Here is a 71,756-nt window from a genome sequence, read left to right as displayed (position 1 = left end):
GATAAGCTATTACCAGCAGGAGAGTGGGGTGGGGGAGAGAAAACCTTTTGTAGTGGTAAACACCCATTTTTTCATGCTTTGTGTGTATAAAAAGATCTTCTATACTTTCCACAGTATGCATCTGATGAAGTGAGCTGTAGCTCACGAAAGCTTATGCTCAAATAAATTGGTTAGTCTCTAAGGTGCCACAAGTACTCCTTTTCTTTTTGCGAATACAGACTAACACGGCTGTTACTCTGAAACCATGCTAAAATGGTAAGCTTGTGTCAAAAAACCCAAATCACCCACGTGGGTACAAGCCTCTGGGGTTCTGTTCTGAGGCTTGAGAGAGGAGTGAAGCTGTGGTCTGAGCAGGAGTGGGAGAGAGGACTCCTGGTTTCTGTTGCTGGTTCTGGTAGTGGGGGAGTATGATTCTGTTTCTGGGAGGAGAATGAGGTCTAGAGGTCAGAGCAGAGGGGTTGGGAATCAAGACTCCTGTGTGTCATAGAGTTTAAATGCAGAGGGGGCCATTAGATCATCTGCGCTGAGCTCCTGTCTTACACAGGCCAGAGACTCTCACCTGGCTTCTGTCCCCGGTTCTGACACTAACTGGTTGTGCAGCCTGGGGGACATCACTTTACTTCGGGGGGGGGGGTGTCACTTCTGCCCTCTGCAAAAGGGAGATCCTCATTATTTTTTGATATTGTCACTGACGGCACGATGGGACCTTTACAGGCAAATAAAAGGCAGTGCCTTTGCCCCAAGGACAAGGTGCCTGAGGGCTGGGGACAAACCCTAGGGCAGGGGCATGGGTTTGAAGCGGCAGAAGAATGAGAACTAGAACAGTGAGGCATAGGGATGGATGATTCCGCATCATGAGGGTAACCCCCTCCCCCCAAATCTACCATTGTCCTTCCTCCTGTGTATTCTTTTTCAGCTTTCTTTGTCCCAATTCTCTGTTCCCTTGGGCACTCATTTGCACTCAGAGTGAGTGGGTGTAAATCACTCCCCACTAGACATGGTAGCCTTCCACACCCACTGGGCATGGCTGTCAACGGCCCAGCACTTCCCCCCAGTGGGAGAGCGCACACGCATGAGTTGACCCTATCCCTGTGCCTGCCTTCTGCAGCACAGCAGCTGGGAGCCCCTCTCAGGAGCCTGCGCTTCAGAATCCAAGCCTCAGTGGCGATGTCTACACTGTGGTAAAACACCTGCAGCTGGCCCGGCTCAGCTGGCTTGGGCTCATGGGCTATGGGTCTCTCAAAATGCAGTGTAGACATTAATGCTCAGGCTGGAGCCCCAGACTCTGGGACCCTCCCACCTCACAGGGTCTTACAGCCCAGGCTCCAGCCCCAACCTGAACATATACACTGTGCAATTGTACAGCCCCACAGCCTGAGCTGCTTGAGCCCCAGTCAGCTGACATGGGCCAGCCGCGGGGGTTTATTCAGTGTAGACACACCAGCAACACCCACAAGCTAAACCTGCCCTGTGTGGAGAACTGGTTTCCTTTGATTCGTTTTTGAATTTACCACCTTTCCATTGCATTGACCATCCCCTTGTTCTGGTGTTGTCAGACAGGGTGAACACCAGCCCCTGATCTACTGTGTTTATACCATGTCACACTTTCAAGGATGTTTTGAACGTGCTTTCAGATCCTTGGCTGAACCTGCTACAGGGGTGAATAATCATTAGATGACAGAAACATAGTTGTTTCTCCTTTTCTGACCATTGAGCCCGTCTCAATCTCTCCCAGTATTTCTGCTGCCATGAGGTTCCAAGCATGAGTCGGTGCCCGAGACAGAAGCTGCATTTTCCTGCTTTGCTGTTTGTTTCCCTCTTCTTGTGTGTGTCTCATTGTGTCTTCTTAGGCAGTGGGATCTGTCTTTAACAACAGTCCATTTTCTCCTTTCCCCACAAGGACAGTTAGCATCTAAGAGATTGTCAGACCAGGGGCTTTTACTTCTAAAAATTCGCTCCAGCTAAAGGAACAAAGGCTGTTGTTGAAATAAAAGCCTCTTTGTACTGAGATTTCCAACGCTTTAGCTGCTTTTCCTTCTTTTCTGTCTTGTTGGTAGAAGATTAAAAGGATTTGTAGTGGGTTGTTTGCCCTGGCACTGAGCAGGCTGAGCTGCTGTGTACCAACCCTGGACCTTGTTGAATACGGTTTAATGTTGAACAGTTTCAGGGTCATGTTAACATCTTTGACACTTTGGGCCCCTGCATTCCAACTAAATTAATGGGCAGGGACTCAGGGAGCAGGGGTATCTCCCCCTGACTGCTACAGCCTCATGTCCCCTTGGACAAGGGTTATGCGGGGAATCCTGCAAGGAGGTGGCAGGAAAGCTCAGGGCTCAGCTTTGGAGGACACACTGGGGATGGGGCCAGTGCTAGAGTTTTGGGAATCTGGAATTTCTGGATGGGGGCTGCAGCTGCTCCCAGCTTCCCAGCCATGCTGCACATCACCTTGCCTGTGCGACAGGCTCCAGCCACACAGCAGGCAGCTGTGCAGGGCGGCATGGTCAGGTCTGGGTGACAGGGAGACTCCAGACATGGCAGACGGACTCAGCGGGCAAGGGCAGGCCAGGCACAAGAACCATGCTTTCCAAGGAGAGGTTACTGCAGCACAAAAAGGACTAGTCCCATACAGCTGGGCTAGGCCTGCCCTCCTGTGGTGGGAGGGAGAATTGTCTGTAACGTAGAAACACAGGGGTCATAACTATCACTGTGGTATTGCTACCCAGTGGCCCACAAGGGTTAAAATGCTGCCCCGGAGCAGCGCAGGAGACTGGAGATGTGTTCTCTGCGGTGGTCTGAATGGGTGGTTCAGGAGTGGCTGGGTCCAGCCCATATCAATGGAAGACCTGAGAGAGACACTGGAAACCCCAAAGACTGAGCAATTGGTGCCTATAAGCGGGGGTTCCCAGCGGGCTGAACGTGTGACCGCAGCACGGCTTTGCAGCAAGGCCAATGGGCGGTGGTGACAGGAGACACGAGGAGAACTGGCCTCCCCAGTCTCTTATCTGGGAGAAAGGCAAACAAACAGCTAGACAGAGGAAGGCAGGATGGATCGTACAGCAGCAAGACCAAGGGAGCCGGGTACCGGCTTGTCTGGACTATGTCTGAACCGTTGCTTCGCTACACTGCCTGAAGACCGTCCCACATGGTATGCCAGGGGACTAGGACCCACCTCTGATTTGAAATGGGTTCAAGGAGTCACTGCAGATACCTGCTGTGGGGCACGGATTTCTGAGGGAGTCAGCCTCTTTGACCAGGAATTGCTCACAGTTGGACTTGCTGGACAGCATTCACGGGGAGAAACTGGGATTACGTCTACACAGCAAGCAGAAACCCATGGCAGCAAGTCCCAGAGCCTGGGTCTACAACAGAGATCCCCAAACTTTGCGTTCGGGGGCACAATGGGGGCTGGGAGGGAGTGCCACCCAGTCCTGCTCTGCCCTCAGCTCTGCTCTGCCCCAGTCCAAGCCCTGGCCCCTGGCTTCTGGCCTGGCTGTGGCATTGGCTCCTGACCCCCCACCCCACCCTCACCCACAGCCCCCAGCTCCTGGACCCTGCTGTAGCCTCAGCCCTTGGCTCCTGATCCCAAACTGCAGTCTGGCTCTGGACCGGCTCCCTGCCCCAACCGCGTCCCCCTCCTGGCCCTGGCTCCTGGTGGGGGTTGGGGGTGGGGCACAGGCAGTTTACATTGTGGGTAAGAGAGGGTGTGATGTAAAACATTTGGGGAGCACCATCCAGCAGCGTGGGACTCTGGCAGGTCTTGGAGCTGAGACTAGCTGTGTAGACATGGGTGCTCAGGCCTAAGAAGGGCAGAGGGCTTGAGATCCTGAGCATCCATGTCTACACAGCTGCTTTTAGCAGCGTAGCACAAATCACGCAGCCCACGGATGTGGAGCCAGACTCTGAGGCCAGGCCTCGTGTGCTGTGATGGAGGGAGTCTCCGAGATGGCTGGAGCTGGTGGAAAGTGTCACTCGCAGATGCTGCTGTGTGAATGTGGTGTCCAGGAGGAATCCCAGAGCTCCCTGCCAATCCCACGGCTCCTGGGTTCTGTACTCCCTGCGCTGGTGTCAGGCACAGAGCCCCAGGTGCCCATGGCTGGTAGCAGGAGCTGACAGCAGGTGTCCTGGGAACCAGCCTGGGACCCAGCCAGGCAAGCATGCGCACAGCAGAAGGCAGTGGGCGCAGGATTAAGGAATCAGGGAGGCAGATGTGCTCACTGTGTCTCTCCTGGATTAACATAACATTAATATAAAATGTGGGATGGGCAGGCTGGAGACAAACTACACACCCTTGGGGAGTGTCTGTACTGGGAGGCAGGGGAGCCCACTGTGTCCATTGTCCCCCTAGTCTGTTCTGGCAAGACATCTCCCCCTGTGCCCCCCGCCTTGCTCCAGTAACTCCTCAGCAGGCAGCCCCTGCTCTTGCTCCCAAGCTGAAGGGGAATTGGGAGCGGAAGCCAAGAGAGCTCTGGGGGGAAGCCAGTGCTGCTGAGAGAGGTCTGGGGCAGGGCAGAGATGCTGGTGCCAGGCCTTTCCCAGAGGGCAGTGGGGTGACCCTCCATGCGGAGTCAGCCCTTCCTGGGACATCTCGCCCCCTTCTCTGCACTGCGGCATTCACAGAGTTAACCCTGCTGTGACACCTGGGTGTGAGCTCTCAGGAGCGGTCCAGCATGGGGAGCCCTGCTGCTTCTGCCTCCGGAGAATTGGGCAGGTGTGGAGGCACCATCTCCCCTGTGCCCCAGCTGGGGACAAAGCTGTCAGGTGCACCCGAGTGTCCCAACTCTCCCCACTCCCATGCAGGGAGCTGGCTCCAAACACTCATGTTAGACCCAGAACAAGCCCAGAAATGCATCTCTCTCACATCTGGGGCCAAGAGTCTGGCTCCAAGCAGCCTGACCATCTAACCCAGCCCCCGCATCTTCTCCCCAAGAAACTCCAGCACGGTCTAAAAACACAACCTGTGCCATTGCTAGGCTCCTCCCACCTTCTGTGAGCAAAGCAGGGTAAAATATCCATCTCTGGGGTCGGGTTGTGAGACGCAGCATCAATGAGGAGGCGTGGGGGAACATCCCAAACAGCCTCAGCCCGTCGCCCAAGCCTGGAGGGGAGTTGGCTAGCACTGGGCACTCGCTGGGGACAGCAGCTCTCTGGGTAGCAAAGACCCTGCTGCCTGCCCAGGGCTCTGTCAGCTACTGCAGCAGCTCTAGGACTGCAACTTGTCTCTGCTGAGGCCTCTCCTGGTCCCCAGGACCATAGGACACCCATCAGCCCTCCCGGCTAGGAGGGTTTGGTTGTGAACTCTGAGAATCTGGAGGCTGGGGCCTGGCCCTTCTCGGCTCTGGGGTTCCCATAGTTCTCTGTTCCCACATAAATCACCTTGGAGCCCAGTAACCAAGCCAGGTCCCATCGGAGGATTCTCCTCCAGTCCTTTCACATGCACTTGCAGGAAAGGCTGAGGCATGGGAGGACTGCAACTTGTCTCTGCTGAGGCCTCTCCTGGTCCCCAGGACCATAGGACACCCATCAGCCCTCCCGGCTAGGAGGGTTTGGTTGTGAACTCTGAGAATCTGGAGGCTGGGGCCTGGCCCTTCTCGGCTCTGGGGTTCCCATAGTTCTCTGTTCCCACATAAATCACCTTGGAGCCCAGTAACCAAGCCAGGTCCCATCGGAGGATTCTCCTCCAGTCCTTTCACATGCACTTGCAGGAAAGGCTGAGGCATGGGAATGGGTCTTCTCAGGAACCAGCCAAGGCTCTGCTGCATGGCACACCTTCTCCTGGCATTTCTCCCTGTGGCAGGGGACTGTGCCCAAACACCCGGCATCTCCGTGATTCAGGGAAATCTTCTGGCCTGCCTCACACAGCAGTTCAGACTGTGGGATTACTGGTCCCTTCTGGCCTGAGACCCTCTGAATCCTCTTATAGGGTGTGGCCCTCCCCTGTGCTCTGTGCATGGGGCCCCTTGGCTGGCTCCCCACACATTGCACCTTCCCTCCTGCACAGTGGTGACAAAGGTGGCCCATGACCTGAGACTGAATCAGGGTGAACGGGTGCAATTGGCTGCCACAGTCACAGGGAGCCTGAACCGCTAGCGAGGCCTGGGCATGCAGGCCCCAATAGGCCACACTGTAAACAAACTACAAAAAAAACCTGACCAGACAGACTGGCCCACTCACCCCAAGGATTCATGCTGCTCGTTCTTCAGCAGGCGATCTCCAACTCAACCCCTGTATCTGTCCAGCCAGGCTGGGGCAGCAGCTCAGTTTGGGCATTAGACAGGTGGAGCAGAGCAGGCTGCCAGCACCTGGATCCCCATCCTGTGGCTTCTCAGCACTCGTGTCCCAACTTTAATGCTGATTTTACAGATTTTTTTAAACTGACTTTCCAAATTTTTAAAAAGAAACTGCTCCTTAATTAATCTCAGAGCAAGCTGTAATCACATTGCAATAAGGCACAGCTCTTGCTTATCTGAATGTATAATCACTGCAATGAAAAATACTCAAGTACTTAGCATTTAGCTAATTAGCTCCATCTGAGGGGTGCTGGGCTTTTCACAGCCAGGCCCCCTCATCCTCTCTTGGGGAGCCCACCTGGGAGTCATAGCTCTGAGAAGGTAGAGGACAGAACCTGAGCATCTGGTCAGTTATTAATGGTTAATAAGAATTGCTTGTATTTTGGAGGCCCCAGCGGTGGTGCTGGAGTCTGTACAGACACCTGATAAGAGACAATCCCTGCCCCAGGAGCTCCTGGTCTACTTAGACAAAGCAGAATTATCTCCATATGACACATGGGAAACTGAGGCACAGAGCTGCAGGGACTTGCCCAATGTCACACAGGGAGTCTATGACAAAGCCAGGAACTGAATCCAGCTCTTCTGGGCCCTAGTCAGTTCCTGAACCTCTGATTCCTCCTCCCACTACAGCCAGCGCTAATGGGCAGCGTGCACAAAGGTCTAGCTGTGTCTAGGACAGATGGTGTGCGCACCCCCACTTCGACTCTGGGCAGCATCCTGGAAGAATCATAGAACTGGAAGGCCCTTGAGAGGTCATCTAGTTCAGTCCCCTGCACTCATGGCAGGACTGAGTATTATCTAGACCAGGGGTCTCAAACACACGTCCCGCAGGGCCTCCAAAATATTTCCTTCAACCTGCCATAGGTCCCCTCACCCACCGCCTCTGCCCCCCAAAGCGTGCCATGTCCCCGCTCCTCCGCCTACCTCCTAGTGCCTCTGTCAAGGTTCCTTCCCCACTTTGAACTCTAGGATACAGATGTGGGGACCTGCATGAAAACCCCCTAAGCTTATTTTTACCTTCTTAGGTTAAAACCTAAGCCTTTGTTCCCCCACCCCTCCCCAGCTTTGAAAATATCTTGTCTCCTCATTGGTCATTTTGGTCAGGTGCCAGCGAGGTTATCCTAGCTTCTTAACCCTTTACAGGTGAAAGGGTTTTTCCTCTGGCCAGGAAGGATTTTATTACCCTTCCCTTTATATTTATGACACGTTTCCCAGATCACAGATAGGGTGAAACGCTGGCTGTGATTTCTTCTTGGAGCTCTAGGAGAAAACAGAGTTAATAAGACACATGCACCTCTAAATATACTACCAAGTATATAAAGACTAACAATATTTTCCACATCTCAAGGACGATTTTAACCAGTTGATTCTGGGAAACTTTCACAGGCGAGTACATCAGCCACTGTGTTAGGAGCTCCTGAGATATGTTGGATGTCGAAATCAAAATCTTGGAGAGCTAAACTCCACCAAATACGTTTTTTGTTATTTCCCGTGGCGGTATGAAGCCACTGGAGCGCAGCCTGGTTGGTTTGCACGTGGAAACGCCATCCCCAAACATATGGGCGTAGCTTTTCCAGAGCATAGACAATGGCGTAACATTTTTTCACTGACTGACCAGTTGCTTTCCCTCTCAGACAGCTTCTTGCTGAGAAACACTACATGGTGGAATTCTTGATCTGTCCTTCCTGCATTAAAACTGCTCCCACACCACGCTCAGACGCATTTGTGGTTACTAGGAACGGTTTGTCAAAGTCTGGGGCCCTTAGTACAGGGTCAGACATGAGTGTCACTTTAAGCTAGTTAAGGGCCTTCTGACACTCTTCGGTCCACTGAACGGCATTTGGCTGTTTCTATTTGGTTAGGTCTGTCAGTGGGGCGGCGATTTGGCTGTATTGCGGTACAAATTGCCTGTAATAACCGGCCAAGCCTAAGAAGGATTGGACCTGTTTCTTTGACTTTGGGACAGGCCACTTTTGGATAGCATCCACTTTGGCCTTTAGGGGGTTGATAGTTCCTTGACCCACCTGGTGTCCAAGGTAAGTCACTCTGTTTAGGCCTATTTGACGCTTCTTAGCCTTAACAGTTAGTCGTGCCTCCCTTATGTGCTCGAAGACTTTTTGTAGATGTTCCAGGTGTTCTGCCCAGGAATCCGAAAATATGGCCACGTTGTCAAGGTAGGCAACTGCATATTCTCCTAAACCTTCTAGGAGACCATCTACAAGTCTTTGGAAGGTGGCGGGTGCATTCCACAACCCGAAAGAGAGTACATTAAATTCATACGCCCGACATGGGTGGTGAAGGCTGACCTTTCCTTGGCGGATTCATCTAACGGTACCTGCCAGTACCCCTTGATTAAGTCCAAGGTAGAGATGAACTGGGCCCGTCCCAGTTTCTCTAATAGTTCATCTGTGCGTGGCATTGGATAATTGTCTGGGTGAGTTACAGCATTTAGATTACAGTAGTCCACGCAAAAACATATCTCCCCATCTGTTTTGGGAACTAGAACCACTTGAGATGCCCATACACTGCCAGAGGGGCAGATTACACCCATCTGTAACATATCCTGGATCTCCCGTTCTATAGCAGTTTTAGCTTGAGGAGACACCAGGTAAGGTTGGACTTTAATTGGGTGAGCATTACCTGTGTCAATGGAGTGGTATGCCCATTCAGTCAGTCCTGGGGTGGCTGAGAACGTTGGTGCATAGCTAGTGCACAGCTCCTTGATCTGCTGTCGCTACATATGCCCAAGGATCATGGAGAGGTTCACCTCTTCCACGCCACCAGCACTTTTCCCTTTGTAGTAGACATCTTCAGGCCACTCAGCTTCATCTCCTCCCTGGGCTGTCAACTGACAAACCTTTAATTCTCCGGAATAAAAGGGTTTTAGAGAATTAATATGGTACACCTTAGGCTTTCGGTTTGAGGTGGGGAATGCTATGAGATAATTAACAGCTCCCAAGCGCTCCTGGACGGTGAATGGCCCTTCCCACGACGCTTCCATTTTATGGGCCTGGAGCGCATTTAAGACCATGACCTGCTCCCCTACTTTGAAGGAACGCTCTCTGGCATGTTTATCATACCAGGCTTTTTGCTCTTTTTGAGCATCCTGTAGGTTTTCTTTAGCAGGGGCTGGAGAAGTTCGGAGGGTGTTTTGTAGGTTAGTTACAAAGTCCAGAATGTTAGTTCCTGGAGAAGGTGTAAACCCCTCCCAATGCTGCTTCACCAACTGTAATGGCCCCTTAACCTCCTGGCCATATACAAGTTCAAATGATGAAAACCCTAAACTGGGATGTGGTACAGCTCTGTAGGCAAAAAGCAACTGAGGCAACACTAGGTCCCAATCATTGGAGTGCTCGTTTACGAATTTATGTATTATGGCCCCCAAAGTTCCATTAAACTTCTCCATGCCATTTGTTTGATGATGGTAAGGAGTGGCAACCAAGTGATTCACCCCATGAGCTTCCCAAAGGCTTTCCATAGTTCCTGCATCTGTGAGGATGTTGGAGGGCCAGCCTACCCTGGCAAAAATGTCTGCTAGTGCCTGGCACACACTTTTAGCCCTGGTGTTGCTTAGAGCTACTGCTTCTGGCCATCGGGTGGCAAAATCCGTGAAAGTCGGTATGTACTGCTTTCCTCTGGGTATCTTTTTCGGAAAAGGATCCAGAATATCCACAGCTACTTGCTGAAATGGAACTTCAATGATGGGGAGTGGCTGGAGAGGGGCTTTGACCTGTTCTTGGGGTTTTCCCACTTTTTGGCATACCTCGCAACACCGGACATAGGTAGAAACATCCTTGCCCATTCCCTCCCAGTGGAATTACCTCCCCAAACAGTCTTTGGTCCTGTTCACCCCAGCATGGCCACTAGGATGATCATGGGCTAAGCTCAAGAGCTTGACCTGGTACTTAGTTGGAACTACCAACTGTCTCTGAGGATGCCAGTCTTCCTGGTGTCCATCAGAAAGAGTTTCCTTGTATAAAAGTCCTCTTTCTACAACAAATCTGGATTGATTAGAAGAGCTGAGAGGCAGTGGGTTGCTCCGGGCCGCCGTCCAAGCTCTCTGGAGGCTTTCATCTGCTTCCTGTTCGGTCTGGAACTGTTCCCCTGATGCTGGAGACATCAGTTCCTCACTGGATTGTGGACCTAGGCTTGGCCCCTCTGGAAACTATGTAGGGGGTGGGGCTGTTTCTGTTGACTGTGAACCGCTCTTTGCTGGTGCACTATGTTGGGGTTCAGGCTCCGGCTGAGCTTCTTGTGTAGGGTTATCGGCTGCTGCCGATTCAGGTTCAGTGGGGCCCTCTGGTGTTGGGGTCGCAAGTACTGGATTCAGTGCTGGCAATGGGTCTGGTGCTGGTTGTTCCGCCAGTTCCGGTTCCGGTTCTGGCTCTGTCTGGGTCTCTGGGACTGGATCCACTACTGCTGTTGCAGACATTGGCCTGGGGTCCGTGTCCATCACCTCTGACCAGGTCCTGGTAGAAGTTTCTGGAACAGAGTTAGGCATGACGGCTCATTTAGCCTGGCTGCGGGTGACCATTCCCACCCTCTTGGCTAGCTTCACATGATTGGCCAAGTCTTCCCCCAACAGCATGGGGATGGGATAATCATCATAGACTGCAAAAGTCCACGTTCCTGACCAGCCCTTGTACTAGACAGGTAACTTGGCTGTAGGCAAATTGAAAGAGTTGGACTTGAAGGGTTGAATCGTCACTTGGATCTCTGGGTTGATTAAATTGGGGTCCACTAAGGAAGCATGGATAGCCGACACTTGTGGTCTGGTGTCCCTCCACACGGTGACCTTCTTCCTGCCCACACTCACAGTTTCCCTCCACTCTGAGGGTATTTGGGAGGTATCTGGGGCTGAGGACCTCTGGTGTGATTCCGGTGCAATGAACTGTAATCTGTTGGGGTTCTTGGGGCAGTTGGCCTTTACATACCCCAGCTCATTACATTTAAAACATCGTCCAGCTGACGGGTCACTGGAGTGAGGTTGGTTCCTGGAGAATGGTGTGGCATGACGATAAGGTGGCTGGAGGGTTCCTTGGGCAGGTAGGTGGGGCCTTGGGCTGCCCCCAGTAGTAGTGTGTGCTCTGAGGTTGTCCCTTCTGGTATCCGCTCCAAGTGCGACCAGTTTTTTTCTTTTCTGCCACCTCCACCCATTTGGCTTCAATCTCCCCCGCCTCAATTACAGTTTTGGGATTCCCATCTAGGATGTATCTTTCTATTTCCTCAGGAACACCCTCTAATAACTGCTCCATTTGCATTAGGAAGGGCAAATCTTCTGGAGATTTAACACTTGCTCCTGATATCAGGCATCCCAATGTTTCACAATGTGGTAGGCATGTCGGGTAAATGACACGTCTGGTTTCCACCTTAGGGCTCTGAACCGCCGACGGGAACGCTCGGGTGTTAGCCCCATTCTGACTCGCGCCTTGGTTTTAAACAGTTCATACTTGTTCATGTGTTCCTTAGGCATTTCAGCCGCCACCTCAGCTAAAGGTCCACTGAGCTGTGGCCTCAGCTCTACCATGTATTGATCTGTAGAGATGCTGTACCCAAGGCAGGCCCTTTCGAAGTTTTCTAAGAAGGCCTCTGTATCATCGCCTGCCTTGTAGGTGGGGAACTTTCTGGGATGGGAAGTGGTACCTGGAGAAGGATTGCTAGGGTTTGTTGGTATATTCTGCTGAGCCTTTGCCTTCTCCATCTCCAGTGCATGCTTCCTCTCTTTTTTCTTCTCCTCCAGTTCTTTGTCCCTTGCCTCCATAGCTCTCCTGTGGTCAGCCTCCCTTTTCTCCTCAGCACGCTTCCATTCTTTTTCCTTTGTCTCCATAGCTCTCCTGTGGGCAGCCTCTTGGGCTTTTTCCTGTTCCTCTATTTCTTTTTCCTTTGCCTCCTTAGCTCTCCTGTGGGCAGCCTCTTTGGCTGTTTCTGTTTTGGGCTCTGTCATGTTTGCCTCTCTGTTTTTAACTAACTTTACACCCGAGAGTTAGAAATAAAACAAACAAAAATCTTGGCTTGTAAAATTTTGCTGTGCTGTCTGGATACCTATGTTCTCTGATAATGATTGTCAGCCTACAGAAAAATCCTTAAAAAAACCCCTAACACCTTTGTCTCCAGGCAAATAGGCAGAAAACCCCTCTAGTTGCTCTTAGGTAAAAAAAAAACAAAAAACTTCTTCCGGTCTGTGAAGACTTACGAATTTCCCTGCAGGAGGTTAACTACCCTGCCTTTAGGTAGAGAAAACTCCAGCTCACAAAAGACCATTCCCTTTTGTCTCTGCTCTGGCCCCCAGGCAGAGACAAAAAAAAACCAAAAACCTCTAACTGCTTTCAGCCGAAAACCTGCTTTCCAGCAGCCCAAAGGAAAAAAAAAATTCCTGTTAAAATCTGTGCTTCTGGTTCAAAAAATCTCAAATTGATCTCAAGTTAATCCCACCGCTCTGCCACCATGTCAAGGTTCCTTCCTCACTCTGAACTCTAGGGTACAGATGTGGGGACCTGCATGAAAACCCCCTAAGCTTATTTTACCAGCTTAGGTTAAAACTTCCCCAAGGTACAAACTATTTTACCTTTTGCCTTTGGACTTTTTTGCTGCCACCACCAAGCGTCTAACAAATTATATATAACAGGGAAAGAGCCCGCTTGGAAACATCTTTCCCCTCAAAATCCTCCCAAACCCTACACCCCCTTTCCTGGGGAAGGCTTGATAAAAATACTTACCAATTTGCATAGATGACCACAGACCCAAACCCTTGGATCTTAAGAACAATGAAAAAGCATTCAGACTCTTAAAAGAAGAATTTTAATAGAAGAAAAAGTAAAAAGAATCACCTCTGTAAAATCAGGATGGTAAATACCTTACAGGGTAATTAGATTCAAAACATAAAGAATCTCTCTAGGTAAAACCTTAAGTTACAAAAAGACACAAAAACAGGAATACCCATTCCATTGAGCACAGCTTATTTTCTCAGCCATTTAAAGAAATCAGAATCTAACGCATATCTAGCTAGATTACTAACTAAGTTCTAAGACTACATTCCTGTTCTGTCCCCGGCAAAAGCATCATACAGACAGAGAGAGAGGCTTTGTTTCTCCCTCCCCACAGCTTTTGAAAGTATCTTGTCTCCTCATTGGTCATTTTGGTCAGGTGCCAGAGAGGTTATCCTAGCTTCTTAACCCTTTACAGGTGAAAGGGTTTTTTCCTCTGGCCAGGAGGGATTTTAAAGGTGTTTACCCTTGCCTTTATATTTATGACAGGGGCACTGCCCCCAAATTATGCCATGAGCCTTCCCAATCACCCCCACCCATGTTCCTCCTTCACGTTCTGCGGGGAAGCAAAGAACGCTGCAGGAGGGGGATCTGGGCTGTTTTCATTCCCCCTGGGGTGCAGGAGTACCCCACACAGACCCCCACTGCCCAGCGCCACCCCCAGAGACCCACACCCCTGCCCTGCCTGCCCCCCAGCCACGCTCACCAGCCCGCTGGGCGGGGCCTATTTGCCTTCTCTGTGCTGAGTCAACATCACAGCTGGGGTTGGTCGTGGATCAGAGTAGGAGGGGCCTGCCCAGGCCGCGCTCCCTCAGAACCCCCTTACCTGGGGCCCAGATAAGCCCCATCCCCCCCATGCTGGCCTAGAATGATCTGGCCCCTGCACTCGTCCCAGGCGGCTCAGCCCCGGGAGGTGGCAGGCAGAGTAAGACTGCCCAGAGCCAGAGCCACGCTGGGGAGTGGGGCAGGCAGACCCCTGTGGGACGTGACCCCCGAGAACCCCCCAGCCCAGCTGGTGGAGGAGTGAGTGGGTGGAGGAGATGGGGTGGGGATACCTGGGCTGGTCAGACAGCTGAGCGGAGTATGGGGGAGGGGCTGGAGAGGAGAGGAGAGGAGCCAGCCTGCGGTGGCCCCTTGGCTCGCAGCACAAGTGAAGTGTAGCACCTGGCCGGCTAACCCTGTTGAGCATGGGCCCTGCACCGGGGTGCCTCTGGCGCCATTGTAAACCCAATACTGCACACAGTAAAGAAACAGGTGTGGAGGCCACCTGGAATAACCAGCTAGATACAATAGCCCGACAATATGACATAGCAGTTGTAACCAGAGGTCAGAAAAGGAATGTCTGTGCTGACCCATCCAACCAAGTTCCAGAAAAAATAAAGAAACAGAAGTTACTTAATATAGCCCATCAGTTTATGCATGAAGAAGTGGAAGGAACTTTAAAAAGGCTAAAGCAAGTAGCAGAATGGGAGTGTATGGAGGATGATGTTAAAACATGGGTGTGAAATTGTGTGCGGTGTGCTCAGTACAAGACTCGTCCTCCACACTGGCAACCCAGGATGCAGCAATGAAGGCTTGGGCCGTGGCACAGGGTTCAAATTGATTTTATTGATAAATTGCCAAGAAGTAAGGAAGGATTCCAGTACTTATTGGTAATAAAATTGATTCCTTTTCAGGATGGGTGGAGGCATTTCCCATTAAAAATAACAGCACCAGGATGGTAACCAAAAAGTTCTTTAAAAAGGTAGGATGTAGATATGGCACTCCCAAAATAATAGATTCTAACAAAGGGGGAACCTTTGTAAAAAAGTCAACCCTTTCAAATTCTGTTTGGACATCTAATGCACCTAATAATGAATCCTAGTTACCTGGTACAGGGTCAAGAAGAGAACTCCAATATAACCCAGCATGATTATTTTCAATGGCTCAAACAGTTACAAGAAGATAAAACCACCCTCTAGTATAGGGTTAATCAGGCCATTGAACACGTGAACAACAAAATTCAAAAACAAAGGCCCACAAAGGCAGCCCTGTGGGAAACAGGGGACCAAGTCATGTACTTTAAAACAGGAAAAGGGGGGTCACTTACTGAAATCAAAGTGGCTAGGCTCTTACTCCATAGTGGACTGCCTTAGCCCATTGGTATTCCATATTAAAAAAGATAAAAAACTGAAATGGGTCCACGTTTCACAAATTAAACTGTTTCCATAAATAATAATGTTTGGATTCTTTGCAGAAAAAGACATCCTGGAACCTGAGCACAAAACCCTGCTCTTACCTACCATAGGCACCGACTTCTACTGGTGCGAGTGGGTGCTCGACCCCCATAAGGCCCCAGGCCCCGCCCCCTCCCGCCCCCATTCCAACCCCTTCCCCAAAGTCCCCGTCCCAACTCCGCTCCCTCCTTGCCCTTATTCTGACTCCTTCCCCAAATTCCTGCCCTGGCCCCGCCTCTTAGAATAATCTCCTCTGCCTCTGCCTCCTCCCCTGAGTGCACCGCATCCCCGCTCTTCCACCTACCTCCCAGGGCTTGCCACCACCAAACAGCTGTAGCAAGCTCTGGGAGGGAGCGGGGAGGAGTGGGAACATGGCATACTTGGGGAGGAGGCAGATCTAATTGCCTTCTATGATGAGATTACTGGTTCTGTGGATGAAGGGAAAGCGGTGGATGTATTGTTTCTTGACTTTAGCAAAGCTTTTGACACGGTCTCCCACAGTATTCTTGCCAGCAAGCTAAAGAAGTATGGGCTGGATGAATGCACTATAAGGTGGGTAGAAAGTTGGCTAGATTGTCGGGCTCAACGGGTAGTGTTTAATGGCTCCATGTCTAGTTGGCAGCCAGTATCAAGCGGAGTGCCCCAAGGGTCGGTCCTGGGGCTGGTTTTGTTCAATATCTTCATTAATGATCTGGAGGATGGTGTGGATTGCACCCTCAGCAAGTTTGCAAATGACACTAAACTGGAGGAGTGGTAGATACACTGGAGGGTAGGGATAGGATACAGAGGGATCTAGACAAATTGGAGGATTGGGCCAAAAGAAATCTGATGAGGTTCAACAAGGACAAGTGCAGAGTTCTGCTCTTAGGACGGAAGAATCCAATGCACAGCTACAGACTAGGGACCAAATGGCTAGGCAGCAGTTCTGCAGAAAGGATCTAGGGGTTACAGTGGACGAGAAGCTGGATATGAGTCAACAGTGTGCCCTTGTTGCCAAGAAGGCCAATGGCATTTTGGGATGTATACGTAGGGGCATTGCCAGCAGATCAAGGGACATGATTGTTCCCCTCTATTCGACATTGGTGAGGCCTCATCTGAAGTACTGTGTCCAGTTTTGGGCCCCACACTACAAGGAGGATGTGGAAAAATTGGAGAGAGTCCAGCAGAGGGAAACAAAAATGATTAGGGGACTGGAACACATGACTTACGAGGAGAGGCTGAGGGAACTGGGATTGTTTAGTCTACAGAAAAGAAGAATGAGGGGAGATTTGATAGCTGCTTTCAACTACCTGAAAGGGGGTTCCAAAGAGGATGGATCTAGACTATTCTCAGTGGTAACGGATGATAGGACAAGGAGTAATGGTCTCAAGTTGTAGTGGGGGAGATTTAGGTTGGATATTAGGAAAAACTTTTTCACTAGGAGGGTGGTGAGACACTGGAATGTGTTACCTAGGGAGGTGGTGGAATCTCCTTCCTTAGAAGTTTTTAAGGTCAGGCTTGACAAAGCCCTGGTTGGGATGATTTAATTGGGGATCGGTCCTGCTTTGAGCAGGGGGTTGGACTGGATGACCTCCTGAGGTCCCTTCCAACCCTGATATTCTATGATTCTATGATTCTATGCTCCCCCGGGAGCAGAACTTCGCGGCCGTAAAGAAGGAATGCCTGGCGCAGCGATGGGCTTTTAAAAAGCTGCAGCTGTATCTATTTGGGCAGTGCTTGTACACCAGGGATCTCAAACTCAAATCACCACAAGGGCCACACGAGGACTAGTACATTGGCCTGAGGGCTGCATCATTGACACCTTTTCTTACAAAGATACAAAAGCCCCCGACCCTCCACCCCTAGCCCTGGCCCCACTCCACCCGTTCCATGAGGCCCTGCACCTGCCCTGTCTCGTCCCACCCCTTCCCCACCCCCAATCCAACCCCTTCCCCAAAGTCCCCACCTCTTCTCCGCCTCCTCCCCTGAGTGTGCCGCGTCCCCGCTCTTTCCCTCTCCCTCCTGGAAAGTCCTAAGCCCCGCCAAACAACTGTTTGGCGGTGGGAAGCGCTGGGAAGTAGGTGGAGATGCGGGGATGTGGTACGCTTGGGGGCGGAGGGCAGAGGGGCGGGGGATGAGGGGAGCTATGGCAGGCAGAAGGAAATAACTCTGTAGGCCACGTTTTTGAGACCCCTGGTGTACACGGACCACTCACCCTGACGTGGCTGCACCGGATGAAAGCGGCTCATGCCAAACTCCTAGGGTGGAGTCTGATCCGCCAAGATGGTCATATGGGCATGGACCATGTTAAGAAGAGCAGAATGTTATAGCTGATGCTTTGTCCTGGAGAGGAGGGCCTGAACTTCCCCAGATCACCGGTTGGAGTGACCCCACTCACTTCAGACTTAAAGGGGGGAGAGATGTAACAAAGTTGGTGATTTTTGTAGTGTTTTACATGAATAGTGTGTGTACTCCTCAGTGTTCCTTTGTGCTGCATGTTTAAGAAGGTGGGGGGAGAGGGTTTGTTGTTGCAGTGGACCAGGTGTGACCTTGCCTAGCAGCCAGGACACCCAAACAACGGCCTGGAGATGGGGAACCCTAACAACTGGTGACCTGAGGACGAAGAGGCCCACCCCAGCTTGGGAGTCAGCTGGTTCTGGCCAGTGGCAGAACAAAGGGCTGAGGAGAGAGGACCCTGTGAAGGAAGCAACCAGTTCCAGGCAGAGGGGAACAAAGAACTGAAGAGCAACCCGGCAACCTGTTTACCTGGACAGAAGACAAAAGACAGAGGTGGGTTTTGGGGGTAGGTGATATCGGATACCAGCTGGAAAGTGCAGGGTCTCTGGACCTGGGGGAGGGAGCAGCCAGAGCCCACCTGAATGGGGGACAGACCTAGATACTGAGGGATGCTAGGCCTGAGGCCCTGATAGTTCCCTATGCTGTGCTCAGACGCTCAATAAACCATCCTGTTTTATGCTGGTTGAGAGTTGCTCTGGTCTAGAGAACAGGGTTGCACTCTGGGAGTGAAGGCTCCAGGGGTCCAGAGCGAGTGGACTCCCTGAGGGGGCCCACAGCGAGAGACAGGCGTGCTAAGGCTCAGAGAGGTGTGATTCCAGGAGGCGGAGGGGCTTAACCCCTGAGAGAGAGTGGATCCCCAAGAAGGGCTGTCACACTGAAGGAGGTTCCCCCCAGGGACTGTACGGGGCCAAGAGTGAGTCCGTGACACCAGGGTACTGCCCAACCGAGCCACCTAGGGTCTCTGCCACCTTGGGGTGGGTTGGGGAATACACCTAGGGCACTACCACATCTGGCCACGAGTGGTCACTAGCCTAACTGGGGGAGGGGAGAGGAATACAGGGGACTGCCCCACCTGGCCAACAGGAGTCACTGAGTTGAGGGTAAGATACACATGGGACACTGCCTCATCTGGACACCAGGGGTCACTGCCACAATGGTGGGCGTGGATCACAGAGGTAATTACCCTCAGTGGCCACCAGGGCTCGCTGCAGCAATGGTGGGGTGTGGATGGGGGTAATGCACACAGGCCATTGCCCCATCTGGCCACCAGGAGTCACTGCTCCAACAGGGAGGCACCTCAAGGGCACTCCCTTGCCTGGCCAGCAGGGGTCAATATCACAGTCGTGGTGGTTCTTAGCATATGCGCAACCTGCCTCAGGTGGCACATGACCAGTATTCATCACCGAAAAGGGTACTATCCCACCTGGCCAGCAAGGGTCACTGCCCCAATGGGAGAGATATTCACCATGCACTGCTCCACCTGGTCACCAGGGGACACTGCACACTGACACACACCCACTGAGTGGGGTGGAGCATGTCCATGTGTTATTCTGCACTTTAAGAAACAAGTCCAATGTCGCTCGTTGTCACAGATTAATTTTATTTACATTTGTGATGAAGTTACAACTGCCGCCTTGCCACGCACCGGCCCTAAGACAGAGCAGCTGTCTCAGAACATAGAGACCCAAAGGGGAAAGAGCTATAATGGGCAGCAATGCGATCCTGCTTAGAGACCCTGGTGAGGGGCACATGCAGCATTCATCCAAAACTTTAAGCAAACTCCCCACTTCATCACACATATGAATTGTAACCAGAGTCCATGGAGGACAAGTGGGGGAAGAAAGAACACACAGAAAATCGACATGTCAACACATAGTGGTGAAAAGAAACAGCACAAAGTCTCCTTTCCCAACCTGACTCAACGGTGAAATCCTAGCAGATCTTAAACATAAAAAAGAAGCTTACAAGAAGTGGAAGGTTGGACATATGACCAGGGAAGAGTATAAAAATATTGCTTGGGCATGTAGGAATGAAATCAGGAGGGCCAAATCACACCTGGAGCTGCAGCTAGCGAGAGATGTCAAGAGTAACAAGAAGGGTTTCTTCAGGTATGTTGGCAACAAGAAGAAAGCCATGGAAAGTGTGGGCCCCTTAATGAATGAAGGAGGCAACCTAGTGACAGAGGATGTGGAAAAAGCTAATGTACTCAATGCTTTTTTTGCCTCTGTCTTCACGAACAAGGTCAGCTCCCAGACTGCTGCGCTGGGCATCACAACATGAGGAATAGATGACCAGCCCTCTGTGGAGAAAGAGGTGGTTAGGAACCATTTAGAAAAGCTGGACGTGCACAAGTCCATGGGGCCGGACGAGTTGCATCCGAGAGTGCGAAAGGAATTGGCGGCTGTGATTGCAGAGCCATTGGCCATTATCTTTGAAAACTCGTGGCGAACCGGGGAAGTCCCGGATGACTGGAAAAAGGCTAATGTAGTGCCAATCTTTAAAAAAGGGAAGAAGGAGGATCCTGGGAACTACAGGCCAGTCAGCCTCACCTCAGTCCCCGGAAAAATTGTGGAGCAGGTCCTCAAAGAATCAATCCTGAAGCACTTACATGAGAGGGAAGTGATCAGGAACAGTCAGCATGGATTCACCAAGGGAAGGTCATGCCTGACTAATCTAATCGCCTTCTATGATGAGATTACTGGTTCTGTGGATGAAGGGAAAGCAGTGGATGTATTGTTTCTTGACTTTAGCAAAGCTTTTGACACGGTCTCCCACAGTATTCTTGTCAGCAAGTTAAAGAAGTATGGGCTGGATGAATGCACTATAAGGTGGGTAGAAAGTTGACTAGATTGTCGGGCTCAACGGGTAGTGATCAATGGCTCCATGTCTAGTTGGCAGCCGGTGTCAAGTGGAGTGCCCCAGGGGTCGGTCCTGGGGTCGGTTTTGTTCAATATCTTCATAAATGATCTGGAGGATGGTGTGGTTTGCACTCTGAGCAAATTTGCGGATGATACTAAACTGGGAGGAGTGGTAGATACGCTGGAGGGCAGGGATAGGATACAGAGGGACCTAGACAAATTGGAGGATTGGGCCAAAAGAAATCTGATGAGGTTCAATAAGGATAAGTGCAGGGTCCTGCACTTAGGACGGAAGAACCCAATGCACAGCTACAGACTAGGGACCGAATGGCTAGGCAGCAGTTCTGCGGAAGAGGACCTAGGGGTGACAGTGGACGAGAAGCTGGATATGAGTCAGCAGTGTGCCCTTGTTGCCAAGAAGGCCAATGGCATTTTGGGATATATAAGTAGGGGCATAGCGAGCAGATCGAGGGGCGTGATCGTCCCCCTCTATTCGACATTGGTGAGGCCTCATCTGGAGTACTGTGTCCAGTTTTGGGCCCCGCACTACAAGAAGGATGTGGATAAATTGGAGAGAGTCCAGTGAAGGGCAATAAAAATGATTAGGGGTCTGGAACACATGACTTATGAGGAGAAGCTGAGGGAACTGGGATTGTTTAGTCTGCAGAAGAGAAGAATGAGGGGAGATTTGATAGCTGCTTTCAACTACCTGAGAGGTGGTTCCAGAGAGGATGGTTCTAGACTGTTCTCATTGGTACCAGATGACAGAAGAAGGAGCAATGGTCTCAAGTTGCAGTGGGGGTGGTTTAGGTTGGATATTAGGAAAAGCTTTTTCACTAGGAGGGTGGTGAAACACTGGAATGCGTTACCTAGGGAGGTGGTAGAATCTCCTTCCTTAGAAGTTTTTAAGGTCAGGCTTGACAAAGCCCTGGCTGGGATGATTTAATTGGGGATTGGTCCTGCTTTGAGCAGTGGGTTGAACCTCCTGAGATGACCTCCTGAGGTCCCTTCCAACCCTGATATTCTATGATTCTATGGTTCTATGACTCCCTGCCTCCTTGCTCTCAGCAAGAAAGAACTGGAACTAGGGCTCACGCTCAGGAAAATGGCTCACATCCCTGAAGGCAGGACCAAAGCAAGCAGCAGTGCAGAAGTAGCTGCCTAACATTTGAACTTTGCACTGGAAGGCCTGGCTATGGTGGGGGCGGGGACTAAGGCCAGTGTTTTCCCAAGGAATTGAAATGAGGGCGGGTGTTGGAATATTCAGGGTGGTGAGGGCTGACGAGGGTTGAGACCATGACGGCAAAGGTGGGCTGTATGGCACCACAGTAAAAACTTTAAAATGTTTCATGACCATTTTATCAGATTTAACTCATGTTTTAAAATCATCACACAAATTAAAGTTGGCTACTCAAGCATACTATGAAGCACTACATCTACATCCGTCTTGGTTTCTTGTTGTAATTTTGCACTCGTTGGTGTCTTCTTGTTTGTCCGTTACTTCAGGTTCTTTCTGATGTGCTCATGATCAGGCAGAAGATGACTTCTTTCAGAACACAACATTCTATTCAATGAGGAAAAAGAACGCTCAATGGTAGCTGTTGTGACTGGGCATAACAAGAGATAAATTCCAACTTCTTTCATCCCAGGAAACATAGCACAAAGATTGGGTCAAACCACTAGTGGTGATAAAGAAGTTGAAGTTAAATCCTCATTTGTTCGTCATCTGATATTCCACTTTTTGTTCAAATTCTCTCTTCTGTCCTCACCACATAGCAGCCCTACTGCTGATAGTGCCTCTCTCCACCCAACTGTAGGTGTTTTATAAGACAGGCATCTGTAAAAGCTACGTGGAGGTTGAGTAGAATCCAGAAATCGCTATTGTAGATTTGTAAGAATCAAGTCTGTGTACTTTTTCAGCTGTCTTAACAAACACGTCTTGTCCTCTCCACTTAAGGAGTGAATGTAAGTACCTTCATTGGACTGAAGTATTTTGCTTCTTCCAGTACTTTTTCAATGGATATCTCTGATTGATCCAAAGGTAGCGTGTATTGATGGGCAAAGATCTACTACTGTTGTAGAAGATGCCTGGATGACATTGTTTAATGGCCCAACTGGTTTCAACAGTAGACTTACAAGAGAGAGAATGGCAATAGTCTTCTCTGAACTTAGTAATAAAAGTAGTCCACCAGCCTCACTTCTTAGATCTGTCTAATCTTGGTGGATACTTTCCAACGCCAGTAATAACGGTTGCAGTAATTTTAAGACAAAAGCCAGGAATCGCTCATGAGAAAGCCAGCAGATTTTCCCAGGTTGGGCTAATTTAAACTTCAGTTCCAGTGTATCTTCTATTTGTTTCCAAGACATTCAGTCCTTTTGGACTCTTGCTAAAAAAGAGTATAAAACATTAAATTTATGGCTTTTAAATGTGTTTTGAAAATGCTGCAGCCCATACTAGTGCTAGTTGGAGTAGATGGCCTCTGCAGTGCATACAGTGTTGTACCAATAAAATAAAAACCAGCAGGATCTTATTAAAGGGAAAAAGGCAAAATACCACATTTATTGTGAATACAGAAAGAATCATAGTAAGCAGTTAGTTATAGCTATAACATTCCATTCAATCTCATATTTATTCACACATTCATTCATACAAACACACACACACACACATACACACCCACACACACAGGTTCTGCAAGGTTGTTATCATAGTTACCAGCCTTAGAGTTGCTCATGCCAAGCCACTGGCCAGGTGGCCTGGACATGAGGAGGGAGCAGGGCCTTGTCAGATGCTCATCTGATGCTCCTGGAAGTTGGTTTGCAGAATCAGACCCCAAAGTTCTCACTTTTTAGAGTCTATTTTTATAGGAATTTCTTCCTATGCCAGTCTATGGGAATTGCTTCATCATGCTGTTGCTGAATCAATCAGCAGATAGCACATTCCTGACGGCTCCAAGATGTTATCTTGTTCTTTGGTTCTCCCATTCTTGAGGCTGTTGGGTGGATTCCAGTCTGCCCTCCGGGGGGAGTGGGGGGTCCTCTGGTTATTTCCACTTGACGCCTTCTTCAGCCGATGGACACTGGATTCTTAGGCTGGCACCTCCCTGATCATTCAGTTATTATCCACACCAAGCATCCATCCACATACATCCTCTATCTCTATTTTAATCACAATTGTTAATACAACAAAAGGGCGGGGAGTCTCTGGGTGCTGTTTCTGTTGTTAGAGTATTGCTTTGAGTCTCTCTCTCTGTGAATTGCTTTGAGAACAGACTCTGTCTTAGAATGTACTAACACAGTTAGCAGCTTGCAAGTTTCACACATAGAGGGAGAGAAACAGTACCAAAAACCAAGAGACCTCTTAATTAGTAATACTCTGGAATTTGAACTCTGGGGAATCAAACTCATTTGTGATTTTAATACAGAACTTCTTTAATATGATCCAACATAATCCCCCTTTTGACACTAAGATTTATAATCATCAGTGTCACTTTCTATGTACCCTATTCAAGAGAAAGTACTGTGAGGCAAACTCATTTGTGATTTTAATACAGAACTTCTTTAATATGATCCAACAACAGGAGAGATTAGGGATACACTTTTCTCTGAGCAAAGCTTGTACTCCACCATGTCTTCCAGAGAAGTTTGTACCTCCATCAAATGCACAAGCAGCCAACTGTTTGGGGTTCAATTTACAAGCATTTAACTCTTCTAAGATGTCACAGATGCAGCTGATGTGTCTTCTATAACCTGAACATCTAGAATGTATCTACTGGCCTACCACAGACATCAAGATAATATATGCAGTGACTTAATACTTGATGCCTTTTTGCATTGGTTCATTCATCAGCTATGTGTGCACATTTTTTGAATATGGTGAGAGAGTTCTCCACTTTTTCAACTGCTGAGTCTTTCACTGTTGCACCGCATGCATCTAGAGAGTCAGCGGAATTTTTTCAAACAGATAGTGAGCATTTGCCAGTCTTGTTCGAAACAAGTCTCCAACTTCAGGATTAACAAGTTACAGTTATTGGCCTCCAGTTTGTAGTGTGTGGTATCTCTTGCTTAACTAGAAAGTATGATGAGACAGCCATGTTGGTTCACATAAACTGAGTTGTATCTCCAACATTCTTAACAGCCTCATTAAGTTCTTCTAAAATTGGCTTTGACAGTGACTAGCTTATAAGGCTTTCTGCATGTTGATGCAGTCCAGAGGCATGGTGTTTTGCAGCCTTTTCATATAGGTTACCATTATTGGATTAGCTGATCAGTCTGGCAAACCAAACTCCTCCACTTTTACTATATAAAGCCATGCTATGCCCACATCTTGAATATTGCGTGCAGTTCTGGTCACCCCATCTCAAAAAAGATATATTGGAATTGGAAAAGGTACAGAAAAGGGCAACAAAAATGATTAGGGGCATGGAACAGATTCCATAGAAGAAGAGATTAAAAAGACTGGGACTTTTCAGCTTGGAAAAGAGACAATTAAGAGGGGATATGATAGCGACTTATAAAATCTTGATTGGTGTGGAAAAAATTAATAAGGAAGTGTTATTTACCCTTTCACTTAACACAAGAACCAGGGGTCACCTAATGAAATTAATAGGAAGCAAGTTTAAAACAAACAAAAGGAGGTATTTCTTCACACAATGCACAGTCAACTGTGGATGTTGTGAAGGCCAAAATTATAACAGGGTTCAAAAAAGAACTAGATAAATTCATGTAGATTAGGTCCAGCAATGGCTATTAGCCATGATGGGCAGGGATGCAACACCATGCTCTGAGTGGCCCTAGCCTCTGTTTGCCAGAAACTGGGAATGGGCAAGAGGGGATGAATTACTCAATTATTCCCTGTTCTGTTCATTCCCTCTGAAGCACCTGGAATAGTCACTGTCGGAAGACAGGATACTGGGATAGATGGACCATTGGTCTGACCCAATATGTCCATTCTTACATAAAAAATAATTATAATAATCAAAAAGTTTAGTACAGAAATGCCCCAAGATAATTACCTCTTCAGATAGCAAGGATGTGAGATAAAGACCTTGGCAAATAATGCATTTTTAAAAATCTTGGCCTACTAGGAAATGTATATTTACATAAAAACAATGAGGAGTCCGGTGGCATCTTAAAGATGAACAGGTTTATTTGGGCATAAGTTTTTGTGGGTAAAAAACCACTTCTTCAGATGCATCAGGTGGAAATTACAGCTACAGGCATAAATACACTGGCACATGAAGAGGAGGGAGTTACCTTATACCTCATGTGCCAGTATATTTATGCCTGTAGCTGTAATTTTCACTCCATGCACCTGAAGAAGTGTGTTTTTTATCCATGAATGGTTATGCCCAAATAAACCAGAGGGTTGTTTCCTGTTTCGGAAATGTGGGAATGTTCACCCGCCACCACCATGGGCCTGTTCACGTAGGCGCCACCACCATGGGCCTGTTCACGTAGGCGCCGACTTCCCCTCTTTTCGGTGGGTGCTCGACCCCCCCTTCCCCCAGCCCTGCCTCCACTCCAACCCTTCCATGAGACCCCGCCCCTTCCCAGCCTCTTCCTATCCCTTCCCTGCCCCCACTCCAACCCCTTCCCCAAATTCCCACCCTGGACCCGCCTCTTCCCCACCTCCTCCCTTGAGCGCATCAAGTCCCTTCTCTTCCCCCGCCTCCCCTCGGAGCATGCAAACAGCTGTTTGGTGGCGGCCTAGTGGGAAGTGCTGGGAGGTAGGCGGGGGAGCGCAGACATGGCACGCTCAGGGAGGGGGAGCTTGGGTGCCAGTGGGTGCAGAGCACCCATTAATTTTTCCTCATGGATGGTCCAGCCCCAGAGTACCCACGGCGTCGGCACCTATGCACCCGAAGGAAATCCACTGGCCTAAAGCTTGGATCCAATCTCACTTTTATTTTTGAACCAATTATCTCTGTTCCTTGCTGCATGGACCATTGTGTGCTCAACACCATAACATCTGGGTACACCTGCAGTTTCCCCCCATCCCGCTATTCCCATCTCTGCCCTGTTGCTCTTTAGGGACCCTTCTCACCAGCAACTACTTATCCGGGAGGTGGAAACCCTCCTAAGGGGGTGGGGTGGGGGCTGTAGAGGAAGTCCTTTAAGACACGAGGGGAAAGTTGTACTTTTATCAGGTTTAAATCCTGATATTTCCTAATCCCAAAGGCCAAAGGGAACCTCAGACCCATCCTAGACCTGGAATGCCTCCTCAAATATCTCAAGAGTTTGAAGTTTCACTTGGTCTTCTTGGCCTCCCTCGTTCCTTCTCTGGATCCAGGAGACTGGTTTGCCACCCTCGATTTCAAGGACACTTATTTTCATATTTCCATTTTCCATGGTCACAGAAGTTTTCTCCCATTAGTAGTGGGGTTAACGTCACTACCAGTTCACAACTGTACCTTTCTGCCTCTCAGCCGCTCTAAGGGCATTTACAAAATGTATGGATGTAGTGACTGCTTACCTGAGGCGTCGAGGGTGCAGATCTACCCTTACCTCGATGACTGGCTGATCAGAGGCAGGTCACGCGCCTAGGTGCAGTGCAGCCTCAACGCGGTGAGGTTCACCTATCAGGATATAGGCCTACTTATAAATGAACTGAGATCAACTCTGTCACCAGTTCAGTGATGGAGCAGTGATCTATTCAACCCAAGCCAGGGCCTTTCTGCCATAGTCCAGGTTATGAGCCATGTCGGACTTCATCACCCATGTGAGAGTCCACCTGCTCACAACCACCTGGGTATGCCTCAAGTTGCTGGGCCATATCTCCAGCATACATGTCTGTGTCTCAGACCCCTGCAGGCATGGCTGGCATCGGTCTATGTGCCAGGCAGACACGACTTGGACTGGGCGGTCACAGACTCATCACAGATCCTGGCAACCTTGTTGTGGAAGACAGAACCCCCATCGGTATTAGAGGGCCCGTGTCCCTCAGTGACCTTGGTCTTTGATGTGTCGGATCTGGCATGGGGAGTCCACCTCGACGGCATGAGCATGCAAGGTGTCTGGTCACAGGAAGAGCATTCCCTGTCTATAAACATCAGTGAGTTCAAGGCGATATGGCTGGCTTGCCAAGCTTTCCCGCTTTCTGGATGACATGGTAGTCTGAATCCTGATGGACAGTACCACGGTGATGTTCTACATCAAGAAGCAGGACAGAGCCCGCTTGTCAGGCCTGTGACAAAAGGCTCTCCGACTACGGGACTTCTGCGTTCCACATGTCACTCACCTCGCGGCCTCACACCTGCCGGGGACCAAGAATGTGTTAGCACATCTGCTCAGCAGGCTTGCCACGAGTGGTGTCTCCACCTAGCGGTGGCCAACTGCATCTTCCAAAATGGAGGACTCCCCAGGAGGAGCTGTTTGCATTCAGGCCTAGCAAACTCCAGGCAGAGACACCCCAATCAGCCCCTCCTCACTGCTGCAGCCCCAGCTGCCTCCCAGTCCTGCATCAAACTGCGGATGGAGCAGTACAGAGCCAGATGTGGTGAGCAGCTGGGGAGAGTGAGGGGGACCCTTGGCAGCAGCTCAACACAGGGAGATGCCCCCAGTCAAGACTCCGTGCAGGCCAGGCTTGGAGGGGGAACATAACCCCGAAGGGGGGGCCAATGCTGGGCAGAAGTGCCCTGCCACCAAGCACCTGAGAGCTTGTGGCCACAGCCAGAGGAAGTGTCTGACCCACAGCATCCCTGCAGCACAGTTCAAGAGGAGAACGGCTCCTGGTTGGTTCCTTCAATAGTTGCACCAGGATGTTGTCCCCCAACACTCTCCAAAAACTTCCTGGATTGTCTGTGCATCGCAGTATTGCTCTTCCAGCAGATACCAGGGTGATTGATGTCCCCCATTAGAACCAGGGCGTGTGTTCTGGAAACTTCTGTTAATTGTCTGAAGAAAGCTTCGTCTACCTCATCATCCTGGTCCAGTGGTCTGTAGCACACGCCAACCACAATGTCTCTTCCTAGCAATCCTTCTCCCCGGAACAACATTCCACCATCAAGGAATGCAAAGCCCTCTCTCCAACACCACCTGGGTAACCACACAGTTACCTCCACAATTCGACGGTCCTTACCTGGGAAGTTTCCTTCAACAGGGAGGATGGACGAGAACACGACTTGTACCTCAGACTCCTTTATCCGTCTTCTAAGAGCCACGTCGTCTGCAGTGATCTGCTCAAGGTCATTCTTGGCAATATCATTGGTACCCATGTGGAGCAGTAGGAAGGGGTAGCGCTCCAAGGGCTTGATCAGTCATGGCAGACACTCCATCTCATCCTGAATTCTAGCTCCTAGTAAGCAGCACACTTCTCAAGTCTCTCGATCTGGTCGGCAGATGGATGACTCTGGTCCCCTTAGGAGGGAGTCCCTGACCACCACCCACCTCCTCCTCTTAGGTGTGGTGGTCATGGAACCCTCCATCCCTAGGGCAATGCCTCTGATGCCTTCTGCTCGATGGGGGGTCTCTTTTTGATCCCTTCCCTCAGATGGCTCTTCCAAATCATTCTCTGCAGTAGTACTTGTGCAGAGAGCCTGAAAAGGGTTTCTTACCTCTATTTGAACAGGGGGTACATGGGTTCTCCTCATTCTTCTTATGGAGGTCACATACTGCCAATTTTCTTCCCCGTTCTGCGCTGTCCTCTCTGGTTCTTGGGCATGTTGTGCCTCCAGAACCAAACACTGACTTTTGTCCAGAAAGTCTTCTTTTTCTCGGATGCAATACAAGGTTGATACTTGTGTCTCTAGTCCTTTAACCTTCTTATTCAGTATGGAGACCAATTTGCTCTTTGTACAGACAAAGTCACTTCTATCCACTGGGAAAAAGACAAACATGGCACATCCTGTGTAGGTCACAACAGCTGATCGCTCACTATCCATGTCTTCCTTCTAAGAGCGTCCTCAGAAGTTGTATTTACTTCTCACAGGAGCCCGAAAGGCAAAAACACTCTGTGGGAACTCCACCAGAGGTGAACTCCCAGGCAAACTTCCTCTGTTTGCCTGTCCTCTGTTCGCCTCTCACTCAGTTCACAACTGACTGTCTTTTTATAAGGTTGCTGCCTCTAAGGAGTTGGGCCAGCTCAAAGCCTTCCCTCCAATCAACCACTCAAGGCCCTCCTGGAACAAAGCCCTCCAAATTCACACTTTTCAAACAAACAAACAAACAAACAAACAAAGTCAACTTTTTCAAACAAACAAACGCACCATCATACAGTCCCTGCAACTAGCTCGAGGCAAACAAATGGTCACAGCAGAAAGATCGAGAAACAATAGAAATGATGTGGAGAGAGTCCAGCGGAGGGTGAACGAAAATGATCTGCAGCTGGGGCACGTGACTTACTAGGAGAGGCTGAGAGGAGCTGGGATTATTTAGTCTGCAGAAGAGAAGAGTGAGGGGGGATTTGATAGCAGCCTTCAACTACCTGAAGGGGGGTTCCAAAGAAGATGGAACTAGGCTGTTCTCAGTGGTGGCAGATGACCGAACGAGGAGCAATGGTCTAGGTTGGATATTAGAAAACACTATTTCACTATAAGCACTATAAGCACTGGAATGGGTTACCTAGGGAGATGGTGGAATCTCCATCCTTACAGGTTTTTTAGGCCCAGCTTGACAAAGTCCTGCCTGGGATGATTTAATTGGCATTAGTCCTTTAAGCATGGGGGTTGGACTAGGTCTCTTGAGGTCTCTTCCAACCCTAATCTTCTATGATTCTATGACGCTCGGCTATTCACCCCACCAGCTCACAACACAGTCCTAGTATAAAGCATGGAACCGTAGTATAAAGCCTTAGCATAAAGCGGCAGTGAAAAACTGTTCCAGCCATGCTGAGAAAATCTGTTTTACACTAGAAATGGTTTGGGGATTGACGTCCATGCTGGGGATTTCTATAGTGTCATCACAAGTAATGTTATTTTTAAACAGCAACACTAAATGCGTTTTGAATAAAGCTCCTGTTTGAAGCAAGATGTGTAAGGCCCATAGAAGGATTGTTTAGGTGGTCAGCTGGCTTTGTAGTTTGGGCCTCTGCCTCCCATCTTTCTGTCAGTTCAGGGAATCCCAGCCCACTGGATGAGGTTCCAGCTGTACTGGCCTGCTTGGGGCCAGAGTAGTAGCTCTTAGGTAGGGAGGAAACCTCTCTCCACCGGGTCCCAGCCCAGGATCCTGAGAGTGCAGGGAGTGAGACAGCCTAGGTTTAGCTGGCCCCTTGCTCAGCTTCGCCTGGGCCCCTTCTTATTACCCTTCTCTCAGTTCAGGATGTACCTGGAGCTGACAAAGTCTTTCCTTCAAATCTTCACAGTCTAGGGCTGATGACTGCACCCTCTTCTGTCCCTTGCCGTTGGTTCTCCCTCCCTCTTGGGGGTGTCTGGGGCGGGGGCTACCAGCTGGATGTCCTCAGGAGATGCACTCTCTGCTGCTGGAGAACCGTGCTTCTCCAGGTAAAGGCCTCTCTCTTTGCCCCCTCACCTGGGGTTGCTGAAGCTCCCATTGTGCTGCGCATCTCCCCAGAAGCATGCTCAGTGGTGCCTGAGTTGCCCAGGCTGCTACTGCTGCAGCCCTTCCCCACCTCAGCACTTGTGCAGGGTTTGTAAACCCCATGAAAAGGCCGCAGACAGGCAGCTGATACCTCTAGAAGTCAGGAAAGATGAACTGTTTTGATTGTGGGCACTTGTCATGCTGTGTTTAAAGATTGTATAAGTAGGGGCATAGCGAGCAGATCGAGGGACGTGATTGTTCCCCTCTATTCGACATTGGTGAGGCCTCATCTGGAGTACTGTGTCCAGTTTTGGGCCCCACACTTCAAGAAGGATGTGGATAAATTGGAGAGAGTCCAGCGAAGGGCAACAAAAATGATTAGGGGACTGGAACACATGACTTATGAGGAGAGGCTGAGGGAGCTGGGATTGTTTAGCCTGCAGAAGAGAAGAATGAGGGGGGATTTGATAGCTGCTTTCAACTACCTGAAAGGGGGTTCCAAAGAGGATGGCTCTAGACTGTTCTCAATGGTAGCAGATGACAGAACGAGGAGTAATGGTCTCAAGTTGCAGTGGGGGAGGTTTAGATTGGATATTAGGAAAAACTTTTTCACTAAGAGGGTGGTGAAACACTGGAATGAGTTACCTAGGGAGGTGGTAGAATCTCCTTCCTTAGAGGTTTTTAAGGTCAGGCTTGACAAAGCCCTGGCTGGGATGATTTAACTGGGAATTGGTCCTGCTTTGAGCAGGGGGTTGGACTAGATGACCTTCTGGGGTCCCTTCCAACCCTGATATTCTATGATTCTATGATTGGGCATCTGGTGTCAATTCCCCGTTCAAAATTTGGGGTGTGACGTTTATTCAGCTACCATCTGAAAACTGCTCAGCTCCTCATTCTGGCCAGACTTCCCAACAGGGCTGGGGGCTGGCACACGGCACGGCACTGATCTCTCCAACGCTGACCTCATACAGCACTTACACACAGGCTTCGGTTTCAGTCTTTAAATTCATTGTAAATAAACACTGCTGAGATGGTTTGCAGGAGCGCAGCATGAGTGATCAGTGTGTTGCAGGACTGAGCAGTACAAAGGGATCTGCAAAAACCTCCAAAACAATCTAAAAGAAGTTCTCTAGACACCGAAATGTCACAGCTGTGGAACTTTGATATCCGAAGCGCTGCTGAGCTAGTCCATTTGCACGTTCCCCTTTCCAGGGCTAACCAGGTCCTCTTGGGTCATGAGATCTTGCACCTTAAAATTGTTTTTTGCCTGTATCTTTAAGGGTGGGAGAGAAAGATCCCACATTTCTCTGCTTCCCCCAAGCTTCTCACACTGTCTATCAGCTTTTCCATCTCACCTCTGGGAGGCTTTCCACAGCTGGGCGACAGAGACACACGATACATTAAGTGACTTGGCTAACATCAGTGAGGATGTCTGTGGCTGAGCTGGGACTTAAACATGGGACTTCTAAGCACTAGCCTAGTGCTCTGTCTGCTCGCCCATCCTGCCTGTCCCAAGGGACAGAGAAAGAAATGTTTGAATGGAAGGGTGATTTAACAAATAAAACTCCTAAGAGGGTTAGAAAAGCAGGCCTGGTGTACTCCCAGTGTTTGTACTGGTACTTCTATGTTGGCTAGGGGTTTGGTTGTAAGCAGGGTTTGAATGAGCGCTCTGCTGACAGCTAGCTGAGGGAAAAGTCTTCAGCATCAGATTGTATTTACATGAACACACTCACTCTGCCTCGGTGTTGCCAACGTGATCATCTTTGGCTCGTGTTGGGTTATAACCAGCCAAAGTTGGGTTATAAATCACTTTTGTATTAAATGCAGGGGTAGTGAATTTCTGCTATCCTTAAGTAAAGGGCGGCAGAGATCCACTTCGCCTCTCCTGACTGGGGGAATTACCCTTATATGAACTGAACTCGCTTAGCCAGACCCCTGTGAAAGGAAGAGGGGATGAGGTCCTGTTCCTGCCAGGAGGTGTGGGCCCTATCTGAGACGCCTACTCATGGTTTAACTTGCTTCTCCCCCTGTTGAAAGATAGAGTTAATTAAAGCTTCATTCGCTTCTTTTGTGTTGTTAAGTGAGCACTAGCTCTGGAATCACTTGTTGTGGGACAGTGTTTCTGACCACCCTGCTTCAGGAGGGAGAGGCAGTTTCCCCACTTCCTCGAGAGACTGACCTGCAGAGATTAGAGTAGCAGGTGGCAGCAGAAGGTGATAGTTTTGAGGAGTGCAGCCCGGGGAATGGTAACTGGTGGGATGGCCAGCGGAGCAGCGGGCAGGGTGGTGATGCCAGAGGTGGTGCATGTGTAAAGAGGACAGACCCTGGTCGTCAGTAGGAGGGATTGACCGGGGACCTCTGGAGCTTAGTGCATGAGCCGCTATCGCCTGAGCTAAAAGCAAACTGGCTGTTACTTATTAAGGCTGTAGAGTAGACGCATTTAACTCGCTCTCTAAGTGATCTCTGTGCCACTAGATGACCACACCCAGGAGGTGTGTGCGTTACACATTGATGGTGGAGCAAGCACAGTGCCTTTTTCCCACCCCACCCCTGGTGGGAGGTGAACTCACACAGATGCACCTCTGAACCCGGGGGGGGGGGCGGTCACTGACCAAGGAGAACCACTGTTGGTGAAGTGTGGTGGGGCACAGTACAGGAACTTTTGGTTGTTGAACTCAAGAACCTGGGGCAAAAGACACTGCCCAGCATACTCGGGAGGGAGGACTTTTGCTCACGGTTGAGTCCTGCTTCTGGCATTTTCCCTAACTTATGCTGGGTGATTTCCCTCCCTTCAATAAAAGTTTCTTTCCCACACTCAGACTCTGTGTTTGCAATAGGGGAAGTATTGGCTCTTATAGGCACCCAGGGATGGTGTGTAATTTTCCCAGGTCACTGTGTGGGGGCTCAAACTTGTTCTGTGTTGTACAGTTGAAAAGGAAACCCTAGTTATTGGACCTGGCCCTGGTTGCTGCCTACTCCATGTGCAGAAGGATTACATGGTGTTTTACCCAAGGAACTATACTAATACAATAGCTTATAGAGAAGGCGTGTTGCCTAGTGGATAGAGCAGTAGACAGGGAGTCAGGGCAGCCTTGGGTTGAGTCCTGAATTTGGGCAAGTCATGCCCTATGTGTGCCTTGGTTGTCCCAACTGTAAAATGGATGTAATGATACAGACCTCCTGTTTAAAGCGCATTGAAATCTACTGTCGATAAGCTAAAACAACGAGGAGGCCTTGTGGCACCTTAGAGACAAATACATTTATTTGGTCATAAGCTTTCGTGGGCTAGAACCCACTTCATCAGATGCATGGAGTGAAAAATACAGTAAGCAGTATAAATGTTATAACACATGAAAAGATGGGAGTTGCCTTAGCAAGTCGGAGGACGGGGGTCAATGCTGGTTGCTGGCACTGCTCCTCCATCTCCTAGATCAGGGCAGTGAGGTGGGAAATCTCCTTCCATAAGTGGGTGGCACTTTTCTTCTTCCTCCTCATGTATGGCCAGGTGCTGGCACACCACCAGCTGTCTCTCAAGCTTCACCTGCAGTGGATACAGTGTTAAGGCAAATTCGCCCACATCCTTAGGGAGAGGGATCAGAGTCCCCCAGAGAGGCAAAAGCCTTGTTCATTTTCAGTTGAGCAAAGCAGGATTGAAGAAAGAGGGAGCCTGAGATATTAGGCCTGTTATAAAAGGCCTGGTATAAGCCTTATTCATGAACTAAAGTAGTGGTGAACCCCTGCTAATATAAAAGCAAAGCTAGCAATAGTCGGGCTGTGAGCAGGTCAGGCCTTGCCCTGTTACGAAGCAGATGCTTGCTTGCAGGTTCACTATCTGATACATGAACTTGGCAAGAATAGGACTGGCATTGTAAAAACTTCCTATACGCTAAGTAGTCATGTAAACACATTCCAGAAGGGTAGAGCCAGTACATCCGGATATAGCATTAAGGTGTAAACGTACTTCCCGAAGATGATACAGGCACACGTTTACCCCTCCTAAAGATAAGCTCAGGACAACAGGGTGATGGATAGCGGTGTTTCGATTGACTCAATATGTAAAAGGGTGTTAACTCACTGTCAGAAGGGCATTACGTAATTTGTTTGTATTCGTGTGTAAATAGGGATCTCAGAGAGAATATAAGGGGGACTTTTCCCCGCCATTCACTGAGCTGCATCCATTGTCATGGGCATAAATGTATTAAGTGTACTTGTGATGTTGCGCTTTATATGTTTTATGAAAGTGAATATTATGTAACTGGAATATGGTTTATGCAATAAGTTCTCTTTTAAGGTAGCATTACAAAGGTAATAATCTACTGAATATATTCATCCTATTTGAATTAAAGTATCATTCTGGTATCTGAAACTAGAAATATGACTAGGAAAATTGACTGTAAATGGCTGTTTCCCTGCAAGCCAGCCTGTTTACGTGACTACGTCACCCGATACTGGAATCCATCTTAAACCTGGGGTTTTTCCAGTTAGAAGTAAGGGTGGGGATCCAGAGAGACAAAGGATTCCCGCTCTGTGCCAAAGCTATAAAAGACCATGGATCAGAACAAGGAAGTCCCAGCCATGAGAAATCCCTGGTTTACCATCTAAAAAGTCTGCTGGAACTAGCTAGGACTGTTTGTGGCTGGGTGCCTTCGCCAGAAACCATGTCTTGTGGTCTTTGTAGGAAGTGCGATTGAGGTCGGCTCTGTCAGCTCTCTGCAGAGAGCTGGGACAACACACAGAAAGGACACACACAAAGACTATCTACAGATAAGTCACACCCCTTTAGATGGGCTGGAGGCTCCCAGATCATCACACACAGGGCAGAGGAACGTGGGAGTAACTATTTCCCATACCTATATTCTTCCCCAGCTATAAGCTACAATTTGCTGCAGAAGTAGAGGAGGAAGTTTGAGTAGGGAGAGGATGTCATTGTTGGGGCACAATTGAGGCAGCTGATTTTGTTGTCCCAATGTTGGATCAGGCTCTTAATTCCTCTGGTGGGAGAGGAGAGCTTGAGAAGCAACAATAGTGCCTTCTTCCAGCCATGAAACTCTGCCAGAGTCCCCCTGGCCACCAAATGATCAGACAAAATCCTAATGGCTTTTGCAGGAAGATTCAAAAAAGAGGCTTACAAGAAATGGAAGATTGGACAAATGACCAGGGATGAGTATATAAATATTGCTCGGGCATGTAGGAATGGAATCAGGAAGGCTAAATCACACCTGGAGTTGCAGCTAGCGAGGGATGTTAAGAGTAACAGGAAGGGTTTCTTCAGGTGTGTTGGCAATAAGAAGAAAGCCAAGGAAAGTGTGGTCCCCTTACTAAATGAGGGAGGCAACCTAGTGACAGAGGATGTGGAAAAAGCTAATGTACTCAATGCTTTTTTTGCCTCTGTCTTCATGAACAAGGTCAGCTCCCAGACTACTGCACTGGGCATCACAGCATGGGGAGTAGGTGGCCAGCCCTCTGTGAAGAAAGAAGTGGTTCGGGACTATTTAGAAAAACTGGACATGCACAAGTCCATGGGGCCAGATGCGTTGCATCCAAGAGTGCGAAAGGAATTGGCGGCTGTGATTGCAGAGCCATTGGCCATTATCTTTGAAAACTCATGGCAAACGGGGGAAGTCCTGGATGACTGGAAAAAGGCTAATGTAGTGCCCATCTTTAAAAAAGAGAAGAAAGAGGATCCTGGGAACTACAGGCCAGTCAGCCTTACCTCAGTCCCTGGAAAAATCATGGAGCAGGTCCTCAAGGAATCAATTCTGAAGCACTTACACAAGAGGAAAGTGATCAGGAACAGTCAGCATGGATTTACCAAGGGAAGGTCATGCCTGACTAATCTAATCGCCTTCTATGATGAGATTACTGGTTCTGTGGATGAAGGGAAAGCAGTGGATGTATTGTTTCTTGACTTTAGCAAAGCTTTTGACATGGTCTCCCACAGTATTCTTGTCAGCAAGTTAAAGAAGTATGGGCTGGATGGATGCACTACAAGGTGGGTAGAAAGTTGGCTAGATTGTCGGGCTCAACGGGTAGTGATCAATGGCTCCATTTCTAGTTGGCAGCCGGTATCAAGTGGAGTGCCCCAGGGGTCGGTCCTGGGGCCGGTTTTGTTCAATATCTTCATAAATGATCTGGAGGATGGTGTGGATTGCACTCTGAGCAAATTTGCGGATGATACTAAACTGGGAGGAGTGGTAGATACGCTGGAGGGCAGGGATAGGATACAGAGGGACCTAGATAAATTGGAGGATTGGGCCAAAAGAAATCTGATGAGGTTCAACAAGGATAAGTGCAGGGTCTGGGACTGCTTGTATTGATCAGCATAAGAAGCAAGACTTCCTGCTGAGTCTGTTTCCTTATCCCATAAACACTGTTTTATTTCCTCTTTGGACATATTCAGGAATTGCTCCTGAGCCATCAAATCACAGATTCCTTCAAAGCTAGTGACACCCCTTCCTTTGACCAATTTATCTAACAGATCATTTATCTGGTTTAGATAAGCCACATTACTTCATCCAGGCCCTCTCTTAAGGGTTCGAAATTTTACTCTGTACGTTTCAGGTGTAATTTGAAATTGCTTTAAAACCAAATCCTTGAACTTATTATCATCAGAAGCCTCATCAATAGGCATCTTATTGAATATGTCCAGAGTTCTTTCAGTCAATTTTGCGACCAATGTGGTCATCTTGTGAGCTTTAGGAATTTTATGGAGAGTGCACAGTCTCTCAAAGGTGAGAAAATATTCAGCAATATCACTGGATTCATTATACTGTGGACATAGTCGCTCCCATTTGTGGATTGTTGGGGAAGGATTGTTAGGTTTATCCAGTAGATTCCACTCAGCCCTTACCTTCTCCATCTCCATTGCATGCTTCCTCTCTTTTTCCTTCTCCTCCAGTTCTTTTTCCCTTGCCTCCATAGCTCTCCTGTGGGCAGCCTCTAGGGCTTATTCTGCTTCTTTCACTGCCTCCAGTCTGGTTAACTCCAATTTGTGTTGTGCCTTAGATTCTGTCATGTTAGCCTCTCTGTTTTAACTAACTTTACACCCGAGAGTTAGAAATAAAACAAACAAACAAACAAAAAACTTGGCTTGTCAAAAAAAAAAATATATAGGTTGTGCTGTAACCGGATACCTATGTTTTCTGATAGTGATTGTCAGCCTACAGAAAAATCCCCCCCAGAAAACCCCTAACACCTTTCTCTCCAGGCAAATAGACAGAAAACCCCTCTAGTTGCTCTTAGGTGAAAAAAAAAATCAACTCCAGGTCTGTGAAGACTTGTGAATTTGCCTGCAGGAGGTTAACTACCTTGCCTTTAGGTAGAGAAAACTCCAGCTCACAAAAGACCATTCCGTTTTGTCTCTGCTGTGGCCCCCAAGCAGAGACAAAAAAAACTCTAACTGTTTTCAGTCGAAAATCTGCTTTCCAGCAGCCCAAAGGAGAAAAAAAATGTCCTTTTTTAAAATCTGTGCTTCTGGTTCAAAAAATCTCAAATTGATCTCAAAATGATTTCAAGTTAATCCCACCACTTTGCCACCATGTCAAGGTTCCTTCCCCACTCTGAAATCTAGGGTACAGATGTGGGGACCTGCATGAAAAACCCCCTAAGCTTATTTTTACCAGCTTAGGTTAAAACTTCCCCAAGGTACAAACTATTTTACCTTTTGCCCCTGGACTTTATTGCTGCCACTACCAAGCACCTAACAAATGGAAACAGGGAAAGAACCCACTTGGAAACGTCTTTCCCCCCAAAATCCTCCCAAACCCTACACCCCCTTTCCTGGGGAAGGCTTGATAAAAATCCTCACCAATTTGCATAGGTGAACACAGACCCAAACCCTTGGATCTTAAGAACAATGAAAAAGCAATCAGGTTCTTAAAAGAAGAATTTTAATTGAAGAAAAAGTAAAAGAATCACCTCTGTAAAATCAGGATGGTAAATACCTTACAGGGTAATCAGATTCAAAACACAGAATCCCTCTAAGCAAAATCTTAAGTTACAAAAAGACAGAAAAATAGGAATATACATTCCATTCAGCACAACTTATTTTATCAGCCATTTAAACAAAACAGAATCTAACGCATATCTAACTAGATTGCTTATTAGCCCTTTACAGGAGTTCTGACCTGTATTCCTGCAATGGTCCCGGCAAAGAAAAAAACACAGACAGAGAGAACCCTTTGTTCCCCCCCACCCCTCCAGCTTTGAAAGTATCTTGTCTCCTCATTGGTCAATTTGGTCAGGTGCCAGCGAGGTTATCTTTAGCTTCTTAACGCTTTACGGTGAAAGGGTTTTTTCCTCTGGCTAGGAGGGATTTAAAGGTGGTTAGCCTTCCCTTTATATTTATTACAACACATGAGCCACAAGACCCCCAAAATGGTGAGTAGCCACAGGGCCAGGATGAATCACTCTTCCTGGACCCTGCTGTACACTGGGCACATGATTCTTGGGGACAGCCAGCACTGGACAGGGGGGCTTCATAATCATTTCTGTCCCCACACTTTCCACAGGATGTGATCATTATGGAAGATGTCTCGCTGCTGAGGGTGAGCAGGGAATAAAAGGAGGGTCTTCTCGAAGCCTGCAGCTTCCGCCCTGGCCCCTGTGTGGCTCGCCTGTGTGCAGCAATGGTCCCCACACAACATCACGGCAAAGTGGCATGGGAAAGTTACCGTTAATGGGGCAAGAAACAAACCAGCTCTGCTGAGGAGCCTGCAGCAGCAGATTGCCCTGTATCTCCACGAGAGTTTCCTGGAGATCTCTGGGGGAGATTCCCATGAAGTGAGGGAGTCAATCAACAGCCTGTTGCACCGCTCAGAATAGGCATGTGGTGGGAGACAAGCCTGCTTTCTGTAACGCTCCTGCCCCCAACAAATCGTGTCAGAAATTCCGCAAATCAGATCCACTTACCAGGGGCCTTCTCTCCTGTTTCCGCTTTGCCAAGATCCGACTGCTGTGACTGGCTAGGCTCCTCTGGGGTAGAAAAGAGCTCCTGACTGCATGCATCTCTGGCTTCTGAGCCATCCTCTGCCTCTGGGTCCCCCTCCCTTCATCCAAGATTTCCTTCTCCTGGCTCGGTCCACTGTCCACTGGCACATGAGCCAATGAAGTATCCATAGGGGCCTTCGCAGTGGAGGTGGGGTCACCACCAAGTATCACATCCACTCTTTGTAGAACTGGCAGCTCGTGGGCACAGCACCGGAGCGGTGGTTTACCTTCTGTGCCTTGTGGTAGGTGTTCTGCAGCTCCTTCACTTTGACCCTACACTGCAATGTGTCCTGGTCATGGCTCCTTTCTATCATGCAACTTGAAATCTTTCCATAGGTATCATAATTCCTATGGCTGGAGTGCAGCTGGAACTGGACAGCCTCCTCTCCCCAAATGCCAATGAGGTCCAGCAGCTCGGCATTGCTCCAAGCAGGGGATCGCCCGGTGTGTGGAGCCGGCATGACCACCTGGAAAGATGCACTGAGACCACTGCACGCATCACCAAGCAAACAGGAAGGGGACTTTCGAATTTGCAAAGGAATGTACAGGGTGGGATGACGGTTGGCCACCTGAGGGCGGGGCAGTAGCGTTCAAACCGATGATCAGAGAGGTGAGAACAGGCATTGTGGGACACCTCCGGGAAGCCAATCACAGCGCTGTATTTGCCATGATGTCTACACTGGCACCGCAGCGCTGTAGCCACAGCCCAGAAAGCTCTACGCCTCTCGTCGGGGTGTTTCTTTAGAGCGCGACAACTGCGCAGTTTCTGCGCACTGAGTGGCTTGGCAGTGTGTGAACCTTGGGAGTTACAGCACAGAAAGCTGCTTTACTGTGCAGAAACTTGCCAATGTAGATGGGGCCTTAGTTTTTGCTTCAGAGCATGTTCCCTGCTGCTTTACTCTAGGCTGCTGGATGCCTGTCTCCTACCTAAGTCCCAGAACGATGCACAAACTATGGACAATGGGCGGGCAAATGCTAATCTTGCTTGTGTGGCCCAGTCCTGTAGCCAAGCTCAGAGCCTGCCTATTTGATCAGCTCACAATGAAAATCTGGTCAGAGGAGGAGGACATGGTGTCACCCCACCCTTTGTAACTTCTAGTGTAGGGGTCAGTGCACTCACATCAGAAGTGGGAGACCTTGGCTCAGTTACCCCATCAGAGAAGGAGAAAGGCCTTGAAAAGGGATCTCCCACATCCTAGGGGCTAACCAGTGGCCTAAAAGTTCAAAGACATAGACGCCAACTCCGTGGGTGCTCCAGGGCTGGAGCACCCACAGGGAAAAATTGGTGTTTGCAGGCAGCCAAACTCCCCTCCCCCCCCACCTTACCTCTGCCTCTGCCTCCTCCCCTAAGCGTGCCGCATCCCCGCTCCTTTGCCTACCTCCCAGCACTTGTCACCTCCAAACAGCTATTTGGTGGTGTAGCAAGCTCCGGGAAGGAGGGGGAGTAGTGGGAATGTGGTGCACTCAGGGGAGGAGGCGGGGAAGAGGCGGGGCGGGAGTTAGAATAGGGGTAGGGAGGGGGCGGAGTTGGGGCAGGGACTTTGGGGAAGGGGTTGGAATGGGGGAGAGAGAGGGAAGGATCAGGGCAGGGGTGGAGTCAGGGGTGGGGATTTGGGGAAGGAGTTGGAATGGGGGTGGGGCAGGGGTGGAGTCAGGGTGGGGATTTGGGGAAGGAGTTGGAATGGGGCAGGGCAGGGGTGGGAGGGAGTGGGGCAAGGATGGAGTCGGGGCTGAGCTGGGGGCGGGGGGGGTCAAGCACCCTCCGATGTGAGCAGAAGTTGGTGCCTATGTTCTAAGATGCGCACCATTTTCCTCTGACCATTTTGTGTGGAATTAGGCTCCGAAAGTGCCTGAGCCACCTGACTCCAGGAGATGGGTTCCTATTCGTAGATTGCAGGGCAGAACTCGCATCTACTTGTAGTTGGGAATTCTGTACCAAACTCTGAGCCATGTGTTGCTTAGGACACATGCTCTGTTGGCATCTCCCATTGGCTAGCTTAGGCATCTCCCTGCCTAGCATGCCAGCTTTTGTGGATCACACTCTAAAGTGCGTATCTCTTCCCATTCATTGTACAAGGTGTCTAAGTGCCTAACTCAGGCTTTGTGGATCACAGAGTCAATCGTGTTACTTTCTAGGTACTTAAAAGTTAGGCTTTGTGACAATCGGAGTCACAGCATCTAAATGCCTTGATGAATGTAGCCACTAGGCCTTTTCCTCACTGCTGAAAAAGGTATTTTTTTTAACCTTGGAGTAACTAAGGTGCAGGAGCTATTCTGAGGTAAGAGCCCAGTGAGGACAAGGCACTTCAGTTTTAACAGTGAGGAAAAGCCCGGAGAAAATGTTTCTAAAGTAAGACCAGAGGGCAATGGGCTTTGATGTGTGTGCCAAAGTACAGAAACTTTGTGCTGAAAACGTGTTTAATATGTGTCACAGTGACAATAGGGCAAAGTCTGAATAAGGAACAATGGGAGATTTTCCATCTAATAGCTTGTGTTTAAAAGGTATTCATAAGTATTTCTAGTGCTGTTTACACTGCTTCACATTTCTGTCAGTGTCCTGTGTCCATTAAATGTTTATGTACTACAGAAACTATGTGGCCTGTGTAATGCTGGCAGACCAGGTGTCAGCTCATGCCAAGGCCTCTAGGCCTCACTGAACACTGACAAATGCATTGTTGGAAACCAGTCTGGCTCACCTGTTAGTGTTGTTAAAATAGGCATTAGATTTATAGAGATGTGTTCAGTATTTGGACTTTATGAAATGCTTGTCAGTTGCTGCCTGTATTAATCTCACTTATAACACCTGCATCCTATCTTATAGGGTAACATTTAAGTATCTGCTTGGTAACTATAAAAGTGTTTGTTGTGAAACCGGGAAAACCTCACAGTCAGAAGAGAAGCATTGCCAAGTGTGAAATACTAGTGTATCACAGGAGGTGTCATCTGCCCAACACAAGAAGGTCTTCAGACATCAGACAAGCTATTGTGGAACATTGTGGACAAAAGACTCAGTTGATGGCATAAGCAATCAGTTTGAACTCTGGGTGAAGGGAAGAACAATGCCTGGCCACAAGGAACTTTATCTCTATGCTGCTTGGAGGTGGAGGGAGGGAAGATGTTTTAGGCACAAAGTGAGAGAGCTGCAGTTCTAAAGGACACACAGAGCTTGCTTATCATAGTAGCATTACCTTTTGAAAGTTATGATTGTAACTCATTCGTGTGTGTACATTTGCCTGCTTTAATCTTTTAAATAACTCTCATTTCTTTCTCTTAGCCAATAAATCGTTGGTTAATTTATTATAGGATTGGTTACAAGCCTTGTCTTTGGTTTGAGATCTGATGTGCAATTGACCTGGGGTAAGTGACTGGTCCTTTGGGATTGGGAGAAACCAGAATATTGTTGTGATTTGGACTATCTATCAAAAAGGTAGGCTTGCGTGGGTGGCAAGACTTATATATCTTCCTACTGTATTTTCCACTGCATGCATCTGATGAAATGGGCTTTAGCCCATAAAAGCTTATGCTCAAATAAATTTGTTAGTCTCTAAGGTGCCACAAGTATTCCTCGTTCTTTTTGCTGATACATACTAACACGGCTACCACTCTGAAACCAGTTCCTTAGGAGATTGTCTATAACTCCATGGTAAAACTGTTACAGTGCTTGAGGAGTTCACACTCGATACTTGATTGATGAAATCTAATTGTAGAACACACAACCAGTTTGTGGTGTGTGTCCTCGTTTGTGACAGTCAGTCCTCAGGTCAGTACTCATGTTCCTGAGCTACTCCTGACAGCCTAATCTACAATGGAAAGAGACTAATAAAGAAATAACACCTTCATTTAGGAGGTTACATACCATAACCGTGCAGTTTAACTCTGGAGAATGCTTTTCCAAATAATAAAAGTACCTTTCTTTTGTGTCCAAATGTAAAATAGAGATTACACCATGGTAGCAATTTGTGACAGAGATGAATTCTTGTGTGTCATAATTTGCTACATCTGGACCAAAGGATGGGGAAAGAGGGTGGCAAGCAGCAAATTGTGACAAGTGCACCCCCATTCATCACAATTTATTACCCCTGGACCAGAGGACGGAGAAAGGTGAGGGCAGCAAATTGTGATGAGTCTGCCCCGATCCATCATAATTTGCTACCCTTGCCTGAAGATGAGGAAAGGCAGAGGTAGGAAAACAGTGATAGGTGTACCCCTATCCATCACAATTTGTTATCCCTGCACCACGAATGGAGAAGGATGAAAGAACCGAACTATGATAGGCATATCCCAATTCATCACAACTAGCTACATCTGATCAGAGGATAAAGAAAGGTCTGGACCACAAGCAGGGGTAAGGGATTCTTCCTTAAGTGGTGAGACTAGGAGGCCCTGCTCCTTCTGTGGCCCCTCACCTGCCCCTCTGAGACCCTTCCCCCTCATGAAGCTGGAAGCTGGAGTCGGGCCAGGCAGCCTGGGCCCTTCCACCTGCCAGGTGGGGGGCCCAAGAGCAGCCCACAGCCCATGTCCCCAGCCCCCATCCAGGGCAGGTGCAGGGTCTGCAGCTCCCCACAACTGCCCATGCAGCTCTTACCCCAACAAGACAATGGTAAGAGCCACCTGGGCAGCTGTTGGGAGCCATGGACCCTTCATCTGCCCTGGGCAGGAGGCCCAGGGGGCAGGGACATTGGTCAGGGGCTGCTTTTGGGCCCCCCCCCAGAAGGTGAATGGTCTGTGGCTCCCCAAAGCTGCCTAGGCTCCCTGGGCCTCTCTTACCCAGGCAGGGCTCCAGCTTCTGGCCTGGACACAGGGCAGGGCCTCAGGGGAAAGACATATGGCAGGAGAAAGAGATGGGTCCATGAAGGAAAGTGGACAGGACAGCCAGTTCAAGATAGAGGTAGCAAATTGTGACAGGCATATCCCGTATCCATGAACAATTTCTACCCGTGGATGAGGAGATAGGGAAAGGTAGAGGAAAGGGAAAGGTGAGAGGTAGAAAATTGTGTTGGGAATGTCCCCATCCATCAGAATTTACCAGCCCTGGACCAAAGGATGGAGAAAGCCACACAGGTGGGAAAACTATGACGGATGAACCCCATCCATTACAGTTTGTTACCCCTGGACCAGAAAGTGAGGAAAAAGTGAGAGGTACCAAACTGTGGTGGGAATGCCTCCATCCATCACAACTTAGTGCCCTGGGACTGTAGGATGGGGAAAGGCAGAAGCAGCAAATTGTGACAGGGCAGCAAAAGGGAGAATACACAGATGTTACTAACTGCTACCAGATAGTAACAAACCCTGCAGGCAATGTTACACTGGCAGGGTGAGGAGCAGCAGGTTGCCCTGTGGGGGGAAAGGAGGAGAACTGGAGGGTTTTTTCCTACAGCCCAGTGATGGGTTAATTAGACCCTACAAATAACCAGAGGACATAGCACTGACAACTCCATGATCCGAACTAGGGGACAAGACCTTGCAGCTCAGTCCAGGGCTTGCAGACAGTGAACATGCTGTGGAGAAAAGACACCAATGCGCTCCGTCGCGCTAGGACCCAGGAGGCGCAGGGCGGAGCGATCTCCGGGGTCACTCAGCCTGGCATCGGGAAGTGAATTGCAGTCGCTGCAGTGATTCTTTGTTGCGCTGCAAACCAGGTTCCTTGCAAGACCCCAGGACCTCGGCTGCAGGCGGGGGAGGTTTCCTATCGAGGGAAGAACATTCCCGCTGCTCCTCGAGAGACTCCCAGAGCAGAGACCTTGGCCTGTCCCCGCCCCCCACCCCCTTACTGGGACCCAGAGTCCTGCTCCCAGGCAGTGCCCCACGTGGAGAGAAGGTGAGACCTGCCCCCCTCCCCAGGGAGAGACGCTCCTGGTTGCAGCCTGTCTGCTGGGGGATGTCCCAGGCTGCTCCCAGCTGGGCTGCCTGCGATTCCCTGCATTGGGCAGAGGAAAGCAGGCTGCCAGCTCCCGTGGTTTGCAGTGAGTGTGAGGGATGGGGGTGGGACAGCGACAGGTGGGGAGCCAGAGCGGGATGGGAGCCGGAAGGGGGCTGAAGAGGGGAAGGGGGTTCTGAGAGCCAGAGGGCATTGCGGGGGCAGGGATGTGTGAGGGGGCGGGATGGGGCCATCAGGATGTGGGGAGGCTGAGGGAATCCACAGGAATCGAGGGGTAGGGGGAGGATTCTGGGGCTCAGGGGAACAGAGCTGTAATAGAGGGAAACTCTGAGTGGGGGGATAAAGGGAAGGAAATGCGGGATGTGGGGAGGCATGAGAGAAAGCAGAGACTGGCTGGGGAAGGGAGAGGGATGGTGAAAGATACAATGGCAGCTCCCCAAGCCCATGGGGTGGGGGAGGGGGCTGTCTCGCCCAGCAGCCAGTGGGGAATCTTTTTCTCTAGATATGATCAAACAAGCAGGAGAGTAAGTAGATGGACAGGGGATTTCCCCCTAAGAGCTCAGAATTTACAAGGCAAATACCCCCCCCCTGCCCCCAATTTAGTCTTTAATTTTTTAAGACAATGTCACTATTTGGGGGTCTGACTCCTGAATGTTAAATGTTTGGACCTGACAGGATTGAACGGAGTCCTTGCTCTGATTTCTGTGCAGGATTCTGGGTCAAACAAGAGTTACTGTTAGCAACAGCAGGCAAGGAGTCCAACTGTATTTATTTTGGTTTGGTTCAGGTTCAGTTCCATACACTATGTTCAGTTTCATTTCTGGTTCAAGCCACCCAAAAAAACAAAAATAAAACTTCAGTTACTGTTTTAAATCATATTTCAATCTTTGTGGAGGTTAATTCAGAAAAGAGAGCTGCAACTTAAAATGGAAACTTTTAATTTTGGCTCTTTATTTATTTTTTAACTTTAACTTTACATGAGTTTTCCTAGTGTTTTTGTGTTGTCAAAAGAACACAATTTTTTTATTCACAATTTGTTTGAGCAACCTAAAATAACATCTTTGCCTTGTAATATTGGACCTCTGCAGTGAAAGGATACATTTGAGACCTGGAAATTTTCTTTCAACATTCACTTGTGTTGCTGGAACTGCCTGTACAATTTTTGCTAGTTGATTTAGCTTGGGCATGACATTTTTCTGATGTTCCCAATAGTTTGCTCTGTTTTCTTTCTTATTGAGTTGTGGCTCATCTACAAATCAATCAAGAATTGTCCCAATCCTTTTTTGGGCTTTCCTCCATCCAGATATCCCTTCCTTTTTGGAGATTTCACAAACTTTCAGAAGAAGTTCTAATTCATCTTTCAATTTCAGACATGTCTGATATTGATTCTGTGACATCATTATTTCTTACTTCTGACTGAAGTAGTTCCATCTTCTTCCATGTTTTGGTGTAATGAAATTTTGCCTTGCCTTTGTCCTCTGCTGAGAGAGGGGATTGATATCTAGCATCAAGATATATGTACGGAAGAAATATATCTATCGGGGGGGGGGGGGGTAGGAGGAGGAAGATATCAAACAGTGCCTTGGGGGAGTTGGGAGTGGGCCGTGCAGCTGGCTTCAGTGGGGAAGGGGGTTTAGAGCATGAACCCTGCCTCAAGTGGGGCAACTGGAAGGAGGACCTGCCCCAGGGGTTGGGGAGGGTGGGAGGAAGCCTGTCTAAGAGGAGAATGTTGGGGAGCCATTACTTTTGCCCCTGGACTTGAAGAGTTATGAACTTCAGGGCCCAGGGAGAATCCCACCTCTTCTCTCCCCAGAGGAGCATCTCAGAGATGGTTCCTCTACCTCTGGGCCCCCCTTCGGCCTCCCATGGTGTGCAGGCAGCTCCCAAGCTTCTCCTCTCCCTCCCTGTGCTTGTGGGATGGCCCCCTTCTATTCTCATTTTTTTCTCACTATCCTGGGGCAGGCTATTCAGGGAGCCATCACCAGCCCATTGGCTAGCTAGTTTATTGTCTTAAAATTAAAATAATATCACTGAATAATTTTTTTATATTGAGCTTAAAAAATGAGGAATATTTATTTTAACCATCCTCCTCCCCCTTTTTTTTCAGTTCAGTCAGTAAATCAAAGTTATGAACATAAGAATGGCCATACTGGGTCAGACCAAAGGTCCATCTAGCCCAGTATCCTGTCTTCCAACAGTGGCCAATGCCAGGTGTCCCAGAGGGAATGCACAGAATAGGTAATCATCAAGTGATACATCCCCTGTCACCCATTCCCAGCTTCTGGCAAACAGAGGCTAGGGACACCATCCCTGCCCATCCTGGCTAATACCCATTGATGGACCTATCCTCCAACCTTTTGAGCAGGGGTGGACTAGGTGACCTCCTGAGGTCTCTTCCAACCCTAATCTTCTATGATGCCATTAATTTTCGGAACCTTTTCCAATTCCAATATATCTTTTTTTGAGATGCAGCGAACACATCTTCATGCAGTATTCAAGATGTGGGCATATCATGGATTTATATAGAGGCAGTATGATATTTTCAGTCTTATTTTCTTTCTTAATGATTCCTAACAAGTTTTTTGACTCCCGCTGCACATTGAGTGGATGTTTTCAGAGAACTATCCACAATGACTCCAAGATCTCTTTCTTGAGTGGTAACAGCTAATTTTATATGTATAGTTGGGATTATGTTTTCCAGTGTGCATTACTTTGGAATTCAATGTTGATAAATGTATCTGCCATTTTGTTGCCCAGTCACCCAGTTTTGAGAGATCCTTTTGTTGCTCTTTGCATTCTGCCTGGGACTTAATTATCTTGAGTAGTTTTTTATCATCTGCAAATTTTGCCACCTCACTGTTTACCCCTTTTTCCAGATCATTTATGAATATGTTGAATAGGACTGGTCCCAGTACAGACACTATTTACCTCTCTCCATTCTGAAAACTGACTGTTTATTCCTACCCTTTGTTTCCTATTTTTTAACCAGTTACCAATCCATGAGAGGACCTTCCCTCTTATCCCATGACAGCTTACTTTGCTTAAGACCCTTTGGTGAGGGACCCTTGTCAAAGGCTTTCTGCAAATCTTCGTACACTATATCCACTGGATCCCCCTTGTCCACATGCTTGTTGATCCCTTGAAAGAATTCTAGTAGATTGGTGAGGCATGATTTCCTTTTACAAAAACCATGTTGACGCTTCCCCAACAAATTATGTACATCTATGTGTCTGACAGTTTTGTTCTTAACTATAGTTTCAATCAGTTTGCCCAGTACTGAAGACAAGCCTACCGGCTTATAATTGCTGGGATCACCTCTGGAACCCTTTTTAAAAATTGGTGTCACATTAGCTATCATCCAGTCATTTGGTACAGAAGCTGATTTAAATGATAGGTTGCAGACTACAATGGGGGACTTTCTCATGTGTCTGGAACCAGCCCCTAAGGCAGACCCGGGCTCTGCTGGAGACTCCAGGTGAGGAGAGAGACATGGGGGAAAGTGCTGGGGACAGGCAGGAAAGTGACTCTATACAAATGGCGCATCCTCACCCTGTCAGGGTTCCTTCCCCACTCTGAACTCTAGGGTTCAGATGTGGGGACCTGTATGAAAACCTCCTAAGCTTACTTTTACCAGCTTAGGTTAAAACTTCCCCAAGGTACAAACTATTTTACCCTTTTGCCCCTGGACTTCCACTGCCACCACCAAACTTTATCTGGGTTCCTGAAAAAACGTAGTTTAGACATGTCTTTCCCCCCAAAATCCTCCCAACCCTTGCACCCCACTTCCTGGGGAAGGTTTGTTAAAAATCCTCACCAATTTGCATCGGTGACCACAGACCCAAACCCTTGGATCTTAGAACAATGAAAAAGCATTCAGTTTTCTTACAAGAAGACTTTTAATAGAAGTAAAAAGGAATCCTCTCTGTAAAATCAGGATGGTAGATACCTTACAGGGTAATTAGATTCAAAACATAGAGAATCCCTCTAGGCAAAACCTTAAGTTACAAAAAAGACACACAGACAGGAATATTCATTCTATTCAGCACAGCTATTTTCTCAGCCATTTAAAGAAATCATAATCTAACACATACCTAGCTAGATTACTTACTAAGTTCTAAGACCATTCCTGTTCTGTCCCCAACAAAAGCATCACACAGACAGACACAGACCCTTTGTTTTTCTCCCTCCTCCCAGCTTTTGAAAGTATCTTGTCTCCTCATTGGTCATTTTGGTCAGGTGCCAGAGAGGTTACCTTTAGCTTCTTAACCCTTTCATAGAGTCATAGAATCATAGAATAACAGAGTTGGAAGGGACCTCTGGAGGCCATCTAGTCCAACCCCCTGCCCAGAGCAGGACCAATCCCAACTAAATCATCCCAGCCAGGGCTTTGTCAAGCCTGACCTTAAAAACTTCTAAGGAAGGGGATTCCACCACCTCCCTAGGTAATGCATTCCGGTGTTTCACCACCCTCCTAGTGAAAAAGTTTTTCCTAATATCCAACCTAAACCTCCCCCACTGCAACTTGAGACCATTATTCCTTGTCCTGTCATCTGCTATCACTGAGAATAGTCTAAATCCATCCTCTTTGGATCCACCTTTCAGGTAGTTAAAAGCAGCTATCAAATCCCCCCTCATTCTTCTCTTCCGTAGACTAAACAATCCCAGTTCCCTCAGCCTCTCCTCATAACTCATGTGTTCCAGTCCCCTAATCATTTTTGTTGCCCTTCGCTGGACTCTCTTCAATTTCTCCCCATCCTTCTTGTAGTGTGGGGCCCAAAACTGGACACAGTACTCCAGATGAGGCCTCACCAATGTCGAATAGAGGGGAACGATCACGTCCCTCGATCTGCTGGCAATGCCCCTACTTATACACCTCAAAATGCCACTGGCCTTCTTGGCAACAAGGGCACACTGATTCATATCCAGCTTCTCGTCCACTGTCACCCCTAGGTCCTTCTCTGCAGAACTGCTGCCTAGCCATTCAGTCCCTAGTCTGTAGCGGTGCATTGGATTCTTCCATCCTAAGTGCAGGACTCTGCACTTGTCCTTGTTGAACCTCATCAGATTTCTTTTGGCCCAATCCTCCAATTTGTCTAGGTCCCTCTGTATCCTATCCCTACCCTCCAGCGTATCTATCACTCCTCCAAGTTTAGTGTCATCTGCAAACTTGCTGAGGGTGCAATCCACACCATCACCCTGCCTTCTTCCATCTGCTGGGAGAGACAAAGAACTCTCATCTTCTCTCTGTTCCCTGAGGCTTCCTGGCCACTTTGAGCAGAGTGGGGTGGGATTCTGCTCCTCTGCCCCTCCCAGAGCTGTCCTATTTTTATGCTTCTCCCCCTATGAATAGTGGGATTGTGGCTGAGGCAGCAGGCCCTAAGTGGTAAGCTCCTTTTATTTCAGATGCTGGTGACTTTTGAGGAGGTGGCTGTGTATTTCACCAAAGGGCAGGGGGCTCTGTTGGACCCCAGTCAGAGAGCCCTCTACAGGGATGTCATGCAGGAGAATTATGAGACTGTGACCTCACTGGGTAAGGATTCGTGTTTGTTGTTTGAAGCCATGGGGTCTGCATTTCTGAATCTCATCTGGGTCTTCTCAGGTCAGCTAGATTAGAGGGGAATGGGTCACATAGTCCACAGCTCCAGTGTAAGACAGCCATTGACCTCCATACCCTCTCTAACAGGATAGGGGAGTCATGAACTTAATGGACATGCTAATTCACACCCATCCCTCCAGCTCTCACAGGTGCAGAAGCAGTGTATTATCCTATCTGAGCAGTTCTCAAACTTCACTGCACCGTGGCCCTTCTGACAACAAACATTACTACACGACCCTGGGAAGGGGAAACAAAGCCTCAGACTGAGAACGAAGCCCACCTTCAGCCCGAGGCTCAGGCTTCAGCACAGATGAGGCGGGAGCTCGTGTTTTGGCCTCATCCCCGGACTGGGGGGGACTCAGGCTTTGGCTTCAGCCCCAGGCCCTAGCAAGTCTAACGCCAGCCCTGGAGACCCCATTAAAATGGGGTTGCGACCCACTTTGGGATCCTGACCCACAATTTGAGAACCACTGTCCTCTCTGCATTAATTCTCACTCAAACGGAATCTCTGTGCACCTCCCTTCCTGGGACTAGCTCCATCTGTGCGGAGGGCTCTGAGTTCTGGAGGTTTAGACATAGCAGGGGTTTAACACCAGAGCTGTGTGTGTGCCTCAGCAAGTCCCCCAGAGCCCACAGATCCTGAGAACTCCTAGTGAGGGTGTGACAACTCCCCCACCCCTTCAGATATTGGGCTCTCCAAAGGGGGTTCAATGACTATGGTCCCATCAGTTCAGATCCCACTACCCCCTAGGAAATTATGGGGTCAGGTTAAACTCAAGATGTGCCTTTGTGACAAATACTCCACCGATCCTCAGTGCACTCTGATCATGGCTGATTTCACCCCCTGAGCAGGATTTCCCAGTCCCAAACCTGACCTGATCGCCCGGCTGGAAGCAGGGGAAGAGCCGTGGGTCCTGGATTTCCAGGCCTCAGAGGAAAGGAAGCTCCCAAGAGGTACCCACACAGGTGAGGAGTCAGTGACAGGGACACAGAAAGTATCTGGCAAATGAAAAAGCTGAAAATCCCCAAAATGTGGCCTGAGGGCCCTCAGTTCTGCCTCATCTCACCCAGGTCAGTCTCTGGTCAGCAGGTGTCATGTCATCATGGTAGATATCACTCATGGCTTCCCACCCACCCTGTTAGCTGTCGGAGTTTTCTCCCCAACTTCACTTCCTTGTGAGTGTTTGGATGGGATGTGGAGGCAAAATCCAATTTCTCAGTCTCCCCAACAGTTACTGTGTTGTGTTTTCCCTTTTTGCTGTTCCCCTTTCTGTCCTTTCTACCAGTCCAAGCAATGACTCCTGCCTGGGTTCTCTCTCTCCCCCAGCAGGTGACGAGACAAAGAGAGAGAACGAGGAGGGGAATCCACAGCAGAAATGTCCTGAGCAAGTGGAACTGCAGGGGACATTTTTGAGAAGAGCTGAAGAGAACTTTTCCCAGTGCTTGGAACAGAGAAGAGCCTGCAGTAATTGGCGCAGGTCAGAGAGGAAGCTGGGAAACTGCCAAAGGAAGAAAGTGGATGAATCAATTGAATGTGGGGGTGCAGGCAAGGATCCCAAGGAAATCACAGCCCAGCAGACAAATCACAAGGAAAAGAAACCCTATAAATGCTTGGAATGTGGGAAAAGTTTCAGTCGGCGCTCTGGCCTTATTAACCATGGGAGAATCCACACGGGAGAGAGACCGTATAAATGCTTGGACTGTGGGAAAAGCTTCAGTCAGCGCTCAGGCCTTATTAACCACAGGAGAATCCACACAGGAGAGAGACCCTATAAATGCTTGGACTGTGGGAAAAGCTTTAGTCAGCACTCAGGCCTTATTAACCATAGTAAAATCCACACTGGAGAGAGACCCTATAAATGCTTGGACTGTGGGAAAAGCTTTGATCGGAGCTCAAATCTTACTACCCATCGGAGAGTGCACACAGGAGAGAGACCGTATAAATGCCTTGAGTGTGGGAAAAGTTTCAGTCAGCTCTCAGGCCTTATTAGCCATGGAAGAAACCACACGGGGGAGAGACCATATAAATGCCTTGAGTGTGGGAAAAGTTTTGGTGTACCATCTTCGCTTATTATACATCAGAGGACCCACACGGGAGAGAAACCCTATAAATGCTTGGACTGTGGGAAAAGCTTCAGTCAGCGCTCACGCCTTATTAGCCATGAGATAATCCACACGGGAGAGGGACCATATAAATGCCTTGAGTGTGGAAAAAGTTTCAGTGCACCATCAGTCCTTATTATACATCAGAGGACCCACACGGGAGAGAAACCCTATAAATGCTTGGACTGTGGGAAAAGCTTCAGTCAGCGCTCAGTCCTTATTACTCATAGGAGAATCCATACGGGAGAGGGACCATATAAATGTCTTGAGTGTGGGAAAAGTTTCAGTGTACCATCAGCCCTTCTCATACATCAGAGAACCCACACGGGAGAGAAACCCTATAAATGCTTGGTCTGTGGGAAAAGCTTCAGTCGGCGCTCACATCTCATTAGCCATGGGAGAATGCACACAGGAGAGGGACCATATAAATGCTTGGACTGTGGGAAAAGCTTCAGTCAGCGCTCAGTCCTTATTAACCATAGGAGAATACACACAAGAGACGGACCATATAAATGTCTCGAGTGTGGGAAAAGTTTCAGTGTACCCTCAGCCCTTCTTATACACCAGAGAACCCACACGGGAGAGAAACCCTATAAATGCCTTGAGTGTGGGAAGAGCTTCAGTCAGCGCTCAGGCCTTATTAGCCATGGAAGAATCCACACAGAGGAGAGACCCTATAAATGCTTGGACTGTGGAAAAAGCTTCAAACGGAGCTCAAATCTTATTACTCATCGGAGACTGCACACAGGAGAGAGACCCTATAAATGCTTAGACTGTGGAAAAAGCTTCAGTCAACGCTCAGGCCTTATTAGCCATGGGAGAATCCATACAGGAGAGAGACCCTATAAATGCTTGGACTGTGGGAAAAGCTTCAGTCAGCGCTCAGTCCTTATTAACCATTTGAGAACTCACACAGGAGAGAGACCCTATAAATGCTTGGACTGTGGGAAAAGCTTCAATCGGCGCTCAAATCTTATTACCCATCGGAGACTGCACACAGGAGAGAGACTGTAAAAATACCTTGAGTGTGGGAAAAGCTTCAGTGAGAGCTCAAAACATCAGGAGAGAAATCATATAAGTCCCTCCACTGTGGGGTAAGTGTCATTCAAAGATCAAACCTTGCTTCATATCAGATAATACACACAAGAGAGAAACCCCGTAAGTGCTTGGATGATGGGAAAAGCTTCACTAACTGCAGGAAAAAATTCAGTCTGAGCTCACACACTATTCCACATTCAGTAATTCACATAAGAAAGACCTTGAATGTGATGGAAGCTTCATTTGATGCTCACATCAGAGACTTCTCCACATAGGAGAGAAATTCTCTCACTGCCCTGACTAGGGCTGGCCTTAGTAAAAACTCCATTTCCCAATTCCCACACATCTCAGTGGCATTTGATTCCCAGGTATCCAGCTGCACATCTCTGGGGGCAGGTTCCAGCAGCAGCTGACCCTGAGCTGATCAGGGACGCTCTGGCTTTGCCTTGTCTAAGCAAACCCCAGGCAGAGGAGAAGTCCCAATCAGCCCCTGCTCCCTGCTGCAGCCCTGGCTACTGAACTGATGGGCCTTCATGCCTCCTGGTAACCTGCTGGGGGAAGGGAGAGAGAAACTCCTCCAGAAGATCCCTCTGCCTGGATGAAGTTCCCCCATGTCTCTTCACTTCCCAGATGTGATGCTCCTTCCATGGAGATGAGAGGAGGGGTATTTGGGCCAGGCCCCACGTTCTCTCTGGACACCTGTCCCCACTCCCCATTTTCCAGCAGTCCCTGGGCTGGATTTCCCCACTTATCTGGAGCTGGTCCCTGCAGGGTGAGTGTCCCTGGGGGTTGGCAACTCTTCCCCTCCCTAAATCCCCTAAGGTGCTGGGATCTGGGGAATCAAATGTGAAGGTACCAGGAGGGATAGATTTTGGGGAGGAAACTGGGGGAGTGTGTGGTTGGGTCTGGTGGATGTGGGATGCAGAGGATGCTGGGGAAATCAAATGTTAGGGATCATGGGATAAGAGAGGAGAGTAAAGGGAAGAGAGCTGCTGCCTCTTATCACTCATCCCTCTGTCCCTTTTCCCTGCCCTCTCTGCATTCAGAAAGCACCACTGAGAGGACTGATTTCCACAGGGTCCTTTGTGGGATGCCTAAAGGCCTAGGGATCCTGTTACCCCAAAATTTGGACCCAAGGCGCCCTAATAATGGCCTCCCTATAACTGCAAATCAGTTGTGAATTTGGCCCGTCTCAATGGGTGGCCTGCCCTAGAGGAATTGCCTGCGTTTTATCAGGGAGTGAACCTCTAACCCTCAGCCAACTCCTCAGAACAAATTAGTTCTGTTAACTCATGGGAGGATATGTATACAGCCCTCCACACAAAGGATTGACACTCAAGCAGTAATTGAATAAAATTAAACACTGAACATCCCCCACACTCTCTCCCAAACTCCATTTACAAACCTCCACTCAAACGCCAATGTTTTCAGCTCTGTTGGCTGACACCTGTGCTGTTGCTCACACTACAGTTCTGCAGAGGAGGCTGCCCAGAGTACTGTGGTAGGGAAGCATTGTCCAGTGCAACATTTCCGAGCTGTTGTTGAATTCTCTGTGTAATGTTACAAGCTGAGGCCTGACTGAATTTGCTGCTTGGCTGTTACTGAGGAGGCTCTGGTGAATTGAGGATGCTGAGTAACATCAGCTTAAGTTAATGGAGTTCATGGAGTTAAAAGGGTGCAGAGGGGGGCAAATCAGGGGTGGGATGGTCAGAGTCTCTGCAGGGTGAAACTGCACAGGAGGGACAAACAGCTGGAGGCAGAGGGAAGAGAGGGGCCGAGAGGCAAAATCAGGGATGGGGTAGCAACCAGATTAGCAATGGGATACAGGTGCTGTCAGACATGGGCAGAGATGAAAAACCCTGGAGTAGGGAGGGGCAGAGGAGATAAAAGTTACTCCAGATGGGCTGAGCTATTACAAAAATAGACTGTTAGAAGCAGAGGGGCTCCCCCCCGCAACCTTTCAGGGCCATGCTGCTCAGCACCCACTTCCCAGGGCTGTTTTCTTAATGGCTCAGTGTATCCCAGTGCCTAGACATGGCAGCTCTTCCCTGTCTGATATGATGTATTGAACTGCTAAAGGAGACTTGATTCCATGAAATAGTCTACACCCCCTCTCCAAAAAATATAATCATCAGACTTGTTTTTAGTGTTTAAATGAATCCCATATTAGTTTATATGCGAGCATAAAGCCTCATAGCAGTTCACAAATTCATCTTAGCTGCTGTTCTGATTGTCATCTATAAATGTAGTTTTTTGCCTTTCAATTATCTACTTTTTTAAATGTTATTTTTATTACTCATAGCTTTTCATCATTTACCTTTGGTAACATTGTGAGATGGTTGTCATTGGGCATGTTTGTAATAGCAAATATAGTAGAGAGAGCCTGTGGCACTGGGCCTGGTGCAAGATCTGAGGCCTGAACCAGAGGCAGTGAACCAAAGTAGGCCATGTATCAAAGCAGATGCTCATGAGTTCGCTGCCCAGTACATTAACTTGACAAAGTTGTGGCTAGTGTACTAGGCACTAGAGATTTACGTAAATATATCCCAGCTAGTACAGATGGGTTAGTTTGACAAACAATGGATAGGGATGTTTTGTTCAAGATATAAGAAAAAAGGTGAGGTAAACATCTCATGAACCACATAAGGTGGTACATAAATTGTTTATCCCAGATTATGTGTCTTAGTCTATAAATGTTGGGGTACCTCACTGTAAGCCTTTGTCCGGCCTAGGGGGCAGCAGAAAGTCCTGCTGCTGACTGGCCTGGTCCAGTGTATTGGGCATACATGTGATCGTGTACCTGTAGAATCTGTGGGGCGCTCGTGTGACACTGAGTGAGAAAGGGTTCGTCAGCTAGCAGGCTACATGACCCAAATCCAACTTTTAGAGACATATTAAAAAGTATGTATATGGTCCTTAGGGCCATTCCATGTTAGATAAACTAGAGTTTTGAAATGTAGACTTCTATTGTTAGAGAATGAGAAGAAGATAGTGATTGTATTTGTCTGTGTTCACCTATATCTTGATAGAGGTTAACAATGTAACCTGTCTGTCGCTATGTTCTATTGATTCAGAGATCAAAAGGGAATTTTAACATTTTGATAAAGCTTGGGTGTAACAATATCGTTATCTATATTTCTCTTTGAAATGTGTAGTAATCTGTCTATGAACTGCTTAATGGATAATTAATTACCTTATGCTGATGAATGCAACTAGTTACCTGTGTATACATAGAAAATAGGAGATTTTACTTCAAAGCCACAATGCTTCACCCAAGGAATACCTGCTGCCAGAGAACTGTAAAAGGAACTCTTGGGCCCTGATCCTGTTATCTCAGATCTGCTTAAGCTTTGTCAGGGGAAGTTTGACTCGCAAGCCTGAGGTATCCAGCTCCAGTCTGGATCATCCTGACATTGGACTATAACCTATGGAACTAATTCTGAAAATAACTTTTTGCAACTCTAAAGCTTACCATCTCTACTATGAAACTGACTTTAGAACTCTATTCATATCTGCATATATAGTGATCTTTTAACCTATACACTCTTTTTTTTTAATAAATTTTAGTTTAGATAATAAGAATTGGCTGTAAGTGTGTATTTGGGTAAGATCTGAAATATTCATTATCCTGGTGGGTGATGTGTCCAATCCTTTGAGATTGGTAGAACTTTTTATATGATGAACAAGATTTTCAGTAATCCTCATAGTGTTTAACTTGGGTGTCTGGGTAGGAGCCCAAGGCTGGGTTGCTTTAAGGGAACTGTATTTCTGGGTAACCAGTAAGGTATTGTAGAAGTTGTTTTGTTGTTGGCTTGGTGACTCTAGGTATTAGAATAACCACCTGTTTGGGGGATTGTCTACTCCAATCTTTGCAGTTTGCCGTGATTAAGCAATCTCAGTGTCGACCCCTGAGACTCTGGGGACAGCGTCGTTGCCAAGAAACCTGGCTGAGCACCTTTGCCACTGAACCGAGTCTATGGTCTCTCTGGGTAGTACCATCGAGGTCTGCTGGGTCAGTTACCTCTGTAGAGCTGGAGAGAACACACCCACAAGCCAAATGACAACAGCAAATAATCATTGAAAATATGTTGCTAGTAATTTCAGCAATCACATCTCAGTTTACAGCACTTCCTGGTTTGCACTGTAACATTCATTTTCAGTTCTAATTTTTTTATATTTATACAAGTTCATTCTTTGAGTTTATCTGACATCAAGGATGACAGATCACCTGTAATGGTGTCAAAACTTTGCATGTTTCGTTTAAACCACCAATGGGGATTGCCTTGTTATTTTGCCTCTTCATCCCGCACACTAGTGCTGTTTCACACATTGCTACTTGTGAATAGAACTTGATTCCCAAATCATAGAATATCAGGGTTGGAAGGGACCCCTGAAGGTCATCTAGTCCAACCCCCTGCTCGAAGCAGGACCAATTCCCAGTTAAATCATCCCAGCCAGGGCTTTGTCAAGCCTGACCTTAAAAACCTCTAAGGAAGGAGATTCTACCACCTCCCTAGGTAACTCATTCCAGTGTTTCACCACCCTCTTAGTGAAAAAGTTTTTCCTAATATCCAATCTAAACCTCCCCCACTGCAACTTGAGACCATTACTCCTCGTTCTGTCATCTGCTACAGTCTAGAGCCATCCTCTTTGGAACCCCCTTTCAGGTAGTTGAAAGCAGCTATCAAATCCCCCCTCATTCTTCTCTTCTGCAGGCTTAACAATCCCAGCTCCCTCAGCCTCTCCTCATAAGTCATGTGTTCTAGACCCCTAATCATTTTTGTTGCCCTTCGCTGGACTCTCTCCAATTTATCCACATCCTTCTTGTAGTGTGGGGCCCAAAACTGGACACAGTACTCCAGATGAGGCCTCACCAATGTCGAATAGAGGGGAACGATCACATCCCTCGATCTGCTCGCTATGCCCCTACTTATACATCCCAAAATGCCATTGGCCTTCTTGGCAACAAGGGCACACTGCTGACTCATATCCAGCTTCTCATCCACTGTCACCCCTAGGTCCTTTTCCGCAGAACTGCTGCCTAGCCATTCGGTCCCTAGTCTGTAGCGGTGCATTGGATTCTTCCATCCTAAGTGCAGGACCCTGCACTTATCCTTATTGAACCTCATCAGATTTCTTTTGGCCCAATCCTCCAATTTGTCTAGGTCCTTCTGTATCCTATTCCTCCCCTCCAGCGTATCTACCACTCCTCCCAGTTTAGTATCATCTGCAAATTTGCTGAGAGTGCAATCCACACCATCCTCCAGATCATTTATGAAGATATTGAACAAAACCGGCCCCAGGACTGACCCTTGGGGCACTCCACTTGATACCAGCTGCCAACTAGACATGGAGCCATTGATCACTACCTGTTGAGCCCGACAATCTAGCCAGCTTTCTACCCACCTTATAGTGCATTCATCCAGCCCATACTTCCTTAACTTGCTGACAAGAATACTGTGGGAGACCGTGTCAAAAGCTTTGCTAAAGTCAAGAAACAATTCATAGATGCATAGATTCATAGATATTTAGGTCAGAAGGGACCATTATGATCATCTAGTCTGACCTCCTGCACAATGCAGGCCACAGAACTTCACCCACCACTCCTAAAAAAGACCTCACACCTATATCTGTGCTATTGAAGTCCTCAAATTGTAGTTTGAAGACCTCAAGGAGCAGAGAATCCTCCAGCAAGTGACCCATGCCCCATGCTACAGAGGAAGGCGAAAAACCTCCAGGGCCTTCCAATCTGCCCTGGAGGAAAATTCCTTCCCGACCCCAAATATGGCGATCAGCTAAACCCTGAGCATATGGGCAAGATTCATCAGCCAGATACTACAGAAAATTCTTTCCCGGGTAACTTGGATCTTACCCCATCTAAAAACCCATCACAGGCCATTGGGCCTATTTACCATGAATATTTAATTACCAAAACCATGTTATCCCATCATACCATCTCCTCCATAAACTTATCGAGTTTAATCTTAAAGCAAGATAGATCTTTTGCCCCCACCACTTCCCTCGGAAGGCTATTCCAAAACTTCACTCCTCTGATGGTTAGAAACCTTCGTCTAATTTCTAATCTAAATTTCCTAGTGGCCAGTTTATATCCATTTGTTCTTGTGTCCACATTGGTACTGAGTTTAAATAATTCCTCTCCCTCTCTGGTATTTATCCCTCTGATATATTTATAGAGAGCAATCATATCTCCCCTCAACCTTCTTTTAGTTAGGCTAAACAAGCCAAGCTCCCTGAGTCTCCTTTCATAAGACAAGTTTTCCATTCCTCGGATCATCCTAGTAGCCCTTCTCTGTACCTGTTCCAGTTTGAATTCATCCTTCTTAAACATGGGAGACCAGAACTGCACACAGTATTCCAGGTGAGGTCTCACCAGTGCCTTATATAACGGTACTAAAACCTCCTTATCCCTACTGGAAATACCTCTCCTGATGCATCCCAAGACGACATTAGCTTTTTTCACAGCCATATCACATTGGCAGCTCATAGTCAACCTATGATCAACCAATACTCCAAGGTCCTTTTCCTCCTCCGTTACTTCTAGTTGATGCGTCCCTAGCTTATAACTAAAATTCTTGTTATTAATCCCTAAATGCATGACCTTACACTTCTCACTATTAAATTTCATCCTATTCCTATTACTCCAGTTTACAAGGTCATCCAGATCCTCCTGTAGGGTATCCCTGTCCTTCTCTAAATTAGCAATACCTCCCAGCTTTGTATCATCTGCAAACTTTATTAGCACACTCCCACTTTTTGTGCCCAGGTCAGTAATAAAAAGATTAAATAAGATTGGTCCCAAAACTGATCCTTGAGGAACTCCACTGGTAACCTCCCTCCAACTTGACAGTTCACCTTTCAGTAGGACCCGTTGTAGTCTCCCCTTTAACCAATTCCCTATCCACCTTTCAATTTTCCTATTGATGCCCATCTTATCCAATTTAACTAATAATTCCCCATGTGGCACAGTATCAAACGCCTTACTAAAATCTAAATAAATTAGATCCACTGCGTTTCCTTTATCTAAAAAATCTGTTACTCTCTCAAAGAAGGAAATCAAGTTGGTTTGGCACGATCTACCTTTTGTAAAACCATGTTGTATTTTGTCCCATTTACCATTGACTTCAATGTCCTTAACTACCTTCTCCTTCAAAATTTTTTCCAAGACCTTGCATACTACAGATGTCAAACTAACAGGCCTATAATTACTTGGATCACTTTTTTTCCCTTTCTTAAAAATAGGAACTATGTTAGCAATTCTCCAATCATATGGTACAACCCCTGAATTTACAGATTCATTAAAAATTCTTGCTAATGGGCTTGCAATTTCTTGTGCCAATTCTTTTAATATTCTTGGATGAAGATTATCTGGGCCCCCCGATTTAGCCCCATTAAGCTGTTTGAGTTTCGCTTCTACCTCAGATATGGTGATGTCTACCTCCATATCCTCATTCCCATTTATCATGCTACCATTATCCCTAAGATCCTCTTTAGTCTTATTAAAGACTGAGGCAAAGTATTTGTTTAGATATTGGGCCATGCCTAGATTATCCTTGACCTCCACTCCATCCTCAGTTTTTAGCGGTCCCACTTCTTCTTTCTTTGTTTTCTTCCTATTTATATGACTATAGAACCTTTTACTATTGGTTTTAATTCCCTTTGCAAGGTCCAACTCTACTTGACTTTTAGCCTGTCTCACTTTATCCCTACATATTCTGACCTCAATAAGGTAGCTTTCCTTACTGATCCCTCCCTTCTTCCACTCCCTATATGCTTTCTGCTTTTTCTTAATTACCTCTCTAAGATGCTTGCTCATCCAGCTTGGTCTACAACTCCTGCCTATGAATTTTTTCCCCTTTCTTGGGATGCAGGCTTCCGATAGCTTCTGCAGCTTTAATTTAAAATAATCCCAGGCCTCCTCTACCTTTAAACCCATAAATTCTTCAGTCCAATCCACTTCCCTAACTAATTTCCTTAATTTTTGAAAGTCAGCCCTTTTGAAATCAAAAACCCTAGTTGCAGATTTATTTTTGTTAATCCTTCCATTCAGTTTGAACTGAATTAGCTCATGATCACTTGAGCCAAGATTATCCCCTACAACCATTTCCTCTATGAGATCCTCATTACTCGCCAAGACCAAATCTAAAATGGCATCCCCTCTAGTCGGTTCAGCAACTACTTGTTGAAGGAATCCATCAGCTATCGCATCTAGGAAAATCTGAGCCCTATTATTATTACTAGCACTCATCCTCCAGTCTATATCTGGGAAGTTAAAGTCTCCCATGATCACACAGTTTCCATTAGTATTTACTTTATTAAAAACATTAAAAAGGGCTCTATCCATATCCAAATTAGATCCCGGCGGTCTATAGCACACCCCAAGCACTGTCCCAGGGGAGGCTCTAATAGCTTTCTTCCCCAATTTAATTGTTGCCCAGACAGACTCAGTCATATCCATTTCATCGCTTCTTATTTCTTTACATTCTATCTCATCATTGATATACAGTGCTACTCCACCACCTTTACCTTTATTTCGGTCTTTCCTAAACAGCACATACCCTTCAATACCTGTAGCCCAGTCATGACGACTATTCCACCAGGTCTCTGTTATACCTATAATATCTGGTTTCACTTCCTGCACCAGTAACTCTAGTTCCTCCATTTTGTTACCTAGGCTCCTTGCATTAGTGTACAAACATCTTAATTTTTGCTGTTTGGCCTCACTCACATTCTGTACCCTATTAGGCACGGTTATTTTACTACCAGTATAACCTATTAGACTTGTATCTACACTGCCCTTCCTCCTACCTACAGCTGTATCCACTCTTACTTCATTTTCTTTCCACTCTATGCTAAATTCTGGCGTGGAGATTACCTGGACATCTCCCAACCATCTCCCCCAAATTCCTAGTTTAAAGCTCTCTTAATCAGTTGTGCCAGCCTCCATCCTAGAAGTCTATTTCCTTCCCTACTCAGATGAAGTCCATCCCGAGAGAACTGTCCTCTATCCATGAATGCCTCCCAATGGCCATACATCCCAAAGCCCTCCTTATAGCACCACTGCCTAAGCCATCTATTGATAGTCATAATCTTGTCACGCCTTTGTTGCCCTTCTCTAGGAACAGGCAGAATCCCACTAAAGATCACCTGAGCCTCAATTTCCTTAAGCGTCCTCCCCAGCCTAGCATAGTCTCCCTTAATACTTTCCAGCGAGAATCTAGCCGTATCATTTGTTCCCACATGAAGGATAATTAGGGGATTCTTTCCCGCTCCCTTTAGAATCCTTTTCAACCTCAGGTCTACATCCCGTATCTTAGCACCTGGAAGACAGCACACCCTCCTATTTTCTGGATCAGCTCTGGTTACAGGCCTATCTATTCTTCTCAGTAAAGAGTCCCCAATCACATAGACCTGCCTTTTCCTAGTGACGGTGCTATTCTCCAGTCTATCCCCTGTTCCCTCTGGCTGCAAGTTCTTTCCATTCCCATTCTCCCTTGTAATCCTTTTTAACCCATCCTGTATCCTCCTGGGGCTCATATTTGGTGTAATCTCCATTAACTCTTCCCCTTTTCCTATAGGACTAACCGCTCTTCTCTTCTTCCTTGCCCTGTCACCTTCAGTGACTACCTGCTGAGCCCCTTCTTCATTTTCCAACTCTGCAAACCTATTCTGAAGCTCTATTTCTCCTTCACTAGCCCGTCTTTTCCTCTGCCTAGTTCTTTTAGTCACATGCTTCCACTGACCACTTTCCTCACCCAGTCTCCCCTCAGAATTCCCTAGTCCTGCTTCCATCTGCAAGTCTGAGCTTTCCCCTTCAGATACCTCATGTCTTTGCTCCATAATCTGCTCAAACCCCTTCCTAAACTCTACCAGACTTTCCACCTGCATCTCCAAACCTCTGATCTTTTCCTCCATCAGCTCTATCAGACAGCATTTCATGCAGACAAAACTCTTACCAGGTGCCCCCTCCAGGATCATGTACATACCACAGCTTCCACATCCAGTCATCTTCATTGTGTCATCTGCTACATGGGTCACTCCCACTGCCACCTCTGAATCTGTCATAGCCTTCCCACCTAAATCCTGTTAATCTGGGAAACACAAACCACACCAAAACACCACCACCCACAGCAAAACCAAACCCCACACAAGCACCACAAGACAAACTCCCCTTTCAAACTCCCACTCAAACTCCCCTGTTTACAGCTCTGTTTGCTAGCTCCTGTGCTGCTGCAGCTGTCTGTGCTGCTGCCTGACTGGCTGCTACCTTTATAGGACCCCTAGTCAGTGAAGCCCCGCCCCCTAATCAGGGCTCAACTTCTCTCCCAGCACAAAGCCCCTACAAGCCTCTACACATACAAATACTACCAATACAAAGCCAAACAAACACAAATACCTTCTCCTCCAACAGAACTCCCACTCAAACTCCCCTGTTTACAGCTCTGTTTGCTAGCTCCTGTGCTGCTGCAGCTGTCTGTGCTGCTGCCTGACTGGCTGCTACCTTTATAGGACCCCTAGTCAGTGAAGCCCCGCCCCCTAATCAGGGCTCAACTTCTCTCCCAGCACAAAGCCCCTACAAGCCTCTACACATACAAATACTACCAATACAAAGCCAAACAAACACAAATACCTTCTCCTCCAACAGAACTCCCACTCAAACTCCCCTGTTTACAGCTCTGTTTGCTAGCTCCTGTGCTGCTGCAGCTGTCTGTGCTGCTGCCTGACTGGCTGCTACCTTTATAGGACCCCTAGTCAGTGAAGCCCCGCCCCCTAATCAGGGCTCAACTTCTCTCCCAGCACAAAGCCCCTACAAGCCTCTACACATACAAATACTACCAATACAAAGCCAAACAAACACAAATACCTTCTCCTCCAACAGAACTCCCACTCAAACTCCCCTGTTTACAGCTCTGTTTGCTAGCTCCTGTGCTGCTGCAGCTGTCTGTGCTGCTGCCTGACTGGCTGCTACCTTTATAGGACCCCTAGTCAGTGAAGCCCCGCCCCCTAATCAGGGCTCAACTTCTCTCCCAGCACAAAGCCCCTACAAGCCTCTACACATACAAATACTACCAATACAAAGCCAAACAAACACAAATACCTTCTCCTCCAACAGAACTCCCACTCAAACTCCCCTGTTTACAGCTCTGTTTGCTAGCTCCTGTGCTGCTGCAGCTGTCTGTGCTGCTGCCTGACTGGCTGCTACCTTTATAGGACCCCTAGTCAGTGAAGCCCCGCCCCCTAATCAGGGCTCAACTTCTCTCCCAGCACAAAGCCCCTACAAGCCTCTACACATACAAATACTACCAATACAAAGCCAAACAAACACAAATACCTTCTCCTCCAACAGAACTCCCACTCAAACTCCCCTGTTTACAGCTCTGTTTGCTAGCTCCTGTGCTGCTGCAGCTGTCTGTGCTGCTGCCTGACTGGCTGCTACCTTTATAGGACCCCTAGTCAGTGAAGCCCCGCCCCCTAATCAGGGCTCAACTTCTCTCCCAGCACAAAGCCCCTACAAGCCTCTACACATACAAATACTACCAATACAAAGCCAAACAAACACAAATACCTTCTCCTCCAACAGAACTCCCACTCAAACTCCCCTGTTTACAGCTCTGTTTGCTAGCTCCTGTGCTGCTGCAGCTGTCTGTGCTGCTGCCTGACTGGCTGCTACCTTTATAGGACCCCTAGTCAGTGAAGCCCCGCCCCCTAATCAGGGCTCAACTTCTCTCCCAGCACAAAGCCCCTACAAGCCTCTACACATACAAATACTACCAATACAAAGCCAAACAAACACAAATACCTTCTCCTCCAACAGAACTCCCACTCAAACTCCCCTGTTTACAGCTCTGTTTGCTAGCTCCTGTGCTGCTGCAGCTGTCTGTGCTGCTGCCTGACTGGCTGCTACCTTTATAGGACCCCTAGTCAGTGAAGCCCCGCCCCCTAATCAGGGCTCAACTTCTCTCCCAGCACAAAGCCCCTACAAGCCTCTACACATACAAATACTACCAATACAAAGCCAAACAAACACAAATACCTTCTCCTCCAACAGAACTCCCACTCAAACTCCCCTGTTTACAGCTCTGTTTGCTAGCTCCTGTGCTGCTGCAGCTGTCTGTGCTGCTGCCTGACTGGCTGCTACCTTTATAGGACCCCTAGTCAGTGAAGCCCCGCCCCCTAATCAGGGCTCAACTTCTCTCCCAGCACAAAGCCCCTACAAGCCTCTACACATACAAATACTACCAATACAAAGCCAAACAAACACAAATACCTTCTCCTCCAACAGAACTCCCACTCAAACTCCCCTGTTTACAGCTCTGTTTGCTAGCTCCTGTGCTGCTGCAGCTGTCTGTGCTGCTGCCTGACTGGCTGCTACCTTTATAGGACCCCTAGTCAGTGAAGCCCCGCCCCCTAATCAGGGCTCAACTTCTCTCCCAGCACAAAGCCCCTACAAGCCTCTACACATACAAATACTACCAATACAAAGCCAAACAAACACAAATACCTTCTCCTCCAACAGAACTCCCACTCAAACTCCCCTGTTTACAGCTCTGTTTGCTAGCTCCTGTGCTGCTGCAGCTGTCTGTGCTGCTGCCTGACTGGCTGCTACCTTTATAGGACCCCTAGTCAGTGAAGCCCCGCCCCCTAATCAGGGCTCAACTTCTCTCCCAGCACAAAGCCCCTACAAGCCTCTACACATACAAATACTACCAATACAAAGCCAAACAAACACAAATACCTTCTCCTCCAACAGAACTCCCACTCAAACTCCCCTGTTTACAGCTCTGTTTGCTAGCTCCTGTGCTGCTGCAGCTGTCTGTGCTGCTGCCTGACTGGCTGCTACCTTTATAGGACCCCTAGTCAGTGAAGCCCCGCCCCCTAATCAGGGCTCAACTTCTCTCCCAGCACAAAGCCCCTACAAGCCTCTACACATACAAATACTACCAATACAAAGCCAAACAAACACAAATACCTTCTCCTCCAACAGAACTCCCACTCAAACTCCCCTGTTTACAGCTCTGTTTGCTAGCTCCTGTGCTGCTGCAGCTGTCTGTGCTGCTGCCTGACTGGCTGCTACCTTTATAGGACCCCTAGTCAGTGAAGCCCCGCCCCCTAATCAGGGCTCAACTTCTCTCCCAGCACAAAGCCCCTACAAGCCTCTACACATACAAATACTACCAATACAAAGCCAAACAAACACAAATACCTTCTCCTCCAACAGAACTCCCACTCAAACTCCCCTGTTTACAGCTCTGTTTGCTAGCTCCTGTGCTGCTGCAGCTGTCTGTGCTGCTGCCTGACTGGCTGCTACCTTTATAGGACCCCTAGTCAGTGAAGCCCCGCCCCCTAATCAGGGCTCAACTTCTCTCCCAGCACAAAGCCCCTACAAGCCTCTACACATACAAATACTACCAATACAAAGCCAAACAAACACAAATACCTTCTCCTCCAACAGAACTCCCACTCAAACTCCCCTGTTTACAGCTCTGTTTGCTAGCTCCTGTGCTGCTGCAGCTGTCTGTGCTGCTGCCTGACTGGCTGCTACCTTTATAGGACCCCTAGTCAGTGAAGCCCCGCCCCCTAATCAGGGCTCAACTTCTCTCCCAGCACAAAGCCCCTACAAGCCTCTACACATACAAATACTACCAATACAAAGCCAAACAAACACAAATACCTTCTCCTCCAACAGAACTCCCACTCAAACTCCCCTGTTTACAGCTCTGTTTGCTAGCTCCTGTGCTGCTGCAGCTGTCTGTGCTGCTGCCTGACTGGCTGCTACCTTTATAGGACCCCTAGTCAGTGAAGCCCCGCCCCCTAATCAGGGCTCAACTTCTCTCCCAGCACAAAGCCCCTACAAGCCTCTACACATACAAATACTACCAATACAAAGCCAAACAAACACAAATACCTTCTCCTCCAACAGAACTCCCACTCAAACTCCCCTGTTTACAGCTCTGTTTGCTAGCTCCTGTGCTGCTGCAGCTGTCTGTGCTGCTGCCTGACTGGCTGCTACCTTTATAGGACCCCTAGTCAGTGAAGCCCCGCCCCCTAATCAGGGCTCAACTTCTCTCCCAGCACAAAGCCCCTACAAGCCTCTACACATACAAATACTACCAATACAAAGCCAAACAAACACAAATACCTTCTCCTCCAACAGAACTCCCACTCAAACTCCCCTGTTTACAGCTCTGTTTGCTAGCTCCTGTGCTGCTGCAGCTGTCTGTGCTGCTGCCTGACTGGCTGCTACCTTTATAGGACCCCTAGTCAGTGAAGCCCCGCCCCCTAATCAGGGCTCAACTTCTCTCCCAGCACAAAGCCCCTACAAGCCTCTACACATACAAATACTACCAATACAAAGCCAAACAAACACAAATACCTTCTCCTCCAACAGAACTCCCACTCAAACTCCCCTGTTTACAGCTCTGTTTGCTAGCTCCTGTGCTGCTGCAGCTGTCTGTGCTGCTGCCTGACTGGCTGCTACCTTTATAGGACCCCTAGTCAGTGAAGCCCCGCCCCCTAATCAGGGCTCAACTTCTCTCCCAGCACAAAGCCCCTACAAGCCTCTACACATACAAATACTACCAATACAAAGCCAAACAAACACAAATACCTTCTCCTCCAACAGAACTCCCACTCAAACTCCCCTGTTTACAGCTCTGTTTGCTAGCTCCTGTGCTGCTGCAGCTGTCTGTGCTGCTGCCTGACTGGCTGCTACCTTTATAGGACCCCTAGTCAGTGAAGCCCCGCCCCCTAATCAGGGCTCAACTTCTCTCCCAGCACAAAGCCCCTACAAGCCTCTACACATACAAATACTACCAATACAAAGCCAAACAAACACAAATACCTTCTCCTCCAACAGAACTCCCACTCAAACTCCCCTGTTTACAGCTCTGTTTGCTAGCTCCTGTGCTGCTGCAGCTGTCTGTGCTGCTGCCTGACTGGCTGCTACCTTTATAGGACCCCTAGTCAGTGAAGCCCCGCCCCCTAATCAGGGCTCAACTTCTCTCCCAGCACAAAGCCCCTACAAGCCTCTACACATACAAATACTACCAATACAAAGCCAAACAAACACAAATACCTTCTCCTCCAACAGAACTCCCACTCAAACTCCCCTGTTTACAGCTCTGTTTGCTAGCTCCTGTGCTGCTGCAGCTGTCTGTGCTGCTGCCTGACTGGCTGCTACCTTTATAGGACCCCTAGTCAGTGAAGCCCCGCCCCCTAATCAGGGCTCAACTTCTCTCCCAGCACAAAGCCCCTACAAGCCTCTACACATACAAATACTACCAATACAAAGCCAAACAAACACAAATACCTTCTCCTCCAACAGAACTCCCACTCAAACTCCCCTGTTTACAGCTCTGTTTGCTAGCTCCTGTGCTGCTGCAGCTGTCTGTGCTGCTGCCTGACTGGCTGCTACCTTTATAGGACCCCTAGTCAGTGAAGCCCCGCCCCCTAATCAGGGCTCAACTTCTCTCCCAGCACAAAGCCCCTACAAGCCTCTACACATACAAATACTACCAATACAAAGCCAAACAAACACAAATACCTTCTCCTCCAACAGAACTCCCACTCAAACTCCCCTGTTTACAGCTCTGTTTGCTAGCTCCTGTGCTGCTGCAGCTGTCTGATACATCCACTGCTTTCCCTTCATCCACAGAACCAGTAATCTCATCATAAAAGGCAATTAGATTAGTCAGGCATGACCTTCCCTTGATGAATCCATGCTGGCTGTTCCTGATCACTTTCCTCTCATGCAAGTTCTTCAGGATTGATTCTTTGAGGACCTGCTCCATGATTTTTCCAGGGACTGAGGTGAGGCTGACTGGCCTGTAGTTCCCTGGATCCTCCTTCTTCCCATTTTTAAAGATTGGCACTACATTAGCCTTTTTCCAGTCATTCGGGACTTCCCCCGTTCGCCACGAGTTTTCAAAGATAATGGCCAATGGCTCTGCAATCACAGCCGCCAATTCCTTCAGCACTCTCGGATGCAACTCGTCCGGCCCCATGGACTTGTGCACGTCCAGCGTTTCTAAATAGTCCCTAACCACCTCTATCTCCACAGAGGGCTGGCCATCTCTTCCCCATTTTGTGATGCCCAGCGCAGCAGTCTGGGAGCTGACCTTGTTAGTGAAAACAGAGGCAAAAAAAGCATTCACCTAGGCCAGATTTTTAAAGGCCGAATGTACTTAGATGGTTTTAAAAATCCCACTAGTCACCTAAATACCTTTAAAAATCTTGCCCTAAGGGCACTGGACTATACTGTAGGAAATCTTTCTCAAAGGCAAATGTCTACTGAAAGTTTTGCTACATAGATATACAGCCCCCAAGATAGATTAACATCCACAGTTATGAAATTTAAAAACCAAACAACCCCCCCACCGCCCCACCAACTACTAAATACATTATGTGTTCTTGTTTGCGCTTTTTTGTTCCTGGGCCTTTAGAGGGCACTACTTTCATACTTCTGCTGTTATCTCTGCCAAAGAATCCATCTACCTAAAATGGTTGTACATGTCAATACAGTTTTGGACTCCAGTAACATGTGCCAAACCCTTTCTAACGGAAAATGGGTTAAAAATTCTTAATCTCCCCATCCTGCAAACACTGAAGTACACACTTAACTCTTCTATTGCTTCATTGGTTGCACATATAAATGAAGTTTTTTCAACTGGATTGTTTATACTTCTAATTGCATATTTTAATTCCATAGCCTTTTATGTGTACTATTTATTTTATTATGACACACTTCAGTGATATTCTTCATTCTGTTTACTTATGTAGTAAAAACACACATTTTATCAGCATTGAGGACCCAGACTATAAAGCTGACTCAGATGTTAAATGCACCATTATTGTTCGTGTCTTGAGAACTTTGATACTCCCTGTGTGGCTAACACAGAGAGTTATTTGCATCTGACTGGCTGCAGCCCCCCATTTTTGTGCGTGTCATGTAAAGCCACTTAAAGTATTTTAAACTAAAGGAATTAACAGACTCCCCCATTTCCCTTATACCCTTTCCCTTTATTTACTAAGGACTTCTCTACATGGTGTGACAATAAAAGCGTGAAGCTAAGAAACTTAAGTTACAGTGCTTTAAACCCTCATGTGGACATGCTGATAGGATCATGCATAAGTAGTGGCTTTAGTTTTGACAATTGGAGTCAGAGCAATCAGAAGATTTCAGGAACCCTTCCCCAAAACACTAGCAACCATCAAGCCTTTGACCTGTCTTGACCATTTAAAAAGTTTTATATAGTCC

The 71,756-nt window shown here is 48.0% G+C and overlaps 1 protein-coding gene across 1 annotated transcript; it reads left to right on the top strand.

The window, feature by feature from the left end:
• Window positions 1–45,459: 45,459 nt before the first annotated feature.
• On the top strand, window positions 45,460–58,017 carry LOC140898209 (uncharacterized). The gene is made up of 4 exons (XM_073311709.2): window positions 45,460–45,684; window positions 51,148–51,274; window positions 52,193–52,306; window positions 52,668–58,017. The coding sequence occupies exons 2-4, from the start codon at window positions 51,148–51,150 to the stop codon at window positions 54,455–54,457; spliced, it is 2,031 nt and encodes a 676-aa protein (XP_073167810.1). The 5' UTR covers window positions 45,460–45,684; the 3' UTR covers window positions 54,458–58,017.
• The last annotated feature ends 13,739 nt before the right edge of the window (window positions 58,018–71,756 follow it).

This window comes from Lepidochelys kempii, chromosome 14 (assembly GCF_965140285.1).
Source record: "Lepidochelys kempii isolate rLepKem1 chromosome 14, rLepKem1.hap1, whole genome shotgun sequence".
Taxonomy (NCBI): Eukaryota; Metazoa; Chordata; order Testudines; family Cheloniidae; genus Lepidochelys; species Lepidochelys kempii.
This window is presented reverse-complemented; position numbering and strand designations above follow the sequence as displayed.

Bases quoted from the DNA above. Each gene is read 5' to 3' on its own strand.
- LOC140898209 (XM_073311709.2), top strand. From the start codon at position 51,148: ATGCTGGTGACTTTTGAGGAGGTGGCTGTGTATTTCACCAAAGGGCAG. The intron at 51,275-52,192 runs GTAAGGATTCGT...CCCCCTGAGCAG, and splicing joins TGAGACTGTGACCTCACTGG to GATTTCCCAGTCCCAAACCT. The intron at 52,307-52,667 runs GTGAGGAGTCAG...TCTCTCCCCCAG, and splicing joins CCCAAGAGGTACCCACACAG to CAGGTGACGAGACAAAGAGA.